At 38.3% G+C, this 72,089-nt stretch overlaps 1 protein-coding gene, 1 long non-coding RNA gene and 1 pseudogene across 3 annotated transcripts; 2 read left to right on the forward strand and 1 right to left on the reverse strand.

Moving 5' to 3' along the window:
• Positions 1-15,349: 15,349 nt before the first annotated feature.
• On the forward strand, positions 15,350-24,711 carry LOC311619758 (NKG2-A/NKG2-B type II integral membrane protein-like; the record flags this gene model as incomplete). The annotated part of the gene is made up of 5 exons (XM_084878284.1): positions 15,350-15,536; positions 16,501-16,554; positions 17,027-17,178; positions 22,099-22,202; positions 23,365-24,711. The coding sequence occupies 5 exons, from the start codon at positions 15,350-15,352 to the stop codon at positions 23,483-23,485; spliced, it is 618 nt and encodes a 205-aa protein (XP_084734410.1). The 3' UTR covers positions 23,486-24,711.
• A 3,633-nt stretch (positions 24,712-28,344) lies between these two features.
• LOC311619394 (jun dimerization protein 2-like) lies at positions 28,345-28,824 on the reverse strand (annotated as a pseudogene). Its single transcript has one exon. The product of its transcript is annotated as a jun dimerization protein 2-like (transcript).
• A 3,172-nt stretch (positions 28,825-31,996) lies between these two features.
• On the forward strand, positions 31,997-34,413 carry LOC311619398. Its single transcript, XR_014794495.1, has 3 exons — positions 31,997-32,046; positions 33,761-33,838; positions 34,318-34,413. It is a non-coding gene; the product is annotated as an uncharacterized lncRNA (long non-coding RNA).
• Positions 34,414-72,089: the final 37,676 nt, after the last annotated feature.

Genomic DNA, 72,089 nt, shown 5'->3' on the forward strand with positions numbered 1-72,089 from the left:
TATAATGGTCCTAGGAGGTGTAGCTGGAATACAGAGGTGTGCAAAGGAGTAGGGAATTAGCTCACGTTTTTTCATTTGTAAGGGCCAGAGCTTGAAGCTGGAACACAGTATTCTAAAATGAAATCAGAGGGCTAATTTCATTCAGGCATTGTTGTAAGGTGTCGTCTTTGACCAACAACTCATGGAGAATTGTGAAAATGAAATGGTTCATCTGAGAGAAAGATTCCACTGGTAGATATGGTTTTGGGGTTCAACTTTATATATGATTCACTGTGCCTGTGGGTTCTCTTATATGTAAATTGTCAAAATAATGTCTCCATCTCTCCTTTCTCTTCCTACAGATTCACCATCACCTCCAGAGAAGGTCTTTGCTTGTGTCCTGGGAGTTATCTGCCTTATCTTGATGTACAGTGTAGTGAGAGCGATACATTTTATGCCTTGTAAGTTTTTGGTAGATTTCAAGGAGACATAATTTTAAAAAATCTGATTGTTCTAAGGATTTCATAATACGGTATTACAGAACTTATTTCAACTTTATCAAATTAACTTTATCAAATTAATCTGTTATGTTAGTTTTGTCAACCTGGTTAACTACTAAATTACATGAATCAGAATTTTTTTAATTAACTTAAGAAGACCAAGACTTTTAAACATAAATATTTGGGTTAATTTTAAATCAAATGTATAAACATTGCTGAAAGTTTTTGAAAATATAAAAAGTGATTTTAATATATCTTTAATAAAAAGTCTTCATATATCTTTCGTGTCAGATTAGGATAAAACAATCTTATTTTGTTCCAAAAATGAATGTTTTTCTGAGAGAATACCCTACTTGCTTTAAAAAGATAAACTTTCATGATTATTTTTTAAATAAAAATTGTTTATTTTGGAATAGAAATTTCTGAGTTCCATATTTCCTCCATCATGGATTGGAGTTTTTCGTACCAGCAGAGATCATCCTTGGATATTGATAAATGGTTCAACTTTCAAACTTCAGTAAGTTTTAAATGCTATATAAAAGGAAAATTCAAAAAAAGAAAGAAACAGAAAAATTCTAAAGAGTATTATTGTTGTTTTTGTATAAGTTGAATTATACACATGAAGAATGATTGTCAAAGTTGATATACAGTGGTGCCTCACATAAAGAACGCCTCGCACAGCGAACGCTGCACACAACGAACTTCATTTCATGATTCATACAACGAACTTCGTTTCACACAACGAAGTCGCCCGAGCTTCCACGACCGCTTCTCCCGAGCTTCCACGATCGCTGCCGATGTATTGCATCCTTTTGCGCAGGCACTGCAGGCAGTCGTTAGTCACTGAGCTTAACTTAAGCACGTATTGCGGCAATCGTTCTTCATTACGAATTAAATCACGCACGTATCACGGCAGTCGTCCTTTTAAGTTAAACTCAATATTTTTTTTATATCATGGCTTCTAAAAAAAGCAGGAAGGTGATTTCTGTTGAAATGAAACAGGAAATAATTAGAAGGAGTGAATGTGGGGTAAAACAGTGTGACCTCGTCAAAGAGTTTGGCCTCAGCAAGACCACCATTTTCACCATTTTGACAAATAAGGATGTAATCAAATCAGCCAAAGTAGCCAAAGGAGTATCAAAACTATTTCATGAAAAACATAGGTCTTCAATCCACGAGGAAATGGAGAGGCTATTAGCGATTTGGATTAAGGACAGGCAGGTGAAAGGTGACGTAACAACCCAAGATATTATCTGTCACAAAGCCAAGAGAATTTATGACGATCTAAAGAAAAACGTCCCTGGAAGTAGCAGCAATCAAGATAATGAAGAAGAATTCAAAGCCAGCAGGGGGTGGTTTTTTAGATTTAAGAAAAGGTGTGGAATCTACAGCGTTACTATGCATGGTGAGGCTGGCAGTGCTGACAAGAAAGAAGCAGAAAAGTTCTCTATTAACTTTCAAAAATGTATTAAGGATGAAGGATACTGCCCACAACAAGTGTTCAATGCCAATGAAACGGGTCTTTTCTGGAAAAGAATGCCGAGCAGAACCTTCATTACAAAAGAGGAGAAGAAATTGCCAGGACACAAAGCCATGAAGGACAGACTTACCCTTATGTTTTCGTCTAATGCCAGCGGAGACCTCAAGATCAAACCTCTATTGGTTTATCACTCTGAAAATCCAAGAATTTTCAAGAAAAATAACTTTATTAAGTCCAAACTGCCCGTCCATTGGAAGTCCAATCAAAAAGCCTGGGTGACCCAAGTTATCTTCAACGAATGGATTCTGGAAACCTTTGCTCCTGCCGTGAAGAAATTCTTGCTGGAAAAAGAACTGCCGCTCAAAGCCCTTCTGATAGTACTTGACAATGCCCCTTCTCACCCAAAAGACCTAGAGGAAATATTGCAGGAAAATTATCCTTTTATCAAGGTGCAGTATTTGCCACCAAACACCACATCCATTCTTCAGCCAATGGATCAGCAAGTTATTTCGAACTTTAAAAAACTCTACACTAGAGCCCTCTTTAATAAGGTGTTTGAAGAATGCGAGTTTGGTGGAGACAATATGACTGTCCGAAAGTTTTGGAAGGAGAAATTTGATCTCCTTATGGCAATACGACTTATACAGAAGGCCTGGGAAGAAGTGTCACAAAGGACCCTCATTTCTGCTTGGAAGATGCTTGTGCCTTCGTGGACCCAGGAAGAAGCAGTAGTTGATGACACAGAAGTGGTGAAGGACATCATCACAGTGGCCCAAAGGTTGGAATTAGAGGTAGAGGAAGAGGATGTAGAGGAGCTTATTGAGGAACACGAAGAAGAGCTGACAACTGAAGAGCTCCAAGCACTTCTGGTCCAGCAACAGGACAATGCTCAAAGGGAAGCGTCATCTGATAACGAGGAGCAACAATCAAACAATCAACCAATCCCAACTGCTGACATCAAGAACATGCTGGTCAAATGGAAAGCAGTTCAGGAGTTTACCAATGCCCACTATCCGGATTCAGCTGAAGCAAACAGGATCAACGATCTTTACTCCGATACTCTTGTCCGTTATTTCCAGCAGATGTTGGAGAAAAGAGAAAAACAAACGACTTTGGACAGGTTTTTCATGAAACCATCGGCCAAAAAGCAGAAAATGGATGAAGATGTGCAAGATTCGGTAGACTCTACTTAGTCTGTCTTAAAATTAAAAAAATGTGTGTTTTTTTTTAAAAAAAATTATGCCAGCGGAGACCTCAAGATCAAACCTCTATTGGTTTATCACTCTGAAAATCCAAGAATTTTCAAGAAAAATAACGTTATTAAATAAAAATAATAACAAAAAATTTATCTTTTTTTATGTCATCTTAGCATATTTTATGCTACAGAACGAATTATTTTTTTTAACATGTATTGTTATGGAAAAACGCGTTTCACATAACGAACTTTTCGCATAACAAACTTGCTCCTGGAACGAATTAAGTTCGTTGTGTGAGGCACCACTGTAAATTTAAAGTGACTAATTTTCCTAATAACCAACTCTTACTAATATTCTATGAAAAATATCATTACCCACTTTCAAAATATTCTCTGATTGCAGTTATATGGAAAATGCTATTTATTGCTTCATAGATTGGCCCCACACAATAACAACAAAATAATGCATTTTTCTCCATTACAGAATAGAAGAGTTATCACTTGGTCTTGATAAGCTGCCTTTTAGTAAAGGTAACTGTATGGTGCTAAACATATATGGCCTCACATCATGGAATTGTGGAGCTTCAAAAATATTTAGCTGCAAGCATGAGCTTTAGAGATAAAACACCTGAGTTTGGATTCTGGCTGGTAACTTTATTTTCATGAAATAGAAATAATATTATGATTGCATATATCTTCAAATGAATTATATCACTTGTTCTAATAATGAAATAATTTTCTTTTTTTTTTTTTAAATATATTTTATTGATTTTTCTCAGAGATGAAGAGAGAGGGATAGAAAGTTAGAAACATCGATGAGAGAGAATCATCGATCAGCTGCCTCTTGCACACCCCCTACTGGGGATGTGCCTGCAACCAAGGTACATGCCCTTGCCCGGAATCGAACCCGGGACCTTTCAGTCCGCAGGCCGAAGCTCTATCCACTGAGCCAAACCGGTCCCGGCAAATAATGAAATAATTTTCTATAACAGTTTTTGGACAATAACATACACATCCAAAAGTGCAAATATTCATTGCTTGTAGTGTCTGACGGGTTTTGCTCAATGTTATATTTGTGGCCTTCAACATTTCTAAAAGATCTTATGTTGTGTGAGTCATGTTATACGTGTTATCAAGAATAGGACAACCCACAGAGGCAGAAAGTAGGTTAGTGGTTGCCAAAGGTTGAAGGGAGATAGGAATAACAAACGATGCTAATTGGTGCACTGTTACTTTTGGGGGCCGGGTACTTTCTAAATTTTGTTAGTAGTGATGGTTGCAAACTCGGTTGAATATACTAAAAATCACTAACATATATACTCTACATTGATGATTTTTTTTTCTTTGTAAATTAAACCTCAATGCAGCTGTTAAAAAAAACAAAAACCTTGAGGTTATGTTAGAGACTGCATTTAAACTTTAAATAATTTATAAAGATCTAATTTTACAATATTGATTCTTCCAATCAATATCATGCTTTATCCCTCCATGTATTAGGCTTTCTTTAATTTCTCTACTATGTTTAAAAATTTTCTATGTTGAAGTCAAAGAAATATGATTCTTCTATAGTTATGATTTTGTAAATGGTATACTTATTTAAAAATTTCTTTAGTTATTTTTGCTGCTTTAAACATAAATGCCGTTTTGGTTTGCTATTGATTTTTCTATTAATCCTATCATTTCAAATATATGTTCTTCTGCATAGTGTATATGAAGAGTTATTTTATTTTTTTATCCCTGGTGTAATTATTTTCTTAGGTTACAGTTTTGTTTCCAATGTTGAATAGTAAGGATAGTAAAAGTGCTGTATGTATCCTCTATTTTTAAAAAATATTTCTTTTCTTTTAAAAAATATATTTTATTGATTTTTTACAGAGAGAAAGAGAGAGGGATAGAAAGTTAGAAACATCAATGAGAGAGAAATATCGATCAGCTGCCTCTTGCACACCCTCCACGAAGGTACATGCCCTTGACCAGAATCAAACCTGGGACATTTCAGTCCATAGGCCAATGCTCTATCCACTGAGCCAAACTGGTTTTGGCTGTATCCTCTATTTTGGAGGACCATATTTAAATATTTCATCCTTAAGTATGAGGTTTGTTTTAAAGTTTTTTTTTTTTCATCAGACCTTTCTCATATAAAATCAGTTCCATAATATTGCTATTATTCTAATATATTTTTATAATGATGTTACATTTTTATTATTTTTGCATCAGTTGAAATGATAAATGTTTTCTCTGTATAATGTTTATGCAAAAAAACTACCTTTATTTGTTTTAAATGTTAAACCAACCTTGCATTTCTGAAATAAAACAACAGTGGTTATTTCGTATTGTCCTTCTTCAAAATTCAATGCATATATTACACTTAGATTAAGTTGTTTTTCTTTCTTCCAGGTTCACAAAGAGTTGAGAATGAGTTTTTATTTCTCATTTACTTGACAGGTTTTTATATCAAGGCTATATTAAAAGCATTTCCTATTACCTGGAAGCCTTTGCATAAGAGTACTGTTATATTTTTAATGTTATTTTCATTACTGATGCTGAAACCAAAAATGTAGGTGTTTTGAGTCTCATTTCTTGTCTCATGAAAAGTGAAGAATGAAGTTGCAGACAACAAGGATTAATGGAACCAGAGTGTATTGGGAGCAGCCAGTCCCGGGAGAGGAGCAGCCAGGGTTCCAGGAGTAGGCCGGTGTCCAGAGCTTCCTCTCCATGTTACAGTCGGGAGTAGTTTAGTATCCAAGCTAATTAAACTCTGTTAGTCCATGTGTGGAGGCCCATGTGGCCGTAAGCCACGTGGTCATGGAGGATGTGCTCCCCACCAACAGGAGGGTCAGGTATCCATTGAGCTCTAAGCTGGGCGAAGGGAAGGGAACCTGCATTTGTTTGTTTGTTTGTTTTGTCTATGGATGCTTGTCTCATTGCCTTGTGATTGGGTATCTGCACACTGTCTGTCTTACCCTGTTTCCCCGAAAATAATTTTTGCTCCCAAAGATGGGCTAGGTCTTATTTTCAGGGGATGTCTCATTTTTCCATGAAGAAGAATACGGTACACATTTATTGTTAAATAAAAATAAAGGAAATTTATTACGTGTATATGGTATGATAGTGCGGGAGTTGTCAACACAAACCAGACAAACTGTGAATCCTACAGTATCAAGAATTTACTCATTTATTCAATGACAATCATGTCATCATCTTCTGGAACATCATCATAACAATCCAATTCTTGAATTCCTGGTGAATTTCTTGTGACTCCATTTCTTTCAGAATCAGTGGACCAAATCTCTCATGTTTAGCCTAGGGGGGCCTTATTTTCTGGGGGATGCCTTATATTTCACTCAGAAGGAAACCTGTAAGTAGGTCTTATTTTCGGAGGATGTCTTATTTTCGGGAAAACACGGTAGTAACATTCTTCCATTTTAAAGTTCATGCCTCTGGCTCACACCCTTCCTTCCCACCCTGTTGGCATGTCTTAGTAACTCTGGTTTCACTTCTTCCTCCCATGGTCCTGCCCCATGTAACCTAACTTTTTTGTAGGAAAGTTCATAAAATGAACTCAATTCTTATACTACATGCTAGATATACTGAAGTTTCCATTTGTTGCACTGCATTTTCATATTTTAAAAAATTTAATGTAGACAAATGTACTCATAATGTGGCTTTATTATCTACTTAGTATCTATAAATAGGATAAGGCTATTCCCCTGTTTACTCTAGGTTAGGGGTGTCGAACTCAATCAGAGAAGGGGCCAAAATCAAAATCCAGCCTAAATCGCGGGCCGAATGGTTTACTGAACAGTAATAAACTGACAATGTCATAAACTGACAGCGGAGTGCAGTGATGACAGCGCGGTGCGGGCCACATTGCAAGGCCTGGCGGGCTAGATTTGGCCCGCGGGCCTTGTGTTTGACACATGTGCTCTAGATAATGCAAGATTTGGATTTTGTTAGTTTTTTTCAATATCTTATCAATTTTATCATTTTCAATGAGAGTAACTCTGACCTGTTGATTCTCTCTACTCTTGTTTCTTCTTTTCTTGGTTTTGAATTTTTTTGTGTGGTTTGCTATCTTCATTTGGATTTAATTATAGTTTTTCCATTTTTAGTTTCCTGAGTATGAAATTGAAGTATGCTTCAATTTCTTTAAAAAAAAACAACACCTCTTATTATTTACTGTTGACTCTAGAACAGATGTTCCATTTTCCCCACCTTTGTCCACCTCCACCTAGGCCTCGCCCTCTCTCCCCTTTTCTCTGGCTATCACCACACACTGCCTGTGTGTTTGAGTTGTGTCTGTATGTTCTTTGGCTAATCCCTTCACCTTCTTTCATCCGTCCAGTCCCTCCAGGCGCCCTTTCTTCTGACAGCTTACTATAAAGCCATAATTATCAAATATTGTCTGATCTCTTAAGTGGTACATAAAACCAACAACAAAATATTCATAGAAAAAGAGGTCAAATTTGTGGTTGCCAAAGGTGGGAGGCTGGGGGAGAGAGGTATTAAAGGAAGATTCTCAAAATGCACAAAGTTCAGATATTAGGCAAACAAGTAAGAGATATATAATGTAGAACATGACTATAGCTAACACTGCTCTAAGTGATGCAGTAGTTTCCGTGTCTGCTGGGGATACATTCAAGACTCTTAGTGGATATCTGTAACCATGAATAATACCGAACACAAAATATAGAACATTTTTTCTTATATGTATACTAGAGGCCCAGTGCACAAAATTCGTTCACAGAGGCGGGAGGCAGGGTGTTGTCCCTCATCCCAGTCTGTGCCTTCTCCAATCTGTGACATTCCTCTCACAATGCAGGACTGCTGGCTCCCAACCACTTGCCTGCCTGCCTGCTTGATTGCCCGTAACCACTTCTGCTGTCAGTCTGATCACCCCTAACCACTCCCTTGCCAGCCTGATAGTCATCTAACTGCTCCCTTGCCAGTCCCATTGCCCCTAACTGCCTTCTCCTGCTGTCCTGGTCACCCTCAATTGCCCTCCCTTGCTGGCCTGGTCACCCTTAACTTCCCTACCTTGCCAGCTTGGTCACTCTTAACTGCCCTCCCCTTCCAACCTGATTTCCCCTAACTGCCCTCCCCTGTAGGCCTGGTCACCCTGAACTGCCCTCTCTTGCAGGCCTGTGTGCCTTAGCTGTCCTCCCTTTAGGCCTGGTCAAACACAACTGCCCTCTCCTGCCAGCCTTGTCCCTTCCAACTGCCCTCATATGCTGGCCTGATCACCCATAACTGCCCTCTCCTGCTGGACATCTTATGTCCACATGGGGGCAGCCATCTTTGACCACATAGGGACGGCCATATGGTGTGTTGGAGTGATGGTCAATTTGCATATTACCTCTTTAATATATAGGATACCTTTGATATAGTTTAATATGTAAATTAGGCACAGTCCAAAATTAACAATAATAACTAATAATAAAAGATAATGATACACTGTAATGAAAGTTTTGTGAAAATGGATTCTTTCTCTCTCTAAATATCTTGTCATTCTAGAGGCCCAGTGCACAAAATTCATGCAAGGGTTTCTGCCCTCATAGCCCGGGCTGCCTTGGCCCTCCCAGCCCTGGCTTCATCTGGATGGTCATCCTGCTGTTTAGTCTAATTAGCATGTTAGCTCTTTATTATATAGTATCGTAGTCACCTTCTTTTTACTAATAATTATGTCAGATGATATAATGCTTATGTGATAACATAAAATGAGGTGAATGATGTAGATACTGTGATATAACATTAAGCTATTGTTGACCTGTCAGTACATCAGATGGAGGATTATCTGTTTAGGTCAGTGGTTGGCAAACCATGGCTTGAGAGCCACATGTGGCTCTTTGGCCCCTTGAGTGTCCTAATGCCACTTCTTCAAAATAAACCCCCCCAGGCCAAAAAAGTACTTCTGCGCCTGGGCCACTAAGTTTAATCACACTGTACATGTAAACCCGCATGTGCTATTTTATGGAAGAGCCACATTCAAGGGGCCAAAGAGCCACATGTGGCTCACAAGCCACAGTTTGCTGACCACTGGTTTAGGATGATGCTCAATTATCAACTCATGACAATGTCAATGGTTGTATGTCAGGAACAGACCATGCCAATGGTTAGGGATGGACAGTTGATGGGTATTTTATAAAATACTCTTTTTGGTGTGTGTGTGTGTCTGAATTACCTTATTAGTATATATTGAACATGCCAGTAGAACTATTCTGATAACAAATTAATACACACACTCACACAGAGAGATTTATATAGTTACAGAAACATTTAGTGCTTTGTAAGAAAATGTTCCTGAACATGTAAAGGATATGGGAAGTCATGTGCACAGTTGACTTTATAATCTTCAAACTAGGAAGTGTGGTAACATAAATTTACCAAAGAATGGAGTCTCTTTCATGACTTAGATAGTTTTGCGTTTATATACATTCCAATGAGCATTTCAGCTCCTGCGGGTTATGAAGCCTGAACTGACACTTTAAAAATCACCTGCCCCGGTATCCTAAGTGTAGAGCTAAAGAATCCACTCTCCTTTCAGAAGATTACAATATAGTAAAAGACAGATGAGTATTCAGAGGGGCTCCAGAAATGCCTTTTGTGTTAGCTAAGGCACACATATCACACAGAACTCTGGTCATGTCTGAAAGCCTCTGGTTTTACTTCCTGCTTGACAGAAGTTTAGATCAAATTCTGCTAAGTTCTTTTTTTCCTGTTAACAAATTTAGTGACATGGTTGCTTTGGAAACAAAATCGCTCCCATGATTGCGGGTTGACAGTTGATCACTGCCATTCATGCTTCTTTTCTCCTGAAACATCTAAACTCTGACCACCTTTCTTCCTGCTCTTCTGTGCTCACAGACCTGTATCTAAAGTCTCTGCTCCTGTTTGAAATTCACCCTTAACCAAGGGAACTAAAATCATCAATGTTTACAGAGCCACCAACTTTGAATACCGGGGAGTTGGTTTCTCTCTGTAGCTCATCTCTGACAGACAGCACCTGCTCTTGTCATCTGAGCCATCACTGGTTCCAAAGCCATCACTGGGGCATTAATAATGAGATGTCTCAAACAGCAATGCAAAGTCTCATCACATCAGCCTATGCCATATAATCTTTTCCATATAAAATCTCTCCATGTAAAACCCTAATATGCAAATAGACCAAACGACAGAACAACTGAACAACTGAACAAGCTGTCACTATGATGTTCGCTGACCAACAGGGAATGTGCAGAACATAGCAGGTGTCGGCCACGAAAGGATGGTGGAGCAGGTGAGCGGGGCATCAGACCAAGGTGGGGATCCAGTCACTGCCATTGGGACAAGCCTCTGGTGGTTACTGAAGATTCTTTGCTCCCATGGTTCGCTGTCCCGCCATGCACTCACACCTACTACTGATGCCTGCCATGTTCACACCCGCTGCCCGCACCCAGCACTGGCCCCAATTGCTTGGCAGCATCAGTGGATGTGATTGATGACTGTTGGCCATGATTGTCCCTCAGGAATTCTCGACCTCCCTGTGCTCCTGAGGAGCAATTGGGGCAGCAGCTGCCTCTTGCACCTGCTGCCAGTGATTTCCCCTCTTGTACCTGCTGCAGGCACCTGGCACTGGTCCTGATTGCCCCTGAGGGCTACTCCACCTCCCACTGCTCCTGAGGGTCAATAAGGCAGCAGCTGTGGCTGACACCTACTGGCAGTGCTGGCCCCACTCACAACCACTGCTGGTGCCAGCCCCAATTGCTCAGTGCTGTCAGCACACAGGAGCAGTGGTGGCAGGAGTGGAACTGCTGATAGAGTGGTGACCAGGGGCAGCAAAAGGGCAAGCCAGGTGGAGACCAGAGGATAGGCCAAGACAGACCCCTGTGCTCACTGCAGCTTTGCAGCCCACAGTTCCTTTCAAGGTGAACAAATTCATGCACTGGGCCCCTAGTGCTTCATGTAGTGTAGCAAGCACTTCCAGCACGCATTTTTGGTAATTTGCTTTGTGTCTCAGCTAATGGCCACACATAACCTTGCTGCTTGCAGGCAATAATGACAGCAACAACAGCAAAAATGCCACTCATGTTTTTATTTTTTTATTTTTTATTTATTTTTTATTATTATTTTTTTAAAGAGAGGGAGGTAGAGAGAGAGAGGAGGGGGGAAGGGAGAGGGAGAGAGAGAGAGAGGGAGAAGGAGAGAGAGAAAGAGAGACCATCCATCAGTCCTGCCGAATGTGCCCCACCAGGGATTGTGGAATCTGCAACCTTTTGGTGTATAGGACATGCTCCAACCAACCGAGCCACCTGGCCAGGCCCATAAGTCACTTTCTATAAAGAGAGCAGCTAGGACAGGTTGCCATGTCTTCCCCCTTCTCCACGTTTTTCTTGGTGATGCAGAATTATCACCACAAGAGCAGAGTAGAAATAGTTCTCCAGTTCCTCATCCTATCCCCTCATCCATTTGGTGGGACATTGCCATTGTGCTGCTGTCAAATGAGGGCCCCCAGGGCCCAAAGCAGTAGGGATGGGCCTAACTTCCCGGATTCCTGCCTCAGCAGAGGGTGGTCACTATGCACTGGCGCAGGAACTATCACTGCAGTATAGTGTTGAAAGAGCACTGTTATTGGAAATAGCTGTGTGTGTGTTTTTTTTGTTTTTGTTTTTTCAACTCATCAATGTGTTGCTGCAAAGTTGTAATCCTTCGGTGATCATATGGGTAACATTAACGCTGCATTCCATGGGATGATACTGTGCACACGTTTTGTAAAATAAGGCTTGCTTGAACACAAGCACTGCAATGTCACAGCAGACTGTCTTGCAGCCTGGACAGCTATTATGTGATTAGTGGGCGGGTAGAGTATACAGAGTGAATACACTATATCCTCTTTATTTTCTTATTTCTTCTGTATGAGAAGATGGGTGTTAGTTGAACCTATTGTGGCGATCATTTTCCAGTACATGTATATCAAACCACTCATTTACTTTATAGTTAATATATATGCCAACACAACTGATGCCCCATCTTTGGAGCATTCGGTCTTTAATCATTATTTGATTTCAAATTTATCCGAGGGCAGGCCCTCACCAGCAAACCAACCTCTGTGCCTGAGCTGCAGAGGAAACACTTTTTCTGACAGCTCATTAGCTACGCTCCCTGTATGCTACTTGCAGTATTCTTGGTAACTTTGGCAATAAGAATCCAAGAAGGTGATCTAGGGTTTTTCCACCTCACTCCTGGAGGAAAAAAATGGAAGTCTGCTGCTGGAGGGGCTAAGAAATGTCATATCCTGCCCTAGTGAGTCTGCTCAGTGGATACAGCCCCGGCCTGTGGATTGCAGGGTCTGGGTTTGATTCTGATCAAAGGCATGTACCTAGGTTGAAGGCTCCTTCCTGGCCAGGGCCTGGGTCTGGGCTCATGCAGGAGGCAGCCAATTGCAGTATCCCTCTCACATTGATGTTTCCCTTTGTCTTTCCCTCTCTCTTCCACACTCTTTAAAAATCAATGGAAAAATAGCCTCAGGTGAGGAGAAAGGAAGAAAGAGAGAGAAAGAAAGAAAGAAAGAAAGAAAGAAAGAAAGAAAGAAAGAAAGAAAGAAAGAAAGAAAGAAAGAAAGAAAGAAAGAAAGAAAGAAAGAAAGAGAGAGAGAAAGAGAGAAAGAGAGAAAGGAAGAGAGAAAGAAAGAAAGAAGAAATAAACATAGAGAAAAGGAAGAAAGGAAGAAAGGTCATAGTTTATAAAAGAGATCTTGAAAATGCCTAAAGAAAGTTGTCATTTTTTTGTGGTGAAGGTACTGGAGTCCGTGTTGGTGAAAACATCTTGGCAGCTGTGGTAGCAGGCAGTGGGGTGATGGGGCTGGAGCACTCCCCTGATCAGCCAGGTTGCCTCTTGCAGAGGGAGGCCTACTGATGGATTAGGAGTGGGCGTAAGCCATCAGTAGGACATCCCTTGAGGGGTCCTGAACTGTGAGAGAGGACAGGGTGGGTTGAGGGACCTCCTGGTGCACGAATTCTGTGCACCAGACCTCTGGTTTTTTAAATAAGGGACATTTTTTAAAAAATTACTTTGTTTCCCCCTTCATAGGTAGAGTTTTGCTTTGTTATTTACCATAATTAATCATTAAAATAGAGATGGTTTTGATTAGAAAATGAACCAACAAAAATACAATCATAAGTTATATGATAATTTAATCTCTGTCATGGTGCTTTAGTTCAACATTATCTCATTTTATATCCTTCACAGAGATATTATTTATGCCAAGGGAAGTCTAACATTTAAGAATAATAAAATGGTGGGGAGGGGTGGAAGATAATAGATCAACCGAAGTACTTGCATACATGCATATAAGTACAACCAATGGACATAAAACTCTGGGGAGGGAAGATATGTATCGGAGGGAGGATGGGGGGCAAAGAAAATCAATAAAATATATTAAAAAAGAAAAAGAATAATAAAACGAATGAGGGATTTTTTTTTAATGACCAAGAAGGAGAAAATGAGAAGGTAAAAAATTGAGGATTAATGATTGTTGTGACAGTTAACATAAAGGTGAAAATAATAGCAATTCTTCAGATCATTGGAGACAAATATCATTAAATAAGTATAGTTAATGGGATTATGATTTTAGAAATTTCCCCAATTGTAATAGAAATTCCATAATGAGAGTATAAGGAAAAGAAGTATGTAATGCCAGGGTTTAGTAACCTGTCTAAGAGTAGGATTTAAACATCTGAGATACTCCTAACAAGGCTTCAGTGTTCAGAGTTTGTGATTAAGATGTAAGTTAACAGCATGGTTGCTGAGGTCTTTTGTCCTCTGATATCTTTTTGAATAAGATAACAACTTCTCAGAGGCACTGCTAATGGGGATAAACCACAGCACACACTTACCAGCCCCAAGTATCCCATATTCTGGAGGTGTTTGATGATGTAAACTATCTTAAAAATAGCCCATGTGTAAGAATTTCCTGTTCAAACTTTATGAGAAATCTACTTTTTTCACTCATGATTCATTCTGAACTTTCACGGGGCAGTCTGTGAAGACCACAGTCATTGTTTGTTTACTAGAGAAACCTGGTCTCCCACTAAAGGCTACAGAAGGTATGTGTCTCTATTTTCCTGGCTCTCTATTAGCGCGTCTCATGTAGTGGGAGATTACAAATGGTAGATGTGAGGTACAATTAAGATACAACCACATAAAAGAAAACATTGGTGTCTTTATTTAAATAATTGGGGGCAAAAAAATGAGAAGAATAAAATATGAAATATGTTGGAGGCTATCAAACTATTCAAATTCTTGCCTGTTAGAGAATGACTCAAGTGCATACACCCATGCACAATTGATGTGTTAAGCAAAACAATTTAAAGGAGAATCCAGCAAGAATCATGACAAAGAAGAGTTATTTTAATTTTATAATCAATATAGATATATTTTATACTTAGCCCAGCCTTTAAAAACAGATTCTTTAAATGAGTTTTCTGAATTACAGTGGTAATCTAAATGTACACTTATCTAGAATAAATAAAAATAGTTGGCTTTTAATAAAAATCAGGATGAAGTAGCTCCCATAAAGTGCAAGTTTAAGCTGAATTATAAAAAATCAAAAGATATTTTAAAAAAATTAAACAAACATTGCAAGAGATGGCACCACACTGACAATGAAACTCTTGTTTAATGAATTATGTTGCATATAAATAAAGTATGTCATTAAATAAAATTAATTTACTTCAAAATTACTATATATGCCAACACAACTGATGTCCCATCTTTGAAGCATTCAGTCTTTAATCATTATTTGATTTCAAATTTATCATAAATATTGGAGACTCTTTTTTCTTATATAACATTTCAATTTTAGTACAAGCATTCTAATAATGTTAAAAATATTTTTATGGAATCTGTCTTTCAATTAATGACAATGCCATTATTTATGCTATTCTTTATTCCTCATTGATTTCTTGCTTTTTATGGCTCAAACAAATAATATATTGCCAAATGTAGAATATGGTAAAATTAACATCTACCATGAAGCACTTGTTTAAAGATCTAACAAATTTAAAATCAGAACTTTAGTTTTTTCAACAAGGAAATGAGCCCTACTACCCTTTACCCCGCCCAGTTTTACTGTATTAGAGATCGCATTATTGCTTATGTCACCTATTTGTAAGGACACTTAAGTTAGAGCACAGACTCAAATGCCACTCAGCTGCAGAGATGAATAACCAAAGTGTAACCTATGCAGATCTGAATTTGGCCAAGTCCGCCAAGATACAGCAAAGGAAACCTAAGGGCACTCAAAGCTGCACTCCAGTAACTGAGCAGGAAATAACCTACGCAGACTTAACTCTTGGAAATGCTTCCCGGGATCTTCAAGGGAGGGACAAGAAGGACTACTGCAAAGGTAACGCATTCAATAGACACACAGTCTATCTGTTCTAGTGTGTGCAGCTGGGGTGCAGCGATGTGGGGGAAAGTAGGACATTAGCTCGCATATTTTTTTTCATTTGTGAGAACCAGCGCTTAAAGTTGGAATACAGTATTCTAAGACAAAAGCAGAGGGCTAATTTTATTCAAGTATTGTTGAAGATGTAGTCTTTGACCAGTACTAACTCATGGAGCATTCTATTTCCTAAACATGCAATAGCATATTCTGAGAGAAAGATTACAGTGGTAGGGATGGGCTTAGTGTCCAAGTTTATGTATTTGATTCTCTGTACGTAAACTGTCTAAACAAATGGTCTCTTTCTCCTTTCTAAGTGTTTCCTTTTCTCTTCCTGCAGTTTCACCATCACCTTTAGAGAAACTCATTGCTGGGACCCTAGGAGTCATTTGTCTTGTCCTGATGTCCGCTGTGGTGACAATCCCTATTATGCTCTGTAAATACATTTTTGTAAGGTTATACAGAATGTTTCATTTTTATATTCATCAGGGCCTCTGAATACTTCATAGTGTTATAGAATAGAACTTTTATCTTAAAGTATGCATTTAGATTAAGTGAAAAATGGTAATTCTGAAATTGTCCAAGGTATAAATATCAGAACGATTTTAGAGAGTATTTTATAAATATATGTACATATATATGACCACATTTATAATGTAAGGCATGCTTTAGGATATCTTATTGAGAAATACAAATTATTTTTTGAGATTGTTTATCCAAATACTGTGAGTGATGTAGTTCTCTAGACTTTCAAAACGTTTTTCCTCAAAATTATCATTACTACATTAATTTTCATTGGTAACTAAACTTTATTCCAGATAGTTCTAATCCTAGATAATAAAACAAATTAAATGTAAGAAACAGAAGTATTATGATGTAGTTAGATTAAGATTGATTTTTATAAGAATTACTTTTTCCCCCACAGCTAATGCTCCGCTGGAACAGAATAATTCTTCCTTAAAAATCAGGATCCAGAAAGGTACATAATTATTTTCTCAGTGCTGATATTAGTTTAGTTTATACTTTATCTCTAAGATTAGGTAGTCAAAAATAATAGCTCTTATGGAATGGGGACATAAATTATAATACCTGGCAATAAATGCTCATAAATAATGATTATAGAAAAGTGTTTTCTTATGCAACAATATGAAAAAATATTCATTTAAGATCATCATACTCATTGTTGCAGATGGGCTCAAAGATAATTTTAGGATTCTAAAAACGTGGTTTTCTTCATTGTCATTCACGACATGTAGAGAGTGGATACTTTTGTTTGTGTGTTTGCTTAATATGGGACATAAACCAGGAAACAAGAGACTAACCCTTCTCTGTGAGTGTGTTTTCTTTTATATGTATTGCACAAATGTGTCTATACTAGGCAAATATGTAAATTAATTTTCATTTTTTAAATTTTAAATTGTTTTTGATAAAATTTTATAATCTTTTTTTAGCATATCATTGTGGACATTGTCCAAAGGAGTGGTTGACATATTCCAACAATTGCTATTACATTAGTCCTGAAAAAAAAACATGGAATGAGAGTTTAAAGGCCTGTGCTTCTAAGAACTCTAGCCTGCTCTACATAGATAATGAAGAAGAAATGGTAAGATTTAAATGTTTCCATTTTATTTTATACAGAACCATGAATCTATAAATGCTTTTTTCTAATGCAAACTTTGCTACTTGATTTTACTATAAATCAAGGAAACTGAAGGTATCGTGATTGTGCACATAAATTAAAAACTTAAATGACCCATGCTATCTAATATAAGGGTAATATGCAAATTGACCGTACTTCAACACACAAGATGGCCTCCTCCATGTGGTCAAAGATGGCTGCCCCCATGTGGACACAAGATAGCCACCACAAGATGGCCAGTAGGGGAGTGCAGTTGGCGGCAATCAGGCCTGCAGGGGAAGGAATTTAGGGGTGACCAGGCTAGCAGAGCAGGGAAGTTGGTGACCAGAACTACAGGGAGGACAGTAGGGGGCAACCAAGCTGGTAGAGGAGGGCATTTAGAGGCAACCAGGCCTGCAGGGGAGGGTAGTTGGGAGTGACCAGGTCTGCAGGCGTAGACAGTTGGAGGGGGGACCAGGCCTGCAGGGGATGGCAGTTGGCAGGGACAATGACTGCAAGAGAGGACAGTTGGTGGTGGCCAGGCCAGCCAGGGAGGGCACTTAGGGGCAATCAGGCAGGTATGTAGAGATGTTAGGGGTGATCTGGCTTTTGGGGGGAAGGCAAGGTTGCAGTGATTAGGCTGGCAGGGGGCAAGATAGTGGTGATCAGACCGGTAGGGGGGCAAGGTCAAGGCAATCAGGCTAGGAAGCAGAGGAGTTAGGGGTTATCAGGCAGGCAGGCAGGTGAGGAGGCTGGAGCCAGTCATCCCAGATTGTGAGAGGGATGTCTGACTGCCAGTTTTGTGCCTAAACGGGCAATAGGACATCCCCTGAGTGGTCCCATATTGGAGAGGTTGCAGGCCGGACTGAGGAAACCCTCTTTACACGAATTTTGTGCACTGGGCCTCTAGTATTCTAATAAGCATGCGTGGTGTCAGATGGGTAGCAGACCCAGTGGGGTGTTCACCTCAAAATGTATACATGAGCCTAATCAACAAATCGTACACCTGAAACCAAAACAATACTGGATATCAATTGTAACTGAAAAATCTTTTTTTAAATTGCCCAAAAATTATTCTCATTGTTTATTTTTACTGAAACCTGCATCCAAAATCCAACATACAAATTAAAACCAGAGGCAAAATAATTATAATATAGTCACTTAAAATATAAAGGTTAAGAGTTTTGTTCCATTCTTCATTGCTTGCCACTTGTAGGTTTCTATACTTCTTTAATGGCTTGGGCATTGCACAGCAACATGCAGGAATCCTTTTCTCTGATATTCTGCTGCTCTTGACAGTTGTTGGTTGGCTTGTTGGACATGCACTCTTGCACTTTCAACTTTGATTTCTATGCTATCTATCACATCTCCTTGCTCATGAATTATCATGCACAAATCTTTTTTAAAAAAAATACATTTTATTGATATTTAATTGAGAGAAAGGGAGGAGGATAGAGAGCTAGAAACATCGATGAGAGAGATATATCGACCAACTGCCTCCTGCACAACCCCCTCTAGGGATGTTTCCTCAACCAATGTACATGCCCATGCCTGGAATCGAACCTGGGACCTTTCAGTCCGCAAATCAACGCTCTATCCACTGAGTCAAACCAGTTTTGGCATGCACAAATCTTTTAATAGGTCCTTTATATCCATAATATCAGCTTCAAATTACCTAACAGAAGACTCTCATGAGCAAGGCAAAGGTCATCCTTCCTAATTTCCTCATCCTGCACCTGCTCCTGAGGTGGACTTTGGCTTTCCCAGGATATAAGATTCTTTTCTTCTGAGCTTTCCTCAGGAAAATCTACCAAATTCTCCGGAACTGTCTCCCACTGGAGCAGCAAACTCTTTCTATTTCTCATCAGCTTGCCTCTGGACCTTCAGAAAGTTTGTCAATGATGTGAACTCAACATTAACTAAGTGATCCTTCTGTATTTTCCTTTGACACTGTTCACTGGGGGTGGCGGGCAGAGATCCAAACTCTTTTCACTTTTTAATTTATTTTCATTGTTGAAAGTGTTACAGATCTCCCCCTTGTCTTCTCCCCCATTGACTCCCACCACCGTACCCCCACTTCCAGGCCTTCAGCAGACCATTGTCTGTGCCCATGTGTTATGCATATATGCATATAAGTTTCTCAGTTAATCTCTCCCTCTCCACCTACCTACCACAGCCTTCCCTCTAAGATTCATCAGTCAAATCTATGCTTCTATATTTTGGGTCTGTTTTGTTCATCATTTAATTTTGTTCATTTGATTCCACATATGAGTGAGATCTTATGATACTTATCTTTCTCACTGGCTTCTTTTGCTTAACATAATACTTTCCAGGTCTTCCATGCTGTCTCAAAGAGTAAGAAATCCTTTCTTTGTACTCTGGCATAGTATTCCATGGTGTGAATATACCATGCCTTTTAAATCCACCCATCTATTGATGGGCACTTGAGCTGTTTCCACATCTTAACTGTTGTAAATTGCACTGCTATGAACATAGAGATGCATACATTTTTTCTGATAGGTGTTTAGGGTTTCTTAGGATATATTCCCAGAAGTGGGATCACTGGGCCAAATGTCAGTGCAATTTTTAACTTTTTGAGCAAACTCCATACTATTTTCCATAGTGGTTGCACCAGTCTGCATTCCCACCAGCAGTGTACTAGGGTTCCCTTTTCTCCATATTCTCACCAGCAGCTTGTCATTTGTTGCTTTGTTGATGGTAGTCATTCTGAAAGGTATGAGGTGATACTTCACTGTCATTTAAATTTGCATCTCTCTGATGATTAGTAACTTTGAACAGTTTTTTACTTGTCCTTGGCCTTCTGTATGTCAACTTTGCAGAAGTGCCTTTTTAGGTCCTTTGTCCATTTTCAATTGGTTTGTTTGTTTTCCTTTTGCTAAGTTATTTAAGTTCCTTATATAATTTGTATATTAACGTTTTATCAGATGTATCAGTAGCAAATATATTCCCCCATGCTGTGGGCTCCCTTTTAATTTTGTTGGCGTTTTTTTTTTTTTTTTTTTTTTTTTTTTTTTTTTTTGCTGTACAGAAGCCTTTTATTTTTATGTAGTCCCATTTATTTACTTATCATTAGTAACTCTTGCTCTAGAGATGTATCCACAAACATTTTGCTATGTGAGATATCCAAGATTTTGCTGCCTGTGGATTCTTCTAAGATTTTATGGTTCAACAACTTACACTTAAGTCTTTCATTTATTTTGAGTTTATTCCTGTGTATGGTGTAAACTGGTGGTCTAGTTGCATTTTGATTTTGCATGTACCTGTCCAATTTTCTCCATATCATTTATTGAAGAGGTTGTCGTTACTCAATTGTATGCTCTTTAATCCATTGTATGCTCTTGCCTCCTTTGTTAAATATTAATTGAGGATAATGGTTTGGGTCAATTTCTAGGTTCACCATTATGCTCCATTGATGTATATTCCTATTCTTGTGCCACTACCAGGCTGTTTTGATTACAGTGGCTTTGTAGTATAATTTAATATCTAGTATTGTGATTCCTCCGACTTTGTTATTCTCTCTCAAGATTGCTGTGGCTATTTGGGATCTTTTCTTCTTTCCATATAAGTTTTTGAAGCATTTTTCTAGATCTGTGAAATACACTGTTTTATTAGGGATTTCATTCAATCTATAGATCGCTTTGTATAGTATGGACATTTTAACGGTGTTGGTTCTACCAATCCATGAATACAGTATCTTCTTTCACTTGTTATATTTTCCTCTATCTCTCTTTAAAAAAAGTATTAATATTTTACAGAGAGGAAGGGAGAGGCATAGAGAGTTAGAAACATTGATGAGAGAGAAACTTTGATCAGCTGCCTCCTGCACAATCCCTTCTGGGGATGTGCCCGCAAACAAGGTACATGCTCTTGATAGAAATTTATCCTGAGACCATACAGTCTGCAGGCCGATGTTCTATCCACTGAGCCAAACTGGTTTGGGTCCTCTATCTCTCTCTTTTTTTGTTTTTAATGTCCTGTAGTTTTCTGAGTATAGGTCTTTTACCTCCTTGTTTAGTTTATTCGTACGTACCTTTTGTTGTTGTTGTTTGTTTGTTTGTTCCAATGATAAATGGGATTTTTTTTTTTAAAGTTTCCCTTTCTGTGAGTTCATTTTGGTGTATGAAAATGACATAGATTTCTGGGTGTTAGTTTTGTATTCTGCTATGTTGCCAAATTCATTTATTAAATCTAGTAGTCTTTTAGTGGAGCCTTAAGGGTTTCTATGTACAGTATCATATAATCTGCAGATAATGACAGCTTTACTCCTTCTTTTCCAATTTGGATGCCTTTTATTCCTTCCTGTCTGATTGCTATAGCTAGGACTTCCGGTACTAAGCTGAATCAGAGTGGTGAAGTCGGTTATCCTTGTCTTTTTCCTGTTCTTAAGGGAAATGGTTTCAGTTTTTGGCCATTTAGTATGATGTTGGCTGTAGGTTTGTCATCTATGGCCCTAAAAGACTTTTTATCAAAATTGGCTGTTGGATTTTATCAGATACTTTTTCTGCATCAATTAATATTATATGTTTTTTTTGTTTTCCTTTTTTTTTCTATACTTTTCTGTTCCTTTGGCAAGTTTGTTAGGATGCTGCTGCTTCTGTTGCAGCTGTTGCCTCAATTCACATGAATGTTGAGGTGTTTCAAGTGGATTCAAAGACCTCTCTGTTTCCACGGGAGAGTGTGGGATCTTCTGGATGTTGGATATGGTGGGCCAGCTGGGTGGGGTCACGACAATTCCTGATATGCGAGACACAAGTGGTAGTTTATTCACTAATTGCAGTCACCCTGCCTCCTCGTTTCCCTTCTCCTCCTCCAGCCAGGGACCAACTTAGTTCTTTGTATGAAATCAATTACCTAATTTCTCATAAACATTTTTATCTCTCATAGAAATTTTTGAATATTTTTGTTAAATATTCATGGATTCAACCCTACCAGAGAGACAATAATAATCTATTGGTGTGGCAAAATGGCTCAGCTTTCTCTTCCAAACTGTAGGTTTCTTGAGAACGTATATATTTTATATCTTTGTGCTTTAAGTCAGAAATTAATCTTAGAAATGAACATCAATGCATGAACGATTACATAAATACAGTGAAACTTTGGTAGAGCATACTAACTCAGGCAAGGAGCTACCCACTAGAGCCAAAAGCCATTATGTTAGAAAGTAGGTTTTACAAATATATATGTTCAAAAATTGACCAATTAGTTCACCTGTTTGTACTTATGATGACACACTTGTGTAATTAAAATGAAGTATATACGAAAAGTTTCATTTCACAGGAAAGCTTTCTGTATGTGCTACTATAATTTAAATTTTATACTGAAAAGGTTTAGTAAATGTATGCATTCACCAGTCATGGCCTGGGAACAAATGTGCTTGGCTGGGGTGTTGCTTCAGCCCTCAGGCTGTAAAACTGCTGCAGAGTCTGGCCTCAGGGCAACAGCACCAGTTACCACAGTTGAGGTTTGTGATCATGTGCTAACCATTAGCAGTACATTGTTTATGAGCTTTGACACTTGGATTTAAATATTTAGACTCTAGTAGTAAATATGTAATATTTATTCATGTCAGTAAAATTACTACATTGTTTTTCCCCAACATATGGCCCTGTTGCTAAATTTAAAAAAAAAAGGTGATTAAAAACAAAAAAAATAATCTCTTAATATAATTATAAGTAAACTTTAAAAAAATATATTTTCATTGATTTTTAAAAGTATATTTTATTGATTTTGTACAGAGAGGAAGAGAGAGATATAGTTAGAAACATGGATGAGAGAGAAACATTGATCAGTTGCCTCCTGCATAACCCTTACTGGGGATGTACCTGCAACCAAAGTACATGCCCTTGACTGGAATCGAACCTGGGACTCTTCAGTCTGCAGGTCGACGCTCTATCCACTGCACCAAACTACTAAGGGCTAAACCTTTTTTTAAAACATTTAAAAATTAGCAAGGTGTTAATTTCACATATTATATACAAACCTGAAATTTTGTCCATTAAATCCAGTGTTTACCATAAACTAAATGTTTCTGCTGAAAAATTGTAAGAGGTGTTCAGATTTAGATATGTAAATATTACTGTAAAGAGTTTACTCATTAAAATATGAAGTTATATATGATCACACTAATGATATATTATTTCTGTATTTCAGATCTGCAATAATGTCAGGATTTCCTAAGAATTGTACATTTGCAAGGCTTGACAAACACATGCTCTCTTCTGAATCCTGTTTACAAAATAACAACTATGTTTGTAAGCACCAGCCACATTAGCTTAGCTAAATCTAGTACAATGGTATCTGCACCATCTAAAAATAATACATTTCTAGTTTCTTTAAAAGCACCGCAATTATTTTTGTAGAACTATTTTTTAAGATATTATTTTGAGATCAGCTTTAGGCTCACAACAAAATTAAGAGGAAGTTATTGGGATTTCCCTTATTCCTCTGTTCCCACCCAAGCAGAGCCTCCCTCCCACCACCCCCCCTTTAAAAAAAATATATTTTATTGATTTTTCACAGAGAGAAAGGGAGAGAGAGAGAGAGCTAGAAACATCGATGGGAGAGATACATCGACCAGCTGCCTCCTGCACACCCTGTACCTGGGATGTGCCCCCAACCAATGTACCGGAATCGAACCAATGTACTGGAATCCCTGACCGGAATCGAACCTGGGAACTTTTTGGTCCACAGGCCAAGGCTCTATCCACTGAGCCAAACTGGTTTCGGCCAGAGCCTCCCTTTTATCAACATCACTCACCACCCTGGTACATATTGTACTTTGACTCTTCATAGCACTTAAAGTCCATAGTTTGGCCTGACTGCCATGGATCAGCAATTGAGCATCATCCCATGCACCGAGAAGTCAATGGTTCAGTTCTTAATCAGGGAATATGCTGGGTTGCAGGCTCAATCCCTATTAGGAGGTGTGTAGGAGGCAGCCTGTCAATTTCCCCTCTCATCGATCTTTCTATCTTTCTATTCCTCTCTCTAAAATCATTTTAAACTTCTATTTCAAAGTCTATAGTTAATTTGATGTTTCACCCTTGGTATTACAAATTTATTTTTAAATCTATCTATCTATCTATCTATCTATCTATCTATCTATCTATCCAGTTACATATTGTACACTTTTAAACTTCTGATATTCAGTAAAATAAATCATGTACATATTATGAATCATAATATCAAGAACTGTTATTTCTGCCCTTCCTGGTTTGGAGTGTCAGCCTTTGGACTGAAGGATCCTGGGTTTGATTCTGGTCAACAGCACATGCCCCAGGTTGCTGGCTTGATCCCCAGTGGGGGGCGTGCAGGAGACAACCAATCAATGATTCTCTCTCATCATTGATGTTCCTATTTCTCTCTCCCTCTCCCTTCATCTCTGAAATTAATAATAAAAAACCCCAAAACTGTTATTTCTAAGTCTCCAATCACATCAATAATTGAGCAAATATTTTCAAATTAATGTACTTGACCTAGCCTTTAAATGTTCCAAATGGGGGCTGACCATCCCAGGGTTACAAGGTGTATATGTGTGTTGAGTCAGGAGCGAAAAAACTCGGGAAAGTTTGATTCAAGGTTATTATTACCTACTTGCTGGCGAGAGCCTGAGGAGAGGGGAATAAAAGAAAATCACACGGGTGCCAGGTTTTAGACTTCATTGAAGACAGTGTCACTGCAGAAAGCTTTATGGCAGGAATGCTCACTGGGCTGTGCTAGGACAGAGCAGTTCCAAGTCTGCTGGCCCACACTGCTGAGGATGGACCTCAAGTCATGACTAACAAGCAGGAAGGCCTCCCTGCCACAGGTCAGGAGGCAGAGGCTGGAGGAGAGAGAGCTGTGACCAGCTACAAACACTTGCTGGAGGTCGAGCACCTCAGGAGCTTCCTGCATGCTCTCAGCTGTTAACCACATCTCTAGCAAAAAGTGAGAACACACCGTGAAGCCAGGAAGAAGGGCCCTTTCTCTGGCACGCCTCTCTGGTGCCTTTTACCAGGAAAACATCAGGTGAGCTGACACGGAAGAAAAGGTGCAGAAGACCTAGCACCATTCACTCACCAAGGGCAGTAAACATAGATTTGGAGCCCAGAGAAATACATTCTTAATCGACACTCAAGGTTATTTATTATGTCACAACCCCAAGATTTCCATAGAAAAGCCATTTAAATATGTCCCACTCATTCAGAATATGGACCCAACACATATATCTTCTAAATCTAATTTGGTGCAGCAATGTCAATCATTAGATTCATCTTTTTTTGGATGCAGACTGGTGGTTTCACTGGATAATAATCAGAGTCCTTTGCTATATTTTACATGTCTGTTTTGTTTTTCTACTGGATTTTAGATATTTTGGAAGGTACCTTGTTTTATTAAATTCTCTGTCTCTCCTTCTGACACTCTTAATTACTTAAAAACATGCATTAGAAGCATGTTTGATGGACGCAATCAAGTGTTATCACGTGTTAAGTAATGAAGAAAACGAAAATTAAAAGGATACAATATCTGTGTGAATCAAAGAGTTAGTTATTGACAGAATGTGGGATGAACCATAGTAATTTGACACAATCATTTGGAGATATTTTTGCTATAATTCCATTACAGGTCGTAGAGATCCTGCACTCACTTAATAATTGCAAAATGAATTAATAGTTATATACATTTATTTTTTTGGACATAGATGTTGTCTTTATGTTCTGTACATTTTTTCCTTAGGTTTACATAGAGAAAATGTGTCAACATTCAAAGTTAATTTGTATCTAATTGCTGAAGTTGCTTTGACATTTAAAAAATAACTTTTATTTTATTCATTTATTTCTCATTTCCCCTATTGTGGTTTGGTTGGTTTTCAGGTGATGTAGACTGGGTATGTATGGACTCAGCTCAAGACCACAGATAAAGCTCATATCTTTGTTTTTAATATTTTATTCTCTGAACAGTGGACTACCTGGTACATAACTTCATAGCAGTGATGAGCAACTCTCAGCATGTCTAGCCGAAATATGCTTCTTGATGCCTGAACTCAGAATTCATAAACTGTTACTTCCCAGATCACACTATATTATCAAAACAAGTAACATGGCCAACCTTTTTAATTGTCTACAAAGTATACTCTTCTCATAGTGGTCAGAGGGACAAAATATACATTCCCCCAAAACTAATGCTATCTAATAAAAGAGACACGTGCAAATTGACTGTACCTCCACTACACTACCATCCAATTAGAGTGGGCATGTAAATTAACCCAATAAAGATGGTAGTTAATTTGTATATGCAAGTGAGGAGTGACCTAGGTTCCAGGAGCATCATGACCCAGGCCACTCCTAGCCTATAGGTTCGTGTTTATGCCCCTGGCCACTCTGTGACTATGAGTGCAAAGCTACCACATACTGAGCAATTGTCCTTCACCAACCCCTGTGCTAAGCATTTTGTTATGTTAAACCATATAAACTCCTGGACTATGAGTGCAGGCACCAATTGGCTGGGGGCAGGGTGGGAAAATTGCGACAGGGGTGGGGGATGGTCCCACCTTGTCCTCAGCCTCTTGCAGATGCTCTGGGGTGAAGCTGCAGTTTGGACTTAAGCCCCCAGCCCAGCGCCCATGACAAGGGTCTGGCTGCTGGCCTCTGAGGCGTGTGGAGACGACAGCGGTCGCTGTTGACTAATGATTTTGCTGACCACTGGTTCAAAGTATTGAGAACCATATACAGTTACTAGAGGCCCAGTGCATGAAAATTTGTGCACTCGGAGAGGTCCCTCAGCCAGGCCTGCACCCTCTCACAATCCGGGTAGATTCCTTAGGCCTGACCTGATTTCAGGGACTCTTGGGGCTTTCCTTCTCCCAGCTGCAGGCAGATGGACCTGTCCCCGCTGCTGCCACTATGTGACATCTGTGCAGCCCTACTCCCTCCCTCCCCTGACACTGGTCGCCTTCCTCTGCAGGTGGCTTGATTGGCCTGGGCCTCCCTCTGCTGGGCGATCGCTGGCCAGCTGCACACTTGCCACAGTGTCACCGGCCGGTGGCCTGGGCCTCCCTCTTTCTTTTTTATTTTATTTTAAGTAAGAGGAATGTTTACGGAGAGATGCAGAATTGTTATGAAGGGTATACCAGGATGGAAATGCACAGCACCTGCTCCTACCACCCCCAACACCCAGAGACTACAGTACTTACACACAATGGCCATAACTGCTGAATATCTGTTCCTAACAAAGAAACCATAGCATATTTATACTGTATCATGTTGAGTGATTGTAGAAATCCATGTATATGTTGCTTGTATAAAATCTTTTTTTTTTTTTTTGTAAAAATCATTAAAAATAAAGTATAAAAAGCATGTGCAGTTAAAAGCCCTCAGGACAGCCAGTCTGTAAACGTTCAGTTAGTATGTGCTTTGGAAGGGCACCCATGCCTCAGGCCCACAGAAACTCCAGCAGGGCTAGTGAAGGTGCGCCCAGGCTGCCACTCTGGGCAAGACTGAGCTGGACCAGGGCGAGTGGGTACAGCAGGGCCTGGCACTGTGCCCTTTTCCAGCCTTGCATCTGGATCAGGGTCAGGGTCAGGGTCAGGGTCAGGGCTGGGGGCAGGCAGATGGCAGTTTCACTCTGAGACCCATACTCAGCCTAATTTTGGTTGCAACTCATGGCTTTTCCTGGCTGGTCGCAGGTCCCTTGGGTGGGTGCCCCGGCAGAGGCCAGAGAAGTGCCCACAGCTGCCTCTTGGGCATCTATCCAGCCCAGAGCCTCTGTTCTGCCTCCTGCAAGCCAGGCTGTAGGCAGAACAGCCTCTCCTCAGCACTCTTTATGGTTTCAGTGCTTGGTGCTGGGTTTCATCAGCTTGGGTTTCTTCCACTAGTGTGGCTGATTTCAGTTTCACACAAAAAAGCCTGGCTGATGCTGGCTGTGCTGAGCCTCACTGAAGAGTTTTCATGCAGCAAGGAAGAGCCCTCTGGGTCCTCCTCTTTCCTCCTCTTTCCTCCTCTTCCTCTTCCTTCCTCCTCCTCCTCCTCCTCCTCCTCCTCCTCCTCCTCCTCCTCCTCCTCCTCTTCATCCTCCTCTTCCTCTTCTTCCTCCTCCTCTTATTCCTCCTCCTCCTCTTCCTCCTCCTGCTCCTCCTCCTCCTCCCGGCCATGATCACTTCTCCAGCTGCTCCAGCAGTGGGTTGCCTTCTGAGTTGGGGGTCTTAATGCTGTAGGCCCTGAAGATGCAGGTGGGGAAATTGAGCATCGGGATGAACTGCTGCCACTCCTGCTTTAGCTCCTCCATCTGGGTTTTCAGCTCCACATTCATGAGCTCCAGCCACTCAGATTCCTGTTGCAGAACCTCCTTCTTCTTGTTCCAGCATTGGGCTGTCTCTTCCCCAGCACCTTCTCCTCCACTCCTCTCCCTCATGTAGCTCACTTTTCACAGGTTGAGGCCTCTTGCCCAGATTCACCTTCAGGAAGTGCAAAGGGGCGATCACACCCCCGTGTTGTGGATGTCAGGGTATTTCAGCTCCTCTGCAGTCAGGGCTGAGCTTGGGAGTCCAGTCAGGGAGCTGAGCCCTGCCCAAGAGCCTGAAGTCATGGAAGGATCTGGGATCTGCCCAGGCATCATAGCAGGAGGAGTGGCAGTCCAGCCCTGCAGAAGCCATGGGGAGAGGCTGTGACCCTGGGGTCTGGGCCAGGCTGCAGGTGCCATGCCTGCTCAGGAGCAGCTGTGGTGCCAGCCCTGCCCTGCAGTGTCCACGCCGCCAGCACCTCCTGTTGCAGCCACCCAGCATCCCTCCCAGGAGCTGTGGCCTGGGTCTCCCTCTTTGAGGCATTGATCCTGGGGCTCTGCCTACCTGCCTCATTGCCCCCAACTGCTAGCCTGCATACCCGATCACTTCTAAGTGCCTGCTGGGGAGCGGGGCCAGCCCTGCAAGGGGCAGAGGTGGTTCTGGTCTCTCATTGTTTTTTTTTTTCTTGTTATGCCATTATGTTCACTGGGTTTTTATTATATAAGATTTCAATATTATGGACTATATTCCCTAGGCTTTATATCCCCATGACAATGTTGTAACTATCAATTTATAGAATTTGCCAAAACCGGTTTTGCTCAGTGGATAGAGCGTTGGCCTGGGGACTGAAGGGTCCCAGGTTCGATTCATGTCAAGGGCATGTAACTTGGTTTCGGGCACATCCCCAGTAGGGGGTGTGCAAGATGCAACTGATCGATGATTTTCTCTCATCAATGTTTCTGACTCTCTATCCCTCTCTTCCTCTCTGTAAAAAAATCAATAAAAATAGATTTTAAAAAATTTATAGAATTTTCTTTTAGAATTTTTCAAATTTTCAGCAAGGGTGCCTCTCAAAGGGAATGTTTATAATATGTGGTTTATTTTGTTACCTTTTTTACCTTTGGTTGAGAATACTTAAGTTCTACCTCTTAGTAAATTTCAACTCTTAAATACAATGTTATTGACTTTTGTCCTCCTGTAAGAGTTTAGATGGTTAGGCTTTATTCATCTTATAACTGGAAGTTTCTACTTTTTTACAAACCTAATTTCTGCAACTCCAACTTCTGGCAACCACTTTTTAATGAATTTCATATTTTTTTTTAATTCTACATATACAATAAATTATACCATACAGTATTTTTACTTTCTCTGTTTAGCTTGTTTCACTGAGCAAACTGCCTTCAGGTTCATTCCTATGACAAATCGCAGAAATCTCTTTTTCTCCTGCGTGAATAATCACCCTCTGTGTGTGTGATATTTTCTTTATCCGTCCATCCATTGAAGACACCTCGGTTGCTTTCAAACATTAACCACGGTGAATGCGCGTCAGTGAACATGGGAGCACAGATATCTCTGCCAATAATTGCGTTGATCTGAGTGGATATCTCAATAGGTTAGAGCCGTGTGCGGCAAACTGTGGCTCACGAGCTACATGCGGGTCTTTGGTCCCTTGAGTGTGGCTTTTCCACAAAATACTACAGCCTGCGCGAGTCTATTTTGAAGAAGTGGCGTTAGAAGAAGTTTAAGTTAAAAAAATGTGGCTCTCAGAAGGAATTTCAATCGCTGCACTGTTGATATTTGGCTCTGTTGACTAATGAGTTTGCCAACCACTGGTTTAGAGCATGGTCCCTGTACACCAAGGTTACTGGTTGATCCCTGGTCAGGCTGCATATATGGTCTCACTCATTTGTGGAATATGATGAACAACATAAACTGCTGAACAAAACAGACCCAGAGACAGAGAAGCATCGATCAGACTTTCAAACCTCAGAGGGAAGCTAGGGGAGGGTGGTGGTAAAAGGATGGATAAACCAAAGGACTTGTATGCATGCATATAAGCCTAACCAATGGACACAGACACCAGGGGGGTGAAGGCATGATTGGGGTGGGTGGGTGGGAGAAAGAGTCAATGGGGAAATAAGGACACATATGTAATATCTTAATGAAGAAAAAAAAAAATCTAACAATGCTTTTCCGTTTTTTGGATGCTGTTTTTTTTTTTTTTTTTTTTTTTGTAATAGATGCACAATTCTGTCAATTAATTAAAAAGTTTAAACTGTAAAAAAATTTAAATAAGTAAATGAATTAAAAATCTTAAAAAAGAATCAAATAAGTTTAATTCTTCCTATTATCTATCTATTTATTTAATCTCTTTCCCTTCTCTATTTTGAAAATCAATAAATAAATTAAAAATTATAAAATAATTGTTTTGTGTCTTTGGATGCACATTCAGATATGAGATTGCTGGATCATGTGGTAATCCCAGTTTTAATTTACTTACTAATGAAAATAAACGTTTCCTCTTTTCATGATGTAATATGAGAAAGATAAAAAAATTCTATCTGATGCACACTAGATAATTTAAATGTAATGTTTGATTTCTTCTAATGTTCATGTGTCACTTAACATGTGTTTTCAATGTCTACTATTTCTACCACAACAGTTATGATCAAGTGAAATTTTAAAAAATTACATTTGTTTTCTTCCTACATAGTTAGTCTTGGGGGTTTGTCATTTAAAACAAATATTTCTATGAAAATACAAACTACTAATTATAATTTGAATATGAATTAATCAACAATATGAGTATTAATTTAATATTTCAATTCTATACACTATGGTATAGTTCAGTGTTGCTTACTATCTTATCCTTCACAGATATTTATTATTATCAGGAAAATTTACATTTTTAATATGTAAATAATAAAATTAAATACAGCAATTTTAAAAGCAACAGGGTAAGAAGATAGATTTGAGAATAAATATTTGTTAACAGTTACTATATGTTGAAAATGTAGTAATTCTTCAGAACATTAGTGACAAACATCATTAAGTAGCTATTGTTAATGAAATTATGGTTTTAGATTTATTCTAATTAAAATAACATAATGAGTATAAAGTAAAATGAGGTGAGGCCATTATTTTGCAACCTTGTCTGAGAGTAGAACTTAAACATCTGAGATTCTCTCACAAGGCCTAAGATTTCGTGATGTTAAGATGAAATAAGCTAACATGGTGAGGGTTCAAGTCTTTAGTCCTAGAAATCTTTTAGAATATGAGAATAATTTCTCAGAGGCATTTCCCAATGGACAAACCAAGTGACGCATTAAAAGACCAAAGTCTCCTATACTAGGAAGATGTGTGATGAGATAAATCACCTTCAGATTTGCCCAAGTGTAAGAATTTCCTGTTCAAACTCTAAGTGACACAGAGATGAGAAATCTACTTTTTTTTCCTTTCTAGTTTTGATTCACTCCCAGTCTTCACAGGACAGTCTGTGGACATCACAGACATTGTTTGTTTGCAGGAGTGACCTGGCCTCTCACTAAGGATTCATAACTTTCTGGCTCCCAGAGGTATGTGTGTCTACTCTCCTGTCTCTCTACTGGCCCAGTTCATTTAATGGGAAATTGCAAATGCTAGATGTGGTATTACTGAAGTACAATTCACATACAACCAAATAAAAGAAAACATTGGCATTCTTATTTATACAATTTAGGAGAAAAGAGTAAAACATGAAATGTGTTGGTAGCTATTTTAAAATATTCAAATTTTTGCCTGTATAAAATTACTAAAGAGCATACATACATGTATATTTGGGCTTGAAAATCAGTATAACTTTCATGAAATTCCATAGTATTTTGTAATTAATAGATATAATTATAAATGTATATTATTTCATATTTATCCCAGATTTTAAAAATAGATTTTTGACAAGAATTCATCAAGTTGTGAAGGTAAAACATAATTCCTCATACATACACTTCAATTAAATAAAATCAGTGTGACTTGCAATAAAAATCAGGATTTAGTAGTCTTGGTAAAATGCTTATTTAAACTTTTAAAAATGTTTGTTGTTGAATATTTAAGCTTAATTATAAATAATCAAGATACTTTTAGAAATTGAACAACACATGCAAAAATATGCCACACTGATAAGACTCCTGTCTAATGAATTATGTTTTCATTGTCTGATAAGAATCAGAAATAGTAACAAGGCAATTGTGTTAAAATAATTAAAACAAGTGACATATTGAGGGTTAATAAATGTCAGATTGAGTGTTATCTTTATTTGCATTGTATCTTAACATATTTTTATTCCCACCTTAGATTAGTAAGCTAGGTTGTTAAACACTAAATAACTTTTAAAGGTTCAAAGCCAGAATTTATTCTAGATCTTACTGATTGCAAAGCCCATTGACTGAATAATTGAATAAATTATCAGATTTATTACATTTGCCTACACACTAAAGTCACCTTCGCTGACTTTGATAGCCATAGGATCTTTCTGGAATTTTGCACCAACAATGTTCCTCCATAAATGACATAGATATTTCTTAGTCATTTTATGGTTTCATATCTTAACCGTTAAATAAATTGTAAGTTACTTGTGTAAAGTTAGTATTTTTAAAATTCTTTTAATGTTCTATTGCTTTTCTTATTTGTAAGTTTTGGACACTTTTAGTATGTCATTAGTATTTTTCAGCAATAATATATTTTCTTAAATTATAATGATTTCTCAGAACTCCAAAATTATTTAAAACATCACTTGATATTTGCCCTTTTAATAAATAAATGTAAGTTACTAAATAAAATTAATTTCTCACAGAAAAGTATTCTAATACTAGTATTCACCCAAATTTAAAAGACTCAATATGTTCATTACTGAATTAAAAATTGGCATAAGAATTAGGGCATCAATTTCTATATAACATGTAAATTTTCAAAGTTATTTTAACTGTATTAAAATGCTTCAGTGGACTCTGACTTTAATAATGATATCATTATTCTGAATTTCTTTACTCTTCAATAACTTATTATCATTGCTTCAACCAATAATATTATGCCAAACACAGAATATCATTTTAAGAACTATTATTCTATCATGAAGCACATTTAAATCTCTACGTAAGTTAGAACAAGATTTCACTTTGGGCAAAGGCAAAGTGAGTACTGTTACTTATCTCACACTCCACCCCCAAAGGCTCTCCTTGGGGTCTTGTCATTGTTCACATCATTTGTTAAATACTTAAGTACTGTTACCATAAACACCATCCTGTCATTACTCAGCCTCAGAGATGGATGTCCAACAAGAAAATGACTCAGAAATGAATCTGGCTAAGGACTTCAGGAGACAGCAAGTGAAAGGTAAGGGAGTGAGAAGCTCCTTTGTATCAACTGAACAGTAAGTATTCTATGTGGGAATAAACTTCCCAGTGCTTTTCAAGATCTTCCATGGAATTACAGGGTTGACTAAAACAAAGGTGACACATTTATTAGACACACGGTATAAAGGTTCTAGGAGGTGCAACTGAGATACAGAGGTGTGCAAAGGAGTAGGGAATTAGCTCACGTTTTTTCATTTGCAAGGGCCAGAGCTTGAAGTTGGAACACAGTATTCTGAAATGAAATCTGAGGGCTAATTTCATTCAGGCATTGTTGTAAGGTGCGGTCTTTAACCAACAACTTATGGAGAATTGTGAAAATGAAATGGTTCATCTGAGAGGAAGATTCCACTGGTAGATATAGTTTTGGGGTTCAACTTTATATGATTCACTGTGCCTGTGGGTTCTCTTATATGTAAATTGTCAAAATAATGTCTCCATCTCTCCTTTCTCTTCCTGCAGATTCACCATCACCTCCAGAGAAGGTCTTTGCTTGTGTCCTGGGAGTTATCTGCCTTATCTTGATGTACAGTGTAGTGAGAGCGATACATTTTATGCCTTGTAAGTTTTTGGAAGATTTCAAGGAGACATAATTTTAAAGAATCTAATTGTTCTAAGGATTTCATAATACGGTATTACAGAACAGAATTCTAATTTTAATGTCTACATTTAGATAAATGTGCTATGCTGAATTTGTCAAGTGCATAGAGATAGAATGACTTGTAGAAAATATTTTACAAATATTTATATATTCTGACTTCATAACTTAAACATATACTTTATAGGAATACAAAAGTCCTTATTGAGAAGTGCAAATTAATTATTTATATTGGGTAAGTCAATACTATAAGTGATGGTATAGTTTGTTCCCATATGCTTTTAAAATATTTCTTCCTAAGTCTGTATTACTTTATTCTTTTTTCTTAGTAAAATCAATTTTGTTAACAGATAATTCTCATCATAGACAATATTTAAAAAGACTTCAAGCCAAAACCAAAAAGTGTTATGTTTTAATTATATTAATTACTTTTTAGTTTTTGAAGATATTGGTAAACTGGAGAAGAACAATTATTCCCAAATAACAAGGATCCAGAAAGGTAAATATGATTTTCAAAGTTCTGATACTAGCAAAGTTTATATTTTGTTTCTATACTAAGCTGGGCAAAAATGACAATAGACCCTTTTATGGGGAGAACATAAATTATAATATGAGCAATAAATTTTCATAAATAATTAGTATAAGAGAGTGTTCCTTCTTTTGCAACATTATGAAGAAATATTAATTTTAAATTCCCACACCTATTGTTGCTGTTTGGCTTAAATTTCCTACTGCTATAATATAATAAAAGACAAGTAATTTCACCATTCTTAAAAAGTAGTTTCATTCATCAACCTTAGGACATGTATAGAGTGGATATTTTTGTTTCTGTGTTTGCATTATATGGGCACATAAATTAGGGAATATCTGGCTGACCTTTTTCTGTGAGTGAGTGTATGAGAGTGTTTTGTTTTTTATGTGCCAGCCAGATGCACAGGTATATTATGTACCTATGTATTTATATCTATGTAAGTGTGTAAGTAAATTTTTATTTTTAAAACTTCAAATTGCTCTTGGATAGTAATTTATAATCTTCCTTTAGCACATCATTGTGATCATTGTCCACTGGAGTGGTTTAGATATTCCAACAATTGCTATTACATTAACACTGAAAATAAAACATGGAATGAGAGTTTGCAGGCCTGTGCTTCTAAGAACTCTACTCTGCTTTACATAGATAATGAAGAAGAAAAGGTAAGATGTTAAACATTTCATATACTTTATTTAGGGCTTATTTCAGTCAATAGTATATTTATAGAATTCACATTTTTGTACATAGTTGTAGTTATTTAAAGTCTATATAAAATTCCACTTTGACTTCATACTATTTTTTATTTTTATATTACTAATCTCCAATCTTGCTTTTTATAGAAAACTGCTTCTATAAGTGCTTGATTTCTAAAACAAACTTTGCCATTTAATTTTACCTTCTATCAAGGATACTAAACAAATAATTGAACACATGGATTGCAAGGGCAATGGAACCATATAATTGCAAATCAGATCACAAAATAGAGTTTGAGCTCCTTAGCAGCCCTGCTCCTGTGTATTCTCTCATCATCTCTCCTGCCCTATCACTTACCCACTGTGCTGACCTTTAATATTATAGAGTCTCTTTGCTTGTTTTTGAAACTCATAGAAATGAAATCATCCAGTAACATATTTTCTTCCTGTTTCTTCTGACTCCCATATGATGTTGTTGCATTTCATCTATCTTGCATTTATCTGCAGTTTGTTCATTTTCACTGCTGAGTTACGTGACTGTGACATTTTAAAATCCATTCTCTCTGTTGTCGTTCACTGGGGACGTGAGTCTCATGGCCTCCAGAATAAAGAGCCTTGCTGGGTCCGTTAGTCTTAGTCACTGGCTCCTTTTCGCTGGTCCCACCTCTGCCTGGCCTGCCCTGGTTTCTCTGGTTGCCTTTCAGCAGGGTCCTAGTGGATCACTCTCCTAGGCTTGCCTGCTGTTGCGGGGCAAGATTCCTCTGCAGCACAGAGGAGGAATGGCTTCCTTGAGCCATGTCCTCTTTCTAGGTTGGCTATTGCAAATACTTCCTGCTGTTGGGTAGGATATAAGATACCCTGTCACTCTGTGTTTCCTAATCCTGGAGTACCGAACCTTTTACTCTTTCTCATTTCACCTTTCAGGGCTCTCCTTTACTCATGTCTCTCATTAATTAGTTCCAGAATTTATGGTTCTAATTAGCAGGGAAATGAGTCTCTGACACCTGGACCACTGGATTCCATCAACACAGAAACAGGTCAAGTTGGGCTTTATCTGTTTAAAGAATGTTGTGAGACACAGAGAATCTTTTTCCCTGTCTCTTTTCCTCCCTCCCTCCCTCCCCCCTCCCCCCTCCCCCCTCCCCCCTCCCTCCTCCCTCCCTCCCTCCCTCCCTTCCTTCCTTCCTTCCTTCCTTCCTTCCTTCCTTCCTTCCTTCCTTCCTTCCTTCCTTCCTTCCTTCCTCCTTCCCTCTCACCCTTCCTCCTTCCTTCCTCTTTCCTTCCCTCCCTCCCTTCCTCTCTCCCTTCCTCCTTCTCTCTCTCCCTTCCTCTTTCTCTCTTTCTCTCTCTCTCTCTCTCTCTCTCTCTCTCTCTCTCTCTCTCTCTCTCTCTCCTTCCTTCCTTCCTTCCTTCCTTCCTTCCTTCCTTCCTTCCTTCCTTCCTTCCTTCCTTCCTTCCACTTTCATGTCATTTATTTTCTTAATTACAATCCCTTCTTTAAAAAAAAAAATCCTGATATCTGAGGAATAGTAGAAAATAACATTAATTTAGTCAGGTATTAAATACTTTAAGTATTTGGAAACTTATTTAAAGCTCTGTTATGTTAGTTTTGTCAACCTGGGTAACTACTAATTTACATGAATCAGAATTTTTTTAATTAACTTAAGAAGAATGAGACCTTTAAACATAAATATTTGGGTTAATTTTAAATCAAATGTATAAACATTGCTGAAAGTTTTTGAAAATATGAAAAGTATTTTTAATATATCTTTAATAAAAAGTCTTCATATTTATTTAGTGTCAGATTAGGATAAAACAATCTTATTTTGTTCTAAAAATGAAGGATTTTTTTGAGAGAATACCATACTTGCTTTAAAAAGATAAACTTTCATGATTATTATTTAAATAAAAATTATTTATTTTGGTGTAGGAGTTTCTGAGTTCCATATTTCCTCCATCATGGATTGGAGTTTTTCGTACCAGCAGTAATCATCCTTGGATGTTGATAAATGGTTCAACTTTCAAACTAGAGTAAGTTTTAAATGCTATATAAAAGGAAAATTCAAAAAAGAAAAATTCTGAAGAGTATTATTGATGTTTTGTTTAAGTTGAATTATACACATGAAGAATGATTGTCAAAGTTGATGAAATGTTGATATAAATTTAAAGAATGACTAATTTTCCTAATAACCAACTCTTACTAATATTCTATGAAAAATATCATTACCCATTTTCAAAATATTTTCTGATTGCAGTTACATGGGAAATGCTATTTATTGCTTCATAGATTGGCCCCACACAATAACAACAAAAAAATACATTTTTCTCCATTACAGAATAAAAGACTTATCATCTGGTAAAGGTGGCTGTGCTATGCTAAATCCATATGGCCTCACATCATGGAGTTGTGGAGCTTCGAAAATATTTAGCTGTAAGCATAAGCTTCAGAGTTAAAACGCCTGAGTTTGGATTCTCTCAGGTAACTTTATTTTCATAAAATGGAAATAACATTATGATTGCATATATCTTCAAATGAATTATATCACTTGTTCTAATAATGAAATAATTTTCTATACCAATTTTTGGACAATAACATACACATTCGAAAGTGCATATATTCATTGATTTTAGTGTCTGATGTGTTTTGGTCAACGTTATATTTGTGGCATTCAACATTTCCAAAAGATCTTATGTTGTGTGAGTCATGTTATACGAGTTATCAAGAATAGGCCAACCCACAGAGGCAGAAAGTAGGTTAGTGGTTGCCAAACGTTGAAGGGAGATAGGAATAACAAACGATGCTAATTGTACACTGTTACTTTTGGGGGCCGGGCACTTTCTAAATTTGGTTAGTAGTGATAGTTGCAAACTCGATTGAATATACTAAAAATCACTAACATATATACTCTACATGGATGATTTTTTTTTTCTTTTGCTTTGTAAATTAAACCTCAGTGCAGCTGTTAAAAAAAAACAACTTAAGGTTATGTTAGAGACTGCATTTAAACTTTAAATAATTTATGAAGATCTCATTTTACAATATTGATTCTTCCAATCAATATCATGCTTTATTAGGCTTTCTTTAATTTCTCTACTATGTTTAAAACTTTTCTATGTTGAAGTCAAAGAAATATGATTCTTCTATAGTTATGATTTTGTAAATGGTATACTTATTTAAAAATTTCTTTAGTAATTTTTGCTGTTTTAAACATAAATGCAGTTGAGGTTTGCTATTGATTTTTCTATTAATCCTATCATTTCAAATATACGTTCTTCCGCATAGTATATATGAAGAGTTATTTTATTTCTTCATTCCTGGTATAATTATTTTCTTTCTTGACTTATTTTCATAGGTTACAGTTTTATTTCCAATGTTGAATAGTAAGGATAGTAAAAGTGCTGTATGTATCCTCTATTTTTTAAAAATATTTCTTTTCTTTTTAAAAATATTGATTTTTTACAGAGAGAAAGAGCGAGGGATAGAAAGTTAGAAACATTGATGAGAGAGAAATATCGATCAGCTGCCTCTTGCACACCCTCCACTATGGTACATGCCCTTGACCAGAATCAAACCTGGGACCTTTCAGTCCACAGCCCTATGCTCTATCCACTGAGCCAAACGGTTTGGGCAGTATCCTCTATTTTGTGGGACAATATTTAAATATTTCATCCTTAAGTATGAGGTTTGTTTTAAAGTGTTTTTTTTTTATCAGACCTTTCTCATATAAAAGCAATTTCATAATATTGCTATTATTCTAACATATTTTTATAATGATGTTACATTTTTATTATTTTTGCGTCAGTTGAAATGATAAATGTTTTCTCTGTATAATGTTTATGAGAAAAACTACCTTTATTTGTTTTAAATGTTAAGCCAACCTTGCATTTCTGAAATAAAACCACAGTGGTTATTTTGTATATGCTGGCCTGATCACCCATAACTGCCCTCTTCTGCTGGACATCTTATGTCCACATAGGGGCAGCCATCTTTGACCACATAGGGACGGCCATATTGTGTGTTGGAGTGATGGTCAATTTGCATATGACGTCTTTATTATATAGGATACCTATGATAAAGTTTAATGTGTAAATTAGGCACAGTGAAAAATTAACAATAATAACTAATAATAAAAGACAATGATACACTGTAATGAAAGTTTTGTGAAAATGGTTTCTTTCTCTCTCTAAATATCTTGTCATTCTAGAGGCCCAATGCACAAAATTCACGCAAGGGGTTCTGCCCTCGTAGCCCGGGCTACCTTGGCCCTCTCAGCCCTGGCTTCATCTGGACAGTCATCCTGCTGTTTAGTCTAATTAGCATGTTAGCTCTTCTTTATATAGTATTGTAGTCACCTTCTTTTTACTAATAATTATGTGAGATGATAAAATGCCTATGTGATAACATAAAATCAGGTAAATGATGTAGATTCTGTGATATAAGAAAACTACTGTTGACCTGTCAGTACATCAGATGGAGGATCATCTGTTTAGGACTGTGGTTGGCAAACCGTGCCTTATGAGCCACATGAGGCTCTTTGGCCCCTTGAGTGTCATAATGCCACTTCTTCAAAACAGACTCGCCCAGCCCAAAAACCTACTTCTGCGCATGGGCCACGAAGTTTCAATCACACTGTACATGTAAGCCCGCACATGGTATTTTATAGAAGAGCCACACTCAAGGGTCCAGAGAGCCGCATGTGGCTTACAAGCCACAGTTTGCTGACCACTGGTTTAGGATGATGCTAGATCATCAACTCATGACAATGTCAATGGTTGTATGTCAGGAACAGAGCATGCCAATGGTTAGGGATGGACAGTTGAAGGGTATTTTATAAAATACTTTTTTTTGGTGTGTGTGTGTCTGAATTATCTTATTAGTATATATTGGACATGCCAATAGAATTATTCTGATAAATTAAGACACACAATCACACACAGAGAGATTTATATAGTTACAGAAACATTTAGTGCTTTGTAAGAAAATGTTCCTGAACATGTAAAAGATGTGCAAAGTCATGTACACAGTTGACTTTATAATCTTCAAACTAGGAAGTGTGGTAACATAAAGTTACTGAAGAATGGAGTCTCTTTCATGATTTAGATAGTTTTGCGTTTATATACATTTCAATGAGCATTTCAGCTCTTGCGGGTTATGAAACCTGAACTGACAGTTTAAAAATCACCTGCCCCGGTATCCTAAGTATAGAGCTAAAGAATCCACTCTCCTTTCAGAAGATTACAATATAGTAAAAGACAGATGAGTACTCAAGAGGGGCTCCAGAAAAGCCTTTTGTGTTAACTAAGGCACACATATCACACAGAATTCTGGTCATGTCTGAAAGCCTCTGGTTTTACTTCCTGTTTGACAGAAGTTTAGATCAAATTCTGCTAAGTTCTTTTATTCCTGTTAACAAATTTTGTGACTTGGTTTCTTTGGAAACAAAATCGCTCCCATGATTGCAGGTTGACAGTTTATCACTGCCATTCATGCTTCTTTTCTCCTGAAACATCTGGACTCTGACCACCTTTCTTACTGCTCTTCTGTGCTCACAGACCTGTATCTAAAGTTTCTGTTCCTGTTTGAAATTCACCCTTAACCAAGGGAACTAAAATCATCAATGTTTACAGAGCCACCAGCGTTGAATACGGGGCAGTTTGTTTCTCTCTGTAGCTCATCTCTGACAGACAGCACCTGCCCTGGTCATCTGAGCCATCACTGGTTCCAAAGCCATCATTGGGGTATTAATAATGAGATGTCTCAAACAACAATGCGAAGTCTCATCACATCAGCCTATGCCATATAATCTTTTCCGTATAAAATCTCTCCATATAAAACCCTAATATGCAAATAGACCAAACAACAGAACAACTGAATAAGCTGTCACTATGATGTGCGCTGACCACCAGGGGTCATGTGCAGAACATAGCAGGTGTCGGCCACAGAAGGAGGGTGGAGCAGGTGAACGGGGCATCAGACCAAGGTGGGGTTCCAGTCACTGCCATTGGGACAAGCCTCTGGTGGTTAATGAAGATTCTTTGCTCCCATGGTTCCCTGTCCTGCCAGGCACTCACACCTACTGCTGGTGATGCCCATGCTTCCACCTGCTCCTGACACTCGGCACTGGTCCCGCTCAGCAGCATCAGCGGATGTGAGTGGTGACTGTTGGCCATGATTGTCCCTCAGGAATTCTCGACCTCCCTGTGCTCCTGAGGGGCAATTGGGGCAGCAGCTGCCTCTTGCACCTGCTGCCAGTGATGTCCCCTCTTGCACCTGCTGCAGGCACCTGGCACTGGTCCTGATTGCCCCTGAGGGCTACTCCACCTCCCCCTGCTCCTGAGGGTCAATAAGGCAGCAGCTGTGGCTGACACCTACTGGCAGTGCTGGCCCCACTCACAACCACTGCTGGTGCCAGCCCCAATTGCTCAGTGCTGTCAGCACACAGGAGCAGTGGTGGCGGGAGTGAAACTGCTGGTAGAGAGGTGACCAGGGGCGGCAAAAGGACAAGCCAGGTGGAGACCAGAGGATAGGCCAAGACAGACCCCTGTGCTCACTGCGGCCTTGCAGCCCACAGTTCCTTTCAAGGTGCACAAATTCCTGCACTGGGCCCCTAGTGCTTCATATAGTGTACCAAGCACATCCAGCACGCATTTTTGGTAATTTGTTTTGTGTCTCAGCTAATGGCCACACATAACCTTGCTGCTTGCAGGCAATAATGACAGCAACAACAGCAAAAATGCCACTCATGTTTTTATTTTTTTATTTTTTATTTTTTATTATTATTATTTTTTTTAAGAGAGGGAGGTAGAGAGAGAGAGAGAGAGGGTGGGAAGGGAGAGGGAGAGAGAGAGGGAGAGAGAGAGGGAGAGGGAGAGGGAGAGAGAGAAAGAGAGACCATCCATCAGTCCTTCCGAATGTGCCCCACCAGGGATTGTGGAATCTGAAACCTTTTGGTGTATAGGACATGCTCCAACCAACCGAGCCACCTGGCCAGGCCCATAAGTCACTTTCTATAAAGAGAGCAGCTAGGACAGGTTGCTTTGTCTTCCCCATTCTCCACATTTTTCTTGGTGATGCAGAAGTTATCACCACAAGAGCAGAGTGGAAATAGGTCTCCAGGTCCTTATCCTATCCCCTCATCAATGTGGTGGAACATTGCCATTGCGCTGCTGTTAGGTGAGGGCCCCCAGGGCCCAAAGCAATAGGGATGGTCCTAACTTCCGGATTCCTGCCCCAGCAGAGTGTGGTCACCATGCACAGGCGCAGGAACTATCAGCAGAATAGTTTTGGAAGAACACTATTACTGGAAGTAGCTGTGTGTGTGTGTGTGTGTGTGTGTGTTTCCCCAACTCATCAATGTGTTGCTGCAAAGTTGTAATCCTTCGGTGATCATATGAGTAACGTTAACGCTGCACTCCATGGGATGATCTTATGCATACGTTTTGTAAAATAAGGCTTGCTTGAACACAAGCACTGCCATGTCACAGCAGTCTGTCTTGCAGCCTGGACAGCTATTATGTGATTAGTGGGCGGGTAGAATATATAGTGTGAATACACTATATCCTCTTTATTTTCTTATTTGATCTGTATGAGAAGATGGGTTTTAATTGAACGTTTTGTGGTGATCATTTTGCAGTACATGTATATCAAACCACCGTGCTGTAAAGTTTTGTTTCTTTTGATGCGTATGTGTATTTTAACTTGTTTATATATATATATATATATATATATATATATATATATATATATATATATATATATATATAATGCAAATTAGGCCATGGTGCCTTAAGGGAGAGGGAAAGGGAGAGGGAGAGGGAGAGGGAGAGGGAGAGGGAGAGGGAGAGGGAGAGGGAGAGGGAGAGGGAGGCTCCCTCCTGGCCAAGGGCAGGCTCTCACCAGCATACCAACCTCTGTGCCTGAGCTGCAGAAGAAACACCTTTTCTGACAGCTCATTAGCTAAGCTCCCTGTATGCTACTTGCAGTATTCTTGGTAACTTGGGCAACTAGAATCCAAGAAGGTGATCTATGGTTTTTCCACCTCACTCCTGGAGGAAAAAAATGGAAGTCTGCTTCTGGAGGGGCTTAGAAATGTCATATCCTGCCCTAGTGAGTTTGCTCATTGGATACAGCCCCGGCCTGTGGACTACAGGGTCTGGGTTTGATTCTGATCAAAGGCATGTACCTAGGTTGTAGGTTCCTTCCTGGCCAGGTCCTGGGTCTGGGCTCATGCAGGAGGCAGCCAATTGCAGTGTCCCTCTCACATTGCTGTTTCCCATTGTCTTTCCCTCTTTCTTCCACACTCTCTAAAAGTCAATGGAAAAATAGCCTCAGGTGAGGAGAAAGGAAGGAAGGAAGGAAGGAAGGAAGGAAGGAAGGAAGGAAGGAAGGAAGGAAGGAAGGGTGAGAGAAAGAAAGAAAGATAAAAAAAGAAAGAAAGAGAAAAAAAGAAAAAAAAAGAAATAAAGATAGAGAAAAAGTAAGAAACGAAGAAAGGTCATAGCTTATAAAAGACATCTTGAAAATACCTAAAGAAAGTTGTCATTTTTTCGTGGTGAAGGTACTGGAGTCCGTGTTGATGAAAACATCTTGGCAGCTGTGGTAGCTGGCAGTGGCAGCAGCAGTGGGGTGATGGGGCTGGTGCATTCCCCTGATCAGCCAGGTTGCCTCTTGCAGAGGGAGGCCTACTGATGGCTTAGGAGTGGGCGTAAGCCATCAGTAGGACATCCCTTGAGGGCTCCTGAACTGTGAGAGAGGACAGGTTGGGCTGAGGGACCTCCTGGTGCATGAATTTTTGTGCACCATACCTCTGGTTTTTAAAATAAGGGACATTTTAAAAAAAATAACTTTGTTTCCCCCTACATAGGTAGAGTTTTGCTTTGTCGTTTACCATAATTAATCATTAAAATAGAGATGGTTTTGATTAGAAAATGAGCCAACAAAAATACAATCATAAGTTATATGATAATTTAATCTCTGTCATGGTGTTATAGTTCAACATTATCTAATGTTATATCCTTCACAGAGATATTATTTTTGCCAAGGGAAGTCTAAAATTTAAGAATAATAAAATGAATGAGGGATTTTTTTTTTTTAAGAACCAAGAAGGAGAAATTGAGAAGGTAAGAAATTTAAGATTAATGATTGTTGTAACAGTTAACATAAAGGTGAAAATAATAGCAATTCTCCAGAACATTGGAGACAAATATCATTAAATAATTATAGTTAATGCGATTATGATCTTAGAAATTTCCCTCTTTGTAATAGAAATTCCATAATGAGAGTATAAGGAAAAGAAGTATGTAATGCCAGGGTTTAGTAACATGTCTAAGAGTAGGATTTAAACATCTGAGATACTCCTAACAAGGCTCCAATGTTGAGAGTTTGTGATTTAGATGTAAGTTAACAGCATGGGTGCTGACGTCTTTTGTCCTCTGAGATCTTTTCGAATAAGAAAACAACTTCTCAGAGGCACTGTCAATGGGGATAAACCACAGCACACACTTACCAGCCCCAAGTATCCCATATTCTGGAGGTGTTTGATGATGTAAACTATCTTAAAAATAGCCCATGTGTAAGAATTTCCTGTTCAAACTTTATGAGAAATCTACTTTTATCACTCATGGTTCATTCTGCACTTTCACGGGGCAGTCTGTGAAGACCACAGTCATTGTTTGTTTACTAGAGAAACCTGGTCTCCCACTAACGGCTACACAAGGTATGTGTCTCTATTTTCCTGTCCCTCTATTAGCCCGTCTCATGTAGTGGGAGATTACAAATGGTAGATGTGATGCAAGTGAGGTACAATTAAGATACAACCACATAAAAGAAAACATTGGTGTCTTTATTTAAATAATTGGGGACAAAAAATGAGAAGAATAAAATATGAAATATGTTGGAGGCAATACAGCTATTCAAATTCTTGCCTGTTAGAGAATGACTCAAGTGCATACACCCATGCACAATTGATGTGTTAAGCAAAAACAATTTAAAGGAGAATCCAGCAATAATCATGACAAAAAAGAGTTATTTTAATTTTATAATCAATATAGGTATATTTTATACTTAGCCCAGCCTTTAAAAAGAGATTCTTTAAATGAGTTTTCTGAATTAGAGTGGTAATCTAAATGTACACTTATTTAGAATAAATAAAAATAGTTGGCTTTTAATAAAAACCAGGATGAAGTAGCACCCATAAAGTGCAAGTTTAAGCTGAATTATAAAAAATCAAAAGATATTTTTAAAAAATTAAACAAACATTGCAAGAAATGGCACCACACTGACAATGAAAGTATTGTTTAATGAATTATGTTGCATTATAAATAAAGTATGTCATTAAATAAAATTAATTTACTTCAAAATTACTATATATGCCAACACAACTGATGTCCCATCTTTGAAGCATTCAGTCTTTAATCATTATTTGATTTCAAATTTATCATAAATATTGGAGACTCATTTTTCTTATATAACATTTCAATTTTAATACAAGCATTCTAATAATGTTAAAAATATTTTCATGGAATCTGTCTTTCAATTAATGACAATGCCATTATTTATGCTATTCTTTATTCCTCACTGATTTCTTGCTTTTTATGGCTCAAACAAATAATATATTGCCAAATGTAGAATATCGTAAAATTTACATCTACTATGAAGGACTTGTTTAAAGATCTAACAAATTTAAAATCAGAACTTTCGTTTTTTCAACAAGGAAATGAGCCCTACTACCCTTTTCCCCGCCCAGTTTTACTGTATTGGAGATCGCATTATTGCTTATGTCACTTATTTGTAAGGACACTTAAGTTAGAGCACAGACTCAAACGCCACTCAGCTGCAGAGAAGAATAACCAAAGTGTAACCTATGCAGATCTGAATTTGGCCAAGTCCGCCAAGAGACAGCAAAGGAAACCTAAGGGCACTCAAAGCTGCACTCCAGTAACTGAGCAGGAAATAACCTACGCAGACTTAACTCTTGGAAATGCTTCCAGGGATCTTCAAGGGAGGGACAAGAAGGACCACTCCAAAGGTAACACATTCAATAGACACACAGTCTAACTGTTCTAGTGTGTGCAGCTGGGGTGCAGCGATGTGGGGGAAAATAGGGCATTAGCTTGCATATTTTTTTCATTTGTGAGAATCAGCGCTTAAAGTTGGAATACAGAATTCTAAGACAAAAGCCGAGGGTTAATTTTATTCAGGTATCGTTGAAGATGTATTCTTTGACCAGTACTAATTCATGGAGCATTCTATTTCCTAAACATGCAATAGCATATTCTGAGAGAAGGATTACAGTTGTAGGGATGGGCTTAGTGTCCAAGTTTATATATTTTATTCTCTTTACGTAAACTGTCTAAACAAATGGTCTCTTTCTCCTTTCTCAGTGTTTCCTTTTCTCTTCCTGCAGTTTCACCATCACCTCCAGAGAAGCTCATTGCTGGGACCCTAGGAGTCATCTGCCTTGTCCTGATATCCGCTGTGGTGACAATCACTGTCATTACCTGTAAGTAAATTTTTGTAATGTTATACAGAACGTTTCACTTTTATGTCCATCAGTGCCTCTGAATACTTCATAGTGTTATAGAATAGAACTGTTATCTTAAAGTATGCGTTTAGATTAAGTGAAAAATGGTAATTCTGAAATTGTCCAAGGTATAAATATCAGAATGATTTTAGGGAGTAGTTTTTAAATATATGACCACATTTTATAATGTAAGGCATGCTTTAGGACACCTTATTGAGAAATACAAATTATTTTTTGAGATTGTTTATCCAAATACTGTGAGTGATGTAGTTCTCTAGACTTTCAAAATGTTTTTCCTCAAAATTATCATTACTACATTAATTTTCATTGGTAACTAAACTTTATTCCAGATAGTTCTAATCCTAGATAATGCAACAAATTAAATGTAAGAAACAGAAGTATTATGTTGTAGTTAGATCAAGATTGATTTTTATAAGAATTACTTTCCCCCCACAGCTAATGCTCCGCTGGAGCAGAATAATTCTTCCTTGAAAATCAGGATCCAGAAAGGTACATAATTATTTTCTCAGTGCTGATATTAGTTTAGTTTATACTTTATCTCTAACATAGGGTAGTCAAAAATAATTGCTCTTTTGGAATGGGAACATAAATTGTAATACCTGGCAATAAATGTTCATAAATAATTATTATAGAAAACTGTTTTCTTATGCAACAATATGAAAAAATATTCATTTAAGATCATCATACTCATTGTTGCAGGTGGGCTCAAAGATAATTTAAGGATTCTAAAAATGTGAATTGACATTCAGGACATGTAGAGAGTAGATACTTTTGTTTGTGTGTTTTCTTAATATGGGACATAAACCAGGAAACAAGAGACTAACCCTTCTCTGTGAGTGTGTTTTCTTTTATATGTATTGCACAAATGTGTCTATACCTAGGCAAATATGTAAATTAATTTTCATTTTTTAAATTTTAAATCATTTTTGATAAAATTTTATAATCTTTCTTTAGCATATCATTGTGCACATTGTCCAAAGGAGTGGATTACATATTCCAACAATTGCTATTACATTAGTACTGAAACAAAAACATGGAATGAGAGTTTAAAGGCCTGTGCTTCTAAGAACTCTAGCCTGCTTTACATAGATAATGAAGAAGAAATGGTAAGATTTAAATGTTTCCATTTTATTTTATACAGAACCATGTGTCTATAAATGCTTTTTTCTAATGTAAACTTTGCTACTTGATTTTACTACACATCAAGGAAACTGAAGGTATCATGATTGTGCACATTAATTAAAAACTTAAATGACCCATGCTATCTAATAAAAGGGTAATATGCAAATTGACCATACTTCAACACAAAAGATGGCCTCTTCCATGTGGTCAAAGATGGCTGCCCCCTTGTGGACACAAGATGGCCACCACAAGATGGCCAGCAGGGGAGGGCAGTTGGCAGCAATCAGGCCTGCAAGGGAAGGAATTTAGGGGTGACCAGGCAAGCAGAGCAGGGAAGTTGGTGACCAGTACTACAGGGAGGACAGTAGGGAGCAACCAAGCTGGTAGAGGAGGGCATTTAGAGGCAACCAGGCCTGCAGGTGAGGGTGGTTGGGAGTGACCAGTTCTGCAGGCGAGGTCAGTTGAAAGGGGGACCAGGCCTGCAGGGGATGGCAGTTGGCAGGGACAATGACTGCAAGTGAGGGCAGTTGGTGGTGGCCAGGCCAGCCAGGGAGGGCACTTAGGGGCAATCAGGCAGGCAGGAAGAGATGTTAGGGGTGATCTGGCTTTCGGGGGGAGGGGGGGCAAGGTTGGAGTGATTAGGCTGGCAGGGGGCAAGATAGTGGTGATCAGACCGGTAGGGGGGCAAGGTCGAGGCAATCAGGCTAGGAAGCAGAGGAGTTAGGGGCGATCAGGCTGGCAGGCAGGTGAGGAGGCTGGACCCAGTCATCCCAGATTGTGAGAGGGATGTCTGACTGCCAGTTTTGTGCCTAAACTGGCAATAGGACATCCCCTGAGGGGTCCCAGATTGGAGAGGTTGCAGGCCAGACTGAGGAAACCCTCTTTACACGAATTTTGTGCACGGGGCCTCTAGTATTCTAATAAGCATGCATGGTGTCAGATGGGTAGCAGACCCAGTGGGGTGTTCACCTCAAAAGGTATACATGGGCCCAATCAACAAGCTGTACACCTGAAACCAAAACAATACTGGATATCAATTGTAATTGAAAAATCTTTTTTTAAATTGCCCAAAAATTATTCTCATTGTTTATTTTTACTGCATCCAAAATCTCAATAATACAAATTAAAACCAGAGGCAAAATAATTATAATATAGTCACTTAAAATTTAAAGGTTAATAGTTTTGTTCCATTCTTCATTGCTATCCACTTGTAGGTTTCTATACTTCTTTAATGGCTTGGGCATTGCACAGCAACATGCAGGAGTCCTTTTCTCTGACATTCTGCTGCCCTTGACAGTTGTTGGACATGCACTCTTGCACTTCCAACTTTGCTTTCTATGCTATCTATCACATCTCCTTGCTCATGAATTATCATGTACAAATCATTTTTAAAAAAGATACATTTTATTGATATTTCACAGAGAGAAAGGAAGCGAGATAGAGAGCTAGAAACATCGATGAGAGAGATGTATCGATCAGCTGCCTCCTGCAGACCCCCCACTGCGGATGTTTCCTCAGCCAATGTACATGCCTATGCCTGGAATCGAACCTGGGACCTTTCAGTCCGCAAATCAACGCTCTATCCACTGAGCCAAACCAGTTCTGGCATGCACAAATATTTTAATAGGTCCTTTATATCCATAATATCAGCTTCAAATTACCTAACAGAAGACTCTCATGAGCAAGGCAAAGGTCATCCTCCCTAATTTCCTCATCCTGCACCTGCTCCTGAGGTGGACTTTGGCTTTCCCAGGATATAAGATTCTTTTCTTCTGAGCTTTCCTCAGGAAAAACTACCAAAGTCTCTGGAACGGGCTCCCACTGGAGCAACAAACACTTTCTATTTCTCATCAGCTTGCTTTTGAACCTTCAGAAAGGTTGTCAATGTGAACTCAAAATTAACTAAGTGATCCTTCTGTATTTTCCTTTGACACTGTTCACTGGGGGTGGCGGGCAGAGATCCAAACTCTTTTCACTTTTTAATTTATCTTCATTGTTGAAAGTGTTACAGATCTTCCCCTTGTCTTCTCCCCCATTGACTCCCACCACCCTACCCCCACTTCCAGGCCTTCACCAGACCATAGTCTGTGCCCATGGGCTATGCATATATGCATATAAGTTTCTCAGTTAATCTCTCCCTCTCCACCTACCTACCCCAGCCTTTCCTCTGAGATTCATCAGTCTATCCTATGCTTCTATATTTGGGTCTGTTTTGTTCATCATTTAATTTTGTTCATTTGAATCCACATATGAATGAGATCTTATGATACTTATATTTCTCACTGGCTTCTTTTGCTTAACACAATACTTTCCAGGTCTTCCATGCTGTCATAAAGAGTAAGAAATCCTTCCTTTGTAGCCTGGCAGAGTATTCCATGGTGTGAATATACCATGCCTTTTAAATCCACCCATCTATTGATGGGCACTTGAGCTGTTCCCACATCTTAACTGTTGTAAATTGCACTGCTATGAACATAGGGATGCATACATTCTTTCTGATAGGTGTTTAGGTTTTCTTAGAATATATTCCCAGAAGTGGGATCACTGGGCCAAATGCCAGGGCAATTTTTAACTTTTTGAGGAAACTCCATACTATTTTCCATAGTGGTTGCACCAATCTGCATTCCCACCAGCAGTGTACTAGTGTTCCATTTTCTCCATATCTTCACCAGCAACTTGTCATTTGTTGCTTTGTTGATGGTAGTCATTCTGAAAGGTATGAGGTGATACTTCACTGTCATTTGAATTTGCATCTCTCTGATGATTAGTAACTTTGAACAATTTTTTGTTTGTCCTTGGCCTTCAGTATGTCAACTTTGGAGAAGTGCCTTTTTAGGTCCTTTGTCCATTTTTAATTGGTTTTTTTATTTTCCTTTTGCCGTTATTTAAGTTCCTTATATAATTTGTATATTAATGTTTTATCAGATGTATCAGTAGCAAATATGTTCACCCATGCAGTGGGCTCCCTTTTCATTTTGGTGGCATTTTTTTTTTTTGCTGTGCAGAAGCCTTTTATTTTTATGTAGTCCCATTTATTTACTTATCATTAGTTACTCTTGCCCAAGAGATGTATCCACAAATATATTGCTATGAGAGATATCCAAGATTTTGCTGCCTGTGGATTCTTCTAAAATTTAATGTTCAACAACGTACACTTCAGTCTTTCATTTATTTTGAGTTTATTCTTGTGTATGGTGTAAACTGGTGGTCTAGTTGCATTTTGTTTTTGCATGTACCTGTCCAATTTTCTCCATATCATTTATTGAAGAGGTTGTCTTTACTCAGTTGTATGCTCTTTAATCCATTGTATGCTCTTGCCTCCCTTGTTAAATATTAATTGAGGATAATGGTTTGGGTCAATTTCTAGGTTCTCCATTATGCTCCATTGATGTATATTCTTATTCTTGTGCCAGTATCAGGTTTTTTTGATTACAGTGGCTTTGTAGTATAATTTAATATCTAGTATTGTGATTCCTCCTACTTTGTTATTCTCTCTCAATTTTGCTGTTGCTATTTGGGATCTTTTTTCTTTCCATATAAATTTTTGAAGCATTTTTCTAGATCTGTGACATATACTGTTTTATTAGGGATTTCATTGAATCTATAGATTGCTTTGTATAGTATGGACATTTTAATGGTGTTGGTTCTACCAATCCATGAAAACCGTATTTTCTTTCACTTGTTATATTTTCCTCTATCTCTCTTTAAAAAAGAATTATTAATATTTTACAGAGAGGAAGTGAGAGGGATAGAGAGTTGGAAACATTGATGAGTGAGAAACTTTGATCAGCTGCCTTCTGCACAACCCCTACTGGGGATGTGCCCGCAAAGAAGGTGCATGCTCTTGATAGGAATTTATCCTGAGACCCTATGGTCTGCAGGCCGATGTACTATCCACTGAGCCAAACCGGTTAGGGTCCTCTATCTCTTTTTTTATTTTTATGTCCTGTAGTTTTCTTAGTATAGGTCTTTTACCTCCTTAGTTTAGTTTATTCCTATGTTTCTTTTTTGTTTGTTTGTTTGTTTGTTTATTCCAATGATAAATGGGATTTTTTTTTTTAAGTTTCCCTTTCTGTGAGTTCATTTTGGTGTATAAAAATGACATAGATTTCTGTTGTTAGTTTTGTATTCTGCTATGTTGCCAAATTCATTTATTTAATCTACTAGTCTTTTAGTGGAGCCTTAAGGGTTTCTATGTACAGTATCATATAATCTGCAGATAATGACAGCTTTACTTCTTCTTTTCCAATTTGGATGCCTTTTATTCCTTCCTGTCTCATCAGTATAGTTAGAACTTCCAGTACTAAGCTGAATCTGAGTGGTGAAGTCGGTTATCCTTGTCTTGTTCCTGTTCTTAAGCGAAATGGTTTCAGTTTTGGCCATTTAGTATGATGTTGGCTGTAGGTTTGTCATCTATGGCCTTACAAGACTTTTTATCAAAGTTGGGTATTGGATTTTATCACATGCTTTTTCTGCATCAATTAATATTATATGTTTTTTGTTTTCCAATTTTTTTCTATACTTTTCTGTTTCTTTGGCAAGTTTGTTAGAATGCTGCTGCTTCTGTTGCAGCTGTTGCCTCAATTCACATGAATCTTGAGGTGTTTCAAGTGGATTCAAAGACCTCTATGTTTCCACAGAAGAGTGTGGGATCTTCTGGATGTTGGATATGGTGGGCCAGCTGGGTGGGGTCACGACAATTCATGATATGCGAGACACAAGTGGTAGTTTATTCACTAATTGCAGTCACCCAGCCTCCTCGTTTTCCTTCTCCTCCTCCAGCCAGGGACCAACTTAGTTCTTTGTATGAAATCAATTACCTAATTTCTCATAAACATTTTTATCTCTCATAGAAATTTTTGAACTTTTTTTTTAAATTTGTATGGATTCAACCCTATCACAGAGACAACAATAATCTTTCGGTGTGGCAAAATTGCTTAGCTTTCTCTTCCAAACTGTAAGTTTCTTGAGAATGTATATATTTTATATCTTTGTGCTTTAAGTCAGAAATTAATCTTAGAAATGAACATCAATGCATGAACGATTACATGAATACAGTAAAACTTTGGTAGGGCATACTAACTCAGGCAAGGAGCTACCCACTAGAGTCAAAAGCCATTATGTTAGAAAGTAGGTTTTACAAATATATATGTTCAAAAATTGACCAATTAGTTCACCTGTTTGTACTTATGATGACACATTTGTGTAATTAAAATGAAGTACATATGAAAATTTTCATTTCACAGGAAAGCTTTCTGTATATACTACTATAATTTAAATTTTATACTGAAATGTTTAGTAAATGCATGCATTCACCAGTCATGGCCTGTGAACAAATGTGCTTGGCTGGGGTGTGGCTTCAGCCCTCAGGCTGTAAAACAGCTGCAGAGTCTGGCCTCAGGGCAACAGCACCAGTTACCACAGTTGAGGTTTGTGATCATGTGCTAACCATTAGCAGTACATTGTTTATGAGCTTTGACTCTTGGATTTAAATATGTAGAATCTAGTAGTAAATATGTAATATTTATTCATGTCAGTAAAATTACTATATACATTGTCTTTTCCAGACATATGGTCTAGTTGCCAAATTTAAAAAAAAATGGTGATTAAGAACAAAAGAAAAAATAATCTGTTAATTTAATTTTAAGTAAACTTTAAAAAAATATATTTCCATTGATTTCTAAAAATATATTTTATTGATATTGTACAGAGAGGAAGAGAGAGAGATAGTTAGAAACATCGATGAGAGAGAGTCATTGATCAGATGCCTCTTGCACACCCCCTATTGGGGATATGCCTGCAACTAAGGTGCATGCCCTTGACTGGAATCGAACCTGGGACCTTTCAGTCACTAAGCCTATGTTCTATCTATCCATTGAGCAAAACTGGTTTCGGATATTTTTGTTGATTTTTTTATAGAGAGGGAAGGGATGGGGATAGAGAGTTAGAAACATGGATGAGAGCCAAAACGTTTTTGGCTCAGTGGATAGAGTGTCGACCTGCGGACTGCGGGGTCCAGGGTTCGATTCCAGTCAAGGGCCTGTGCATTGGTTGTGGCCGCATCCCCGGTGGGGGGTGTGCAGAAGGCAGTTTATGATTCTCTCTCATCCAGGTTTCTGGCTCTCTATACCTCTCCCTTCCTTATTGTAAAAAAAAAGAAAAAAGAAAAAGAAACATGGTTGAGAGAGAAACATTGATCAGCTTCTTCCTTCATAACCCTTACTGGGGATGTACCTGCAACCAAGGTACATGCCCTTGACTGGAATTGAACCTGGGACCCTTCAGTCTGTAGGTCGACGCTCTATCCACTGCACCAAACTGGTCAGGGCTTAACCTTTTTTAAAAAACATTTAAAAATTAGCAAGGTGTTAATTTTACATATTATATACAAACCTCAAATTTTGTCCATTAAATCCTGAGTCCATTAAATCCAGTGTTTACCATAAACTAAATGTTTCCGTTGAAAAATTTTAAGAGGTGTTCGTTCAGATTTAGATATGTAAATATTACTGTAAAGAGTTTATTCATTAAAATATGAAGTTATATATGATCAGACTAATGATATATTATTTCTGTATTTCAGATCCTCAATCACGTCAGGATTTCCTAAGAATTGTACATTTGCCAAGCTTTATGAGCACAACATCTGTTCTGCATCCTGTTTAGAATATAACAACTTTGTTTGTAAGCACCAGCCACATTAGCTTAGCTAAATCTAGTACAATGGTACCTGTACCATCTAAAAATAATACATTTCTAGTTTCTTTAAAAGCACCGCAATTATTTTTGTAGAACTACTTTTTAAGATATTATTTTGAGATCAGCTTTAGGCTCACAACAAAATTAAGAGGAAGTTATTGGGATTTCCCTTATTCCTCTGTCCCTACCCAAGCAGATTTTCCCTTATTCCTCTGTCCCTACCCAAGCAGAGCCTCTCCCCCCCCGCGCTTTTTTAAAAATATATTTTATTGATTTTTCACAGAGTGAAAGCGGGAGAGATAGAGAGCTAGAACAACGATGGGAGAGATACATCAATCAGCTGCCTCTTGCACACCCCCCCACTGGGGATGTGCCCGCAACCAATGTACATGCCCCTGACTGGAATCGAACCTGGGACCTTTTTGGTCCACAGGCCAACGCTCTATCCCCTGAGCCAAACCGGTTTCGGCCAGAGCCTCCCTTTTATCAACATCACTCACCACCCTGGTACATATTGTACTTTGACTCTTCATAGCACTTAAAGTCGATAGTTTGGCCTCACTGCCATGGATCAGCAATTGAGCATCATCCCATGCACCAAGAAGTCAATGGTTCAATTCCTAATCAGGGAATATGCCAGGTTGCAGGCTCAATCCCTATTAGGAGGTGTGTAGGAGGCAGCCTGTCAATTTCCTCTCCCATCGATCTTTCTATCTCTTTATTCCTCACTCTAAAATCATTATAAACTTCTATTTCAAAGTCTATAGTTTATTTGATGTTTCACCCTTGGTATTTCAAATTTATTTTTAAATCTATCTATCTATCTATCTATCTATCTACCTATCTATCTATCTATCTATCTATCTATCTATCTATCTATTTATCTATCTTTCCAGTTACATATTTTACACTTTTAAACTTCTGATATTCACTGAAATAAATCATGTACATATTATGAATCATAATATCAAGGACTGTTATTTCTGCCCTTCCGGGTTTGGAGTGTCAGCATTTGGACTGAAGGATCCTGGGTTTGATTCTGGTCAACAGCACATGCCCCAGGTTGCTGGCTTGATCCCCAGTGGGGGGCGTGAAGGAGACAGCCAATCAATGATCCTCTCTCATCATTGATGTGCCTATTTCTCTCTCCCTCTCCCTTCATCTCTGAAATGAATTAAAAAAACAAAACAAAAAACTGTTATTTCTAAGTCTCCAATCACATGAATAATTGAGCAAATATTTTCAAATTAATGTGCTTGACCTAACTTTTAAATGTTCAAAATGGGGGCTGACCATCCCAGGGTTACAAGGTGTATACATGTGTTGAGTCAGGAGTGAAAAAACTCAGGAAAGTTTGATTCAAGTTATTATTACCTACTTGTTGGCGAGAGCCTGAGGAGAGGGGAATAAAAGGAAATTACAAAATGTACCCTAGGTCTAAGGAAGGTTACCAAAAGGAAAATCACACGGGTGCCAGGTTTTAGACTTCATTGAAGACAGTGTCACTGCAGAAAACTTTATGGCAGGAATGCTCACTGGGCTGTGCTAGGACAGAGCAGTTCCAAGTCTGCTGGCCCACACTGGTGAGGATGGACCTCAAGTCATGACTAACAAGCAGGAAGGCCTCCCTGCCAGAGGTCAGCAGGCAGAGGCTGGAGGAGAGGGAACTGTGACCAGCCACAAACACTTGCTGGAGGGCCAGCACCTCAGGAGCTTCCTGCATGCTCTCAGCTGTTAACCACATCTCTAGCAAAAAATGAGAACACACCGTGAAGCCAGGAAGAAGGGCCCTTTCTCTGGCACGCCTCTCTGGTGCCTTTTACCAGGAAAACATCAGGTGAGCTGACAGGGAACAAAAGGTGTAGAAGACCTAGCACCATTTACTTACCAAGGGCTCACCTAGCACCCTTCACTCACCAAGTAAAGATAGATTTGGAAAACAGCGTAATACATTCTTAATCGACACTCAAGGTTATTTATTATGCCACAACACCAAGATTTCTAAAGAAAAGCCATTTAAATATTTCCCATTCATTCAGAATATGGACCCAACACATATATCTTCTAAATCTAATTTGGTGCAGCAATATCAATCATTAGGTTCATCTTTTTTTGGTGCAGACTGTTGGTTTCACTGGATAATAATCAGAGTCATTTGCTATATTTTACATGTCTGTTTTGTTTTGTTTTTCTACTGGATTTTAGATATTTTGGAATGTACCTTGTTTTATTAAATTCTCTGTCTCTCCTTTTGACACTCTTAATTACTTAAAAATATGCATTAGAAGCATGTTTGATGGACACAATCAAGTGTTATCAAGTGTTAAGTAATGAAGAAAACAGAAATTAAAAGGACATAATATCTGTGTGAATCAAAGAGTTAGTTATTGACAGAATGTGGGATGAACCATAGTAATTTGACACAATCATTTGGAGATATTTTTGCTATAATTCCATTACAGGTGGTAGAGATCCTGCACTCACTTAATAATTGCAAAATGAGTTAATAGTTATATGCTTTTATCTCTTTGGACATAGATGTTGTCTTTATGTTCTGTACATTTATTCCTTAGGTTCACATAGAGAAATGTGTCAATATTCAAAGTTAATTTGTATCTAATTGCTGTAGTTGCTTTGACATTTATACACTAGCATTCATTTTATTCATTTATTTCTCAGTTCCCATATTGTGGTTTGGATGGCTTTCAGTTGATGTAGACTGGGTATGTAGGGGCTCAGCTCAAGAACACACATAAAGCTCATATCTTTTTTTAAATATTTTATTCTCTGAACAGTGGACTACCTGGTACATAAGTTCATAGCAGTGATGAGCAACTCTCAGCATGTCTAGCAGAAATGTGCTTCTTGATGCCTGAACTCAGAATTCATAAACTGTTCCTTCCCAGATCACACTATATTATCAAAACCGGTCACATGGCCAACCTTTTTCATTGTCTACAAAGTATACTCTTCTCATAGTGGTCAGAGGGACAAAATGTAGATTCCCCCAAAACCAATGTCTTCTAATAAAAGAGACACATGCAATTTAACTGTACCTCCACTACACCAACCATCCAATCAGAGTGAGTATGCAAATTAACCCAACAAAGATAGTGGTTAATTTGAATATGCAGGTGCTGAGCTGCCTAGGTCCTAAGAGCATCCTTGAGACACAGGCCACTCCTAGCCTGTAGGTCCGTGTTTATGCCCCTGACCACACCGGCACTATGAGTGCAGGCACCAAATAGCTGGAGGCGGGTTGGGAAAATTTCGACAGGGGTGGGGGATGGTCCCACCTTGTCCCCAATGCTTGCAGGTGCTCTGGGGTGAAGCTGCAGTTCGGGTCCAAGTTCCCATCCCAGGGCTCATGACAGGGGTCTGGTTGCTGGCCTCTGTGGTATGTGGAGACACTGGCAGCCACTGCTAGGCATGTGCCAGAGGTCCACACATGCCCACCAGCCCAGTTGGCTGCTGGCCTCCCCTCGAGGGTGTTCGAAGTTAGGTATGTTTCTGCCCAGCCCCCAGATGCTTTCGTGTGCTCCAGCGCCAAGCTGTGGTTCAGGTCCACGCCCCCAGACCAGCAACCAGAACAGGGGGCTGGCTACCAGCCTCTGGGGCTGCGGAGACCCCAGCGGCCACATCTGAGTGGTGGGGACATGCCAATAGCCCAGTGGACACAATGCAAGAGCCGCATGAGCTGCAGAGGAAACACTTTTAAAAAATATATAAATATTTTATTGACTTTTTACAGAGAGGAAGAGAGAGGGATAGAGAGTTAGAAACATCGATGAGAGAGAATCATTGATCAGTTGCCTCTTGCACACCCCTAACTGGGGATGTGTCCACAACCAAGGTACATGACTTGACTGGAATCAAACCTGGGACCTTTCAGTCCACAGGCCAACACTCTATCCACTGAGCCAAACCGGTTTTGGCAGAGGAAACACTTTTTAAATATATGTATATATTATTGATTTGTTTACAGAGAAGAGATGAGAGGGATAGACATTCGGAAACATCAATGAGAAACAAACATCGATTAGCTGCCTCCTGCACACTCCCCACTGGGATGTGCCTCCAACCAGGGTACATGCTTTTAACAGGAATCAAACCTCGGACCCTTCAGTCTGCAGGCCCCTGGTTTATTGGTCTATCTATTGAGCCAAAACAGTTCAAGAGTAAATCCCTTTTCTGACCGCTCATTGGCTAAGCTCCCTGTACACCTTCACTTGCAGTGTTTGTGGTAACTTGGGTTATAAGAATCCAAGAAGGTGATCTAGGGTTATTCCACCTCACTCCTGGAGGAAAAAATGAAGGTCCACTGGTGGCGGGGCTAAAAATGTCATATCCTGCCCTAGCCAGCTCAGAGGATAGAGCCTTGACCTGTTGACCACAGGGTCTGGGTTTGATTCTGATCAAGGGCATACAGCTAGGTTACAGGCTCCTCCCTGGCTGGGGCCCAGGTCAGGGCTCATGCAGGAGGCAGCCAATTGCAGTGATCTCACATTGACATTTGTCTCTGTCTTTCTCTCTTACAAGCTCTCTAAACATCAATGGAAACATATCCTCAGGTGAGGATAAAAAAAAAGAAAGAAATGTCATATCCTATAAAAGACACATCTTGAAAGTGCATAAAGAAAGTTGTCATTTTTTCATGGTGAAGGGACTGGCGTTTGTGTTGATGAAAACAGCTTGGTGGCTGCAGTGGCTGCAGCAGCAGAGTCATGGGGCTGGCACCTTCCCTTGATCAGCCCATACTGTGGCTGAGGCCCGCTCCCCACGGACATCCCCCTGAGGGCTCCCAGTCTGTGAGAGGGGGCAGGTTGGGCTGAGGGGACCCCTCAACTTTGCATAGGGGTGTCGAACTCAATCAGAGAAGAGGCCAAAATCTAAAATCCAGCCTAAATCGCGGGCTGAATGGTTTACTGAACAGTCATAAACTGATAATGTCATAAACTGACAGCGGAGTGCAGTGATGACAGCGCGGTGCGGGCCACATTGCAAGGCCTGGCGGGCTAGATTTGGCCCGCGTGCCTTGTGTTTGACACATGTGACTTTGCACAAATTTTGTACACCCGGTCACTGGTTTGGGTAATAAGCAAAGCTACCACTTACTGAGCAGTTGTTCTTCTCCAACCCTTGTGCTAAACTCGTGGTTATGTTAAACCACATAAATTTAGGGTTTTCAACTCAAAAATAGCCAAATGGTTGTAATTTTACATAGTTCTACCTAATATCTCATTTGATTCTTATCATTCCTATATAATAAAAGGCTAATATTTAAATTGTCCTCTTGATTGGGAGTTCAACCTGGAATTTAACCAGGGTGGGGGAGGGGGCGATGGGGGCAACTGGCAACTGCCCACAGTTCCCTCCCACCCTGGCTGGCCCCAACCCTGATTGACCCCCCACATGCCAATGGGGGCAGGGCCAGCTGGCTAACCATCTGCAGCCCTCCCCTCAGCTGGCCCCCCCTGATCAGCTCCAATCAGGGCAGGCCTGCTGGATGCCACTTGTGCACAAATTTGAGCACTGGGTCTCTAGTTTATAATAATAAAAAGAGTAATAAGCTAATTAGACCAAATAGCCAGACAACTTTCCAGACGACCTGCTGGGTTGGGAGAGGGATGTCTGACTGCCCATTTATCAGACCTGAAGGGGACATCCCTTGAGGGGTCCCAGATTGGAGAGAGTCAGGCTGGGCTGAGGGACACATACCCACGTGCACGAATTTTGTGCATGAGGACTCTAGTTATTAATGGTTGGTAAACAGCAGCTCACATCTCTGTTGACTAAAGAGTTTGTAGACCACTGGTTTAAAGCATTGAGGATAGTGGTTAGACATTTATGTAATTCATGAAGTAACCCCTAAATCAGTCTATTACTCACTTGGCACCATATATAGTTACTAGAGGCCCAGTGCATGGAAAATTGTGCACTCGGAGAGGCCCCTCAGCCAGGCCTACACCCTCTCACAATCTGGGAACCCTCAGATAGAGTCCCTAGCACTGGCCTGAGATCAGGGACTCTTAGGGCTTTCCTTCCCCCCACCCCGCTGCAGGCAGATGGCCCTGCCCCTACTGCTGCCACTATGTGACATCTGTGCAGCCCTGCTCCCTCCCTCCCCTGACACTGGTGGCTTGATTGGCCTGGGCCTCCCTCTGCTGGGCGATTGCTGGCAGCTGCACACCTGCCACAGCATCACCAGCCGGTGGTCTGGGCCTCCCTCTTTCTTTTGTATTTTATTTTAAGTAAGAGGAATGTTTACTGAGTGACACAGAACTGAGTATTATGAAGGGTTCACCATGATGGAAATGCACCACACCCTGCCAGCACCTCCCATTGTAGCCACCCAGCATCCCTCCCAGAAGCTGTGGCCTGGGTCTCCCTTGCTGGAAAACAAATCAGTTTCACTAAAGAATGATATTAACAGGAAGCCAGGATGGCTGGTCACCAACCTTAATTGCTCTGACCTTTAGTTGAGACATTGTTAGCTGAAGCAGCCTCCACCTTGTTTATCCTGTGAAAGTTTCTGTTATTTACTGCCTAAGGGCCACATGTAAATTTCTGTTTAGGGTGCCTAAGATGTTTTCCCCAAAGCTCAATAAAGGGGGATGGCAGGGCCAGAGCAAGAGTAGTTATCCCATTAGAGCTGGACTACTGCCTGGCCCTCCATATCGCCAAGTTGAATTTCTTCAAAGTCTCAAATCTCTTCATTTTTGTGCGGCCCTTCTCAAGAACCTGAACCCTGAATCCGAACTCTTTCTATTCAGGCCGTGAAAGAGAGTCCTATACTCCCTCTTTGAGGCATTGATCCTGGGGCTCTGCCTACCTGCCTCATTGCCCACAACTGCTTGCCTGCCCACCTGATCACCCCTAAGTGCCTGCTGGGGGGCGGGGCCAGCCCTGTGGGGGGGGGGGGGGCAGAGGTGGTTCTGGTCTCACATTGTTTTTTTGTTGTTATGCCATTATGTTTACTGGGTTTTTATTATATAGGACTTCAATATTATGGACTATATTCCCGAGGCTTTACATCCCCATGACAATGCTGTAACTATCAATTTACAGAATTTTCTCTTAGAATTTTTCAAATTTTCAGCAAGGGTGCCTCTCAATGGGAATTTTTATAATCTGTGGTTTATTTTGTTACCGTTTTTACCTTTGGTTGAGAATACTTAAGTTCTATCTCTTAGTAAATTTCAACTCTAAAATACAATGCTATTAACTTTAGTCCACCTGTAAGAGTTTAGTTCCTTAGGCCTTATTCATCTTATAACTGGCAGTTTGTACCTTTTTACCAACCTAATTTTCTCCACGCTCCCCCACTTTTTAATGAATTTCATATATTTTTTTAATTCTACATATAAATTATACCATACAGTATTTTTACTTTCTCTGTTTAGCTTGTTTCACTGAGCAAACTGCCTTCAGGTTCATACCTATGACAAATCGCAGAAATCTCTTTTTCTCCTGCATGAATAATCACCCTCTGTGTGTGTGATACTTTCTTTATCCGTCCATCCATTGAAGACACCTCGGTTGCTTTCAAACATTAACCACGGTGAATGCGCGTCAGTGAACATGGGAGCACAGATATCTCTGCCAAAAATTGTGTTTATCTGACTGGATATCCCAATTGGTTAGAGCCGTGGCCGGCAAACTGTGGCTCACGAGCCACATGCGGCACTTTGGCCCCTTGAGTGTGGCTTTTCCACAAAATACCACAACCTGAGCAAGTCTATTTTGAAGAAGTGGTGTTAGAAGAAGTTTAAGTTAAAAAAATGTGGCTCTCAGAAGGAATTTCAATCGCTGCACTGTTGATATTTGGCTCTGTTGACTAATGAGTTTGCCAACCACTGGTTTAGAGCATGGTCCCTGTACACCAAGGTTACTGGTTGATCCCTGGTCAGGGTGCATATATGATCTCACTCATTTGTGGAATAAAATGAACAACATAAACTGCTGAACAAAACAGATCCAGAGACAGAGAAGCATCAATCAGACTGTCAAACCTCAGAAGGAAGGTAGGTGAGGGTGGTGGTAAGGAGGAGGGAACAACCAAAAGATTTGTGTGCATGCATATAAGCCTAACCAATGGACACAGACACCAGGGGTGTGACGGCATGATGGGGGGGGGGGGGAAGGGAGGGTAAAATGGGGGAATAAGAACACATATGTAATATTTTAATAAAAAAAAAAGAAGAATCTAAAAATACTTTTCTGGTTTTTAGATTTTTATTTAATAGATGCACAATTCAGTCAATTTATTAAAAATTTTAAACTGTAAAAAAGTTAAATAAATAAATGAATTAAAAATCTTAAAAAAGAATCAAATAAGTTGATTTATTTCTATTATCTATCTATCTATATCTATCTATCTATCTAACCTCTTCCCCTTCTCTATTTTGAAAATCAATCAATAAATTGAAAATTATAAAATAATTGTGTTTCTTTGGGTGCACATTCAGAAATGAGATGCTGGATGATGTGGTACTCCGGCTTTAATTTACTTACTAAAGAAGATAAACGTTTCCTCTTTTCATGAGATAATATGAAAAAGATAAAAAAATTCTATCTGATACACACTAGATAATTTAAATGTAATGTTTGATTTCTTCTAATGTTCATGTGTCACTTAACATGTGTTTTCAAAGTCTACTATTTCTACCAAAACAGTTATGATCAAGTGCAATTTTAAAAAATTACATTTGTTTTTCTCCTCCATAGTTAGACTTGGGTGTTTGTCATTTAAAACAAATACTTCTATTAAAATACAAACTACTAATTATAATTTGAATATGAATTAATCAACAATCTGAGTATTAAGTTGATATTTCAATTTTATACACTATGGTATACTTCAGTGTTGCTTACTATCTTATCCTTCACAGATATTTATTATTATCAGGAAAATTTACATTTTTAATATATAAATAATAAAATTAAATATAGCAATTTTAAAAACAAGAGTGTGAGGAGATATATTTGAAAATAAATATTTGTAACAGTTACTATACGTTGAAAATGTAATGATTCTTCAGAATATTAGTGACAAACATCATTAAGTAGCTATTGTTAATGGAATTATGGTTTTAGATTTATAACATAATGAGTATATAAGTAAAATGAGGTGAGGCCATTACTTAGCAACCTTGTCTAAGTGTAGAACTTAAACATATGAGATTCTCTCACAAGGCCTAAGATTTCGTGATGTTAAGATCAAATAAGCTAACATGGTGAGGGGTCAAGTCTTTTGTCCCAGAAATCTTTTAGAATATGAGAATAATTTCTCAGAGGCATTTCCCAATGGACAAACCAAGTGACACATTAAAAGACCAAAGTCTCCTATACTAGGAAGATGTGTGATGAGATAAATCACCTTCAGATTTGCCCAAGTGTAAGAATTTCCTGTTCAAACTCTAAGTGACACAGAGATGAGAAATCTACTTTTTCTTCTTTCTACTTTTGATTCACTCCCAGTCTTCACAGGACAGTCTGTGGACATCACAGACATTGTTTGTTTGCAGGAGTGACCTGGCCTCTCACTAAGGATTCATAACTTTCTGGCTCCCAGAGGTATGTGTGTCTACTCTCCTGTCTCTCTACTGGCCCAGTTCATTTAATGGGAAATTGCAAATGCTAGATGTGGTATTACTGAAGTACAATTCACATACAACCAAATAAAAGAAAACATTGGCATTCTTATTTATACAATTTGGGACAAAAAAGTAAAACATGCAATGTGTTGGTAGCTATTTTAAAATATTCAAATTTTTGCCTGTATAAAATTACTAAAGAGCATACATACATGTATATTTGGGCTTGAAAATCAGTATAACTTCCATAAAATTCCATTGTATTTTGTAATTAATTGATATAATTATAAATGTATATTATTTCATATTTATCCCAGATTTTAAAAATAAATTCTTAACAAGAATTCATCAAGCCGTGAAGGTAAAACATAATTCCTCATACATAAACTTTGTTTAAATAAAATCAGCATGACTTGCAATAAAAATCAGGATTTAGTAGTCTTAATAAAATGCTTATTTAAACTTTTAAAAATGTTTGTTGTTGGATATTTAAACTTAATCATAAATAATCAAAATATTTTTAGAAATTGAACAACACATGCAAACAGATGCCACACTGATAAGAGACTCCTGTCTAATGAGTTATGTTTTCATTGTGTAATAAGAATCAGAAATAGTAATAAGACAATTGTGTTAAAATAATTAAAACAAGTGACATATTGAGGGTTAATAAATGTCAGATTGAGTGTTATCTTTACATGCATTGTATCTTAACATATTTTTATTCCCACCTTAAATTAGTAAGCTAGGTTGTTAAATACTAAATAACTTTTAAAGGTAATACACTATCAATTTCAAAGCCAGAATTTATTCTAGTTCTCACTGATTGCAGAGCCCATTGACTGAATTATTGAATAAATTATCAGATTTATTACATTTGCCTACACACTAAAGTCACCTTCGCTGACTTTGATAGCCATAGGATCTTTCTGGAATTTTGCACCAACAATGTTCCTCCATAAATGACATAGATATTTCTTAGTCATTTTATGGTTTCATATCTTAACCGTTAAATAAATTGTAAGTTACTTGTGTAAAGTTAGTATTTTTAAAATTCTTTTAATGTTCTATTGCTTTTATTATTTGTAAGTTTTGGACACTTTTAGTATGTCATTAGTATTTTTCAGCAATAAAATATTTTCTTAAATTATAATGATTTCTCAGAACTCCACAATCATTTAAAACATCACTTGATATTTTAAAATATAATTTGCCCTTTTAATAAATGAATATAAATTACTAAATAAAATTAATTTCTTACAGAATAGTATTCTAATACTAGCATTCCCCCAACTTTAAAATACTCAATATGTTTATTACTGAATTAAAAATTATCATAAAAATTAGGGCATCACTTTTTTTCTATACAGCATTTTTCTTTTCACAGTTATTCTAACTGTATTAAAATGTTTCAGTGGACTCTGACTTTAATAATAATATCATTATTATGAATTTCTTTATTCTTCAATAACTTAGTTTTCATTGCTTCAACCAATAATATTATGCCAAACACAGAATATCATTTTAAGAACTATTATTCTATCATGAAGCACATTTAAATCTCTATGTAAATTAGAACAAGATTTCACATTGGTCAAATGCAAAGTGAGTACTGTTACTTATCTCACACCCCACCCCCAAAGACTCTCCTTGAGATCTTGTCATTGTTCACATCATTTGTTAAATACTTAAGTACTGTTACCCTAAACACCATCCTGTCATTACTCAGCCTCAAAGATGGATGTCCAACAAGAAAATGACTCAGAAATGAATCTGGCTAAGGACTTAAGCAGACAGCAAGTGAAAGGTAAGGGCTTGAGTAGCTCCTTTGTATCAAATGAACAATAAATATTCGATGTAGGAATAAACTTTCAAATGTTTTTCAAGATCTTCCATGGAATTACAGGTATGACTAAAATAAAGGTGAAACATTTATTGGACAAACGGTATAAAGGTCCTAGGAGGTGCAGCTGGAATACAGAGGTGTGCAAAGAGTAGGGAATTAGCTCACGTTTTTTCATTTGTAAGGGCCAAAGCTTGAAGCTGGAACACAGTATTCTAAAATGAAATCTGAGGGCTAATTTCATTCAGGCATTGTTGTAAGGTGTCGTCTTTGACCAACAACTCATGGAGAATTGTGAAAATGAAATGGTTCATCTGAGAGGAAGATTCCACTGGTAGATATGGTTTTGGGGTTCAACTTTATATAAGATTCACTGTGCATGTGGGTTCTCTTATATGTAAATTGTTTAAATAATGTCTCCATCTCTCTTTTCTCTCCCTACAGATTCACCATCACCTCCAGAGAAGGTCTTTGCTTGTGTCCTGGGAGTTATCTGCCTTATCTTGATGTACAGTGTAGTGAGAGCGATACATTTTATGCCTTGTAAGTTTTTGGTAGATTTCAAGGAGACATAATTTTAAAAAATCTGATTGTTCTAAGGATTTCATAATACGGTATTACAGAACTTATTTCAACTTTATCAAATTAACTTTATCAAATTAATCTGTTATGTTAGTTTTGTCAACCTGGTTAACTACTAAATTACATGAATCAGAATTTTTTAAATTAACTTAAGAAGACCAAGACTTTTAAACATAAATATTTGGGTTAATTTTAAATCAAATGTATAAACATTGCTGAAAGTTTTTGAAAATATAAAAAGTGATTTTAATATATCTTTAATAAAAAGTCTTCATATATCTTTCGTGTCAGATTAGGATAAAACAATCTTATTTTATTCCAAAAATGAAGGTTTTTCTGAGAGAATACCCTACTTGCTTTAAAAAGATAAACTTTCATGATTATTTTTTAAATAAAAATTGTTTATTTTGGAATAGAAATTTCTGAGTTCCACATTTCCTCCATCATGGATTGGAGTTTTTCGTACCAGCAGAGATCATCCTTGGATATTGATAAATGGTTCAACTTTCAAACTTCAGTAAGTTTTAAATGCTATATAAAAGGAAAATTCAAAAAAAGAAAGAAAAAGAAAAATTCTAAAGAGTATTATTGTTGTTTTTGTATAAGTTGAATTATACACATGAAGAATGATTGTCAAAGTTGATATACAGTGGTGCCTCACATAAAGAACGTCTCGCACAGCGAACGCTGCACACAACGAACTTCATTTCATGATTCATACAACGAACTTCGTTTCACACAACGAAGTCGCCCGAGCTTCCACGACCGCTTTGCCCGAGCTTCCAGGACTGCTTCGCCGGAGCTTCCACGACCGCTTTGCCCGAGCTTCCACGACTGCTTCGCCCGAGCTTCCAGGATCGCTGCCGATGTATTGCATCCTTCCGCGCAGGCACTGCAGGCAGTCGTTAGTCACTGAGCTTAACTTAAGCACGTATTGCGGCAATCGTTCTTCATTACGAATTAAATCACGCACGTATCACGGCAGTCGTCCTTTTAAGTTAAACTCAATATTTTTTTTATATCATGGCTTCTAAAAAAAGCAGGAAGGTGATTTCTGTTGAAATGAAACAGGAAATAATTAGAAGGAGTGAATGTGGGGTAAAACAGTGTGACCTCGTCAAAGTGTTTGGCCTCAACAAGACCACCATTTTCACCATTTTGACAAATAAGGATGCAATCAAATCAGCCAAAGTAGCCAAAGGAGTATCAAAACTATTTCATGAAAAACATAGGTCTTCAATCCACGAGGAAATGGAGAGGCTATTAGCGATTTGGATTAAGGACAGGCAGGTGAAAGGTGACGTAACAACCCAAGATATTATCTGTCACAAAGCCAAGAGAATTTATGACGATCTAAAGAAAAACGTCCCTGGAAGTAGCAGCAATCAAGATAATGAAGAAGAATTCAAAGCCAGCAGGGGGTGGTTTTTTAGATTTAAGAAAAGGTGTGGAATCCACCGCGTTACTATGCATGGTGAGGCTGGCAGTGCTGACAAGAAAGAAGCAGAAAAGTTCTCTATTAACTTTCAAAAATGTATTAAGGATGAAGGATACTGCCCACAACAAGTGTTCAATGCCGATGAAACGGGTCTTTTCTGGAAAAGAATGCCGAGCAGAACCTTCATTACAAAAGAGGAGAAGAAATTGCCAGGACACAAAGCCATGAAGGACAGACTTACCCTTATGTTTTCGTCTAATGCCAGCGGAGACCTCAAGATCAAACCTCTATTGGTTTATCACTCTGAAAATCCAAGAATTTTCAAGAAAAATAACTTTATTAAGTCCAAACTGCCCGTCCATTGGAAGTCCAATCAAAAAGCCTGGGTGACCCAAGTTATCTTCAACGAATGGATTCTGGAAACCTTTGCTCCTGCAGTGAAGAAATTCTTGCTGGAAAAAGAACTGCCGCTCAAAGCCCTTCTGATACTTGACAATGCCCCTTCTCACCCAAAAGACCTAGAGGAAATATTGCAGGAAAATTATCCTTTTATCAAGGTGCAGTATTTGCCACCAAACACCACATCCATTCTTCAGCCAATGGATCAGCAAGTTATTGTGAACTTTAAAAAACTCTACACTAGAGCCCTCTTTAATAAGGTGTTTGAAGAATGCGAGTTTGGTGGAGACAATATGACTGTCCGAAAGTTTTGGAAGGAGAAATTTGATGTCCTTATGGCAATACGACTTATACAGAAGGCCTGGGAAGAAGTGTCACAAAGGACCCTCATTTCTGCTTGGAAGATGCTTGTGCCTTCGTGGACCCAGGAAGAAGCAGTAGTTGATGACACAGAAGTGGTGAAGGACATCATCACAGTGGCCCAAAGGTTGGAATTAGAGGTAGAGGAAGAGGATGTAGAGGAGCTTATTGAGGAACACGAAGAAGAGCTGACAACTGAAGAGCTCCAAGCACTTCTGGTCCAGCAACAGGACAATGCTCAAAGGGAAGCGTCATCTGATAACGAGGAGCAACAATCAAACAATCAACCAATCCCAACTGCTGACATCAAGAACATGCTGGTCAAATGGAAAGCAGTTCAGGAGTTTACCAATGCCCACTATCCGGATTCAGCTGAAGCAAACAGGATCAACGATCTTTACTCCGATACTCTTGTCCGTTATTTCCGGCAGATGTTGGAGAAAAGAGAAAAACAAACGACTTTGGACAGGTTTTTCATGAAACCATCGGCCAAAAAGCAGAAAATGGATGAAGATGTGCAAGATTCGGTAGACTCTACTTAGTCTGTCTTAAAATTAAAAAAATGTGTGTGTTTTTTTTTAAAAAAAATTATGCCAGCGGAGACCTCAAGATCAAACCTCTATTGGTTTATCACTCTGAAAATCCAAGAATTTTCAAGAAAAATAACGTTATTAAATAAAAATAATAACAAAAAATTTATCTTTTTTTATGTTATCTTAGCATATTTTATGCTACAGAACGAATTATTTTTTTTAACATGTATTGTTATGGGAAAACGCGTTTCACATAACGAACTTTTCTCATAACAAACTTGCTCCTGGAACGAATTAAGTTCGTTGTGTGAGGCACCACTGTAAATTTAAAGTGACTAATTTTCCTAATAACCAACTCTTACTAATATTCTATGAAAAATATCATTACCCACTTTCAAAATATTCTCTGATTGCAGTTATATGGAAAATGCTATTTATTGCTTCATAGATTGGCCCCACACAATAACAACAAAATAATGCATTTTTCTCCATTACAGAATAGAAGAGTTATCACTTGGTCTTGATAAGCTGCCTTTTAGTAAAGGTAACTGTATGGTGCTAAACATATATGGCCTCACATCATGGAATTGTGGAGCTTCAAAAATATTTAGCTGCAAGCATGAGCTTTAGAGATAAAACACCTGAGTTTGGATTCTGGCTGGTAACTTTATTTTCATGAAATAGAAATAATATTATGATTGCATATATCTTCAAATGAATTATATCACTTGTTCTAATAATGAAATAATTTTCTATAACAGTTTTTGGACAATAACATACACATCCAAAAGTGCAAATATTCATTGCTTGTAGTGTCTGACAGGTTTTGCTCAATGTTATATTTGTGGCCTTCAACATTTCTAAAAGATCTTATGTTGTGTGAGTCATGTTATATGTGTTATCAAGAATAGGACAACCCAGAGAGGCAGAAAGTAGGTTAGTGGTTTCCAAAGGTTGAAGGGAGATAGGAATAACAAACTATGCTCATTGGTGCACTGTTACTTTTGGGGGCCGGGTACTTTCTAAATTTTGTTAGTAGTGATGGTTGCAAACTCGGTTGAATATACTAAAAATCACTAACATATATACTCTACATTGATGATTTTTTTTTCTTTGTAAATTAAACCTCAATGCAGCTGTTAAAAAAAACAAAAACCTTGAAGTTATGTTACAGACTGCATTTAAACTTTAAATAATTTATAAAGATCTCATTTTACAATATTGATTCTTCCAATCAATATCCTGCTTTATCCCTTCATGTATTAGGCTTTCTTTAATTTCTCTACTATGTTTAAAAATTTTCTATGTTGAAGTCAAAGAAATATGATTCTTCTATAGTTATGATTTTGTAAATGGTATACTTATTTAAAAATTTCTTTAGTTATTTTTGCTGCTTTAAACATAAATGCCGTTTTGGTTTGCTATTGATTTTTCTATTAATCCTATCATTTCAAATATACATTCTTCTGCATAGTATATATGAAGAATTATTTTATTTCTTCATCCCTGGTGTATTTTCTTTTCTTGACTTATTTTCATAGGTTACAGTTTTATTTCCAATGTTGAATAGTAAGGATAGTAAAAGTGCTGTATGTATCCTCTATTTTTTAAAAATATTTCTTTTCTTTTTAAAAAATATATTTTATTGATTTTTTACAGAGAGAAAGAGAGAGAAATAGAAAGTTAGAAACATCAATGAGAAAGAAACATTGATCAGCTGCCTCTTGCATACCCTCCACTGGGGATGTGCCTGCAACTAAGGTAAATGCCCTTGACTGGAATCAAACCTGCGACCTTTCAGTCCGCAGACCGATGCTCTATCCACTGAGCCAAACCGGTTTTGGCTGTATCCTCTATTTTGGGGGACCATATTTAAATATTTCATCCTTAAGCATGAGGTTTGTTTTAAAGTTTTTTTTTCATCAGACCTTTGTCATATAAAAGCAATTCCATAATATTGCTACCCTGTTTCCCCTAAAATAAGACAGTGTCTTATATTAATTTTTTGTCCCAAAGTTGTGCTAGGTCTTATTTTCAGGGAATGTCTTATCTTTCCATGCGCTAGGTCTTATTTTTGGAGGATGTCTTATTTTCGGGGAAACACGGTATTATTCTATTTTTATAATGATGTTACATTTTTATTATTTTTGCATCAGTTGAAATGATAAATGTTTTCTCTGTATAATGTTTATGAAAAAAACTACCTTTATTTGTTTTAAATGTTAAACCAACCTTGCATTTCTAAAATAAAACCACAGTGGTTATTTCGTATTGTCCATCTTCAAAATTCAATGTAT

Source organism: Pipistrellus hanaki (assembly GCF_964339955.1).
Source record: "Pipistrellus hanaki genome assembly, chromosome: 3".
NCBI lineage: Eukaryota > Metazoa > Chordata > Mammalia > Chiroptera > Vespertilionidae > Pipistrellus > Pipistrellus hanaki.